The 72089-nt window shown below is 36.3% G+C and overlaps 1 pseudogene; it reads right to left on the minus strand.

The window, feature by feature from the left end:
* Positions 1–17590: 17590 nt before the first annotated feature.
* Positions 17591–35745, minus strand: LOC131194402 (large ribosomal subunit protein eL32-like; annotated as a pseudogene).
* Positions 35746–72089: the final 36344 nt, after the last annotated feature.

Consider the following 72089-nt stretch of genomic DNA (forward strand, 5'->3'; position numbering starts at 1 on the left):
ACTGTGAGCAGAGTTAGCTTGCAATACTGCACTTATATTAATACTAACATTCAGTTGTAATCAGACTCAGTAACTTTCAACCAGATTTAGATCCATTTATCTGCCCTTTAGAAATAAGGCAGTGAAGGAAACCTGGCTGTTCTTTTAACCTCAGTATAATTCACCCTCCACCCCCGCCGTGTAATCCAAGAGATTTGCATTTGGCAAATTTGCATTATTGTTTATCCCTTTTTTTCTGGGAAAAATGGAACTGTAAAGGTGCATGGCTTCAAGGAAAATAAAAATAAATATTAGCAGTGATGCTAAGAAGTTTTGTAGCTACTGCTTTTATGTCACCTCAGTCTTCGCAAAAGGACTGTAGATGACTGAAGATTTGATCTAAGGATTTTTGTCTCTCTGAATACCTCTAGACTAAACTGATTCCTAAACTGAACTATAAAGATCGCATGGGTGCCTAATCTATTGTCCCAGTGCCACATGTAGACCTTGGGCCCTTCTTTGTAGTTTATAGACTCCTCTGTAATCCTGAATGCTAAATAGTACATTTTTTTCATGATTTAGAAATGAAGCATTGATATTTGTAAAAGTTAACACATGAATCATGGGAGGTAGATCTTATCATGAAAGATTGAGTAGAAATTGGAGTTTGATTTTTCACTAGAAATGTACCTGTTTCAGGAAAGGTGTATTACCTTGCAATAGACAACGGGAAATATTTTATTATATTGCTGTTTGATGGAAACTGAAACTCCACATTTTGACCAATGAATTTTCTTATTGGATCTCAGTCCCTTAACAAAACTTTCCTTGATTTATTTATTTAATCCAGACTAAACCCACAATGTAGCATGCACATCTTATTCAGCAATTATTTTAATCTTCAAAAAGAACCTTTAAAAAAATTACAAAAAAGATGTTGAGATTTTGTAAAAAGTGCAAAGAAGAGCAACTAAGATGATTAAGGGTCTGGAGACTAAAACATATGAAACAGAACAGTTGCAAGAATTGGGCATGGCTAGTGTAGAGAAAAGGACTGTGGGGAGGTGGGGATGGGGGACATGATAGCAGTATTCCAGTATTTGAGAAGCTGCCACAAAGAGGGGGTCAATTTATTTTCCAAAGCACCAGAGGACAAGACAAGAAACAATGGATGGAAACTAATCAAGGAGAGAAACAATCTGGAATTAAGGAGAAACATTCTAACAATGAGGATAATTAACCAGTAAAACAGACTGCCTTCAGAAATTATTGGTGCTTCAACGCTAGAGGTTGTTAAGAAGAGACTGGACAGCCATTTGTCTGAAACGGTATAGGGTCTCCTGCTTGAACAGGGGGTTGGACTAGAAGATCTCCAAGGTCCCTTCCAGCTCCATTATTCCGAATTGAAAAATTCATCAGAGGTAGACTGCCCCAGCTCTCTAATATTAATGGAGTTTTAGATCCTTTGGTTTAAAACCATCTAGCAACAAGTTACAATTTCTATAAAAATGACAAATAACATTTCTAATAAATAGCAGGGCAACCACTTTATTATTACCCTCATAGATACAGTATCCATACACATTATTTTTCTTGCTTGCTTTATAATCTATCATGGACACTTTTTTTTTCTGTAACATTTTGAAGTAAAATAGAGAACATTAGCCAAAGAAATTACATTATATAAAAGATTCTATCGGATGAAAGGCCCACATTTTTAATTTACTTTTGTGTTGACACAGATTTCTATCTGCTATTACTTCTGCTTATCAGGCTGATGAAATAGAATGTGTTCAAGGGATATAGAGAAAATTCAGAGAATGGCTATCTGTCACTGTGAAAGAAAAAAACACCTATCTGTCATCACTGGGGACTTTATTTACTTTTAGAGATAGTTGCCTGTGCATAGAGTAATGGCCAGAGTGTCCTTGTCTTTTGTTATGAACGTTGCAGCTTTTAAGCAAGTTAAGACTGGGCTGCCCAACCTATCTAGATGTCTGCTGCAATCGTCTAAGCATTGCCTATATTACCCTGAATTATGATAGACAAAGGAAAGGTACATTGTGCATTCCACAATTTTACAATCTCCCCCAAATTAAAATTTCAATCAAATGTGTTAAATTTATGTTTTACTGACAACGAAATAAAGGGAGACTAGTATAGATCTATTTAAAGCTATTTAGCTCTGATAAGCTAGCCATACCCTTCTGGGATTTGAACCCAGGCTACTTGCATGTTAGGTTACGTGTATTAACCTCTAAGCCACAGACTCTCCTCCTTTTGTTGGCTATACCAGGGGAAAGATTAAGTGTTTTTTGTCAGGGCAACCTGGTCTATCCAATTATGGGATGGAGCATACCATCCCATAATTGGGTAGATCAGGTTGCCCTGACCAAAAACTTATTTCAATCACATCACATGTTACTCTGTAGATTTGTTCTGCTAAATAAGTTTGCTGTATAAGTGATTGTTGCTTATTTCCTTAAATAAATCTGGGAAGTGATTAAGAGATGACCATCCAAAGATTTTAAGGATATGGACCACATTCTGTATTTTAATTAGATTACTTCATTCCTGGTCCAATTTCTAAATAGGATGGGAAGGTCTCTTGTCTCAAATGCTGCACAGTTTGAAACTAAGAGCAGTGGTCCATCTGTACTGATCTGCAATGAACACTGACTTAGACCAGTGGTCTTTTTCAGGAAAAGCAGTGTGCCATGTTCCCAAGAATTCCAATATTAGCTCCTGCCAACTTATCTGACCAGGCTGGCTAATGGTGGTGATCTGAATGCAATTATCCTTGATGGCACTGAGGAAGCTATCCTGCTCAGAAGCCACAGGAGAGACCATCACTGCTTTCCTCTCAGGTGAACCACGATCACTGGGATAGTTCTTCAAATATATAGTAGAAGTTCATTTAGGAGGCTGTGTCCAAGGTTTGCAACAACAGCAGGATTGGCAGAAATCGGATCCTGACCAGATGTCTGAAGCTGTAAAATAAATAAAAGAGTGTAAATCCCATGCCTGGTAGATTGCTTTGACCTCCCAAACAGGAACAAAAATCTAATCCATTTACTCAATAGAGAAAAGAAAGTACACTCCAAACTTTAAAGGTAAAGATAAAATATCTAGATACCTCAGAGGCATCCTATATGGTGCAAAGTAACTCTCGGTAGGCTTTGTGTATCTTGGCAATTTCACTGTGCTTGCCAGTGGCTCATTAAGTTGATGGTTAGCTAGCCATGCATCTGCAACAGAAGTCCCACAGACTGTTATTAGATCAGTTTTCTGCCTCTGTGATTTAATTTGTATCGAGAGAGGAACGGTCACCTTCAGATATTGCAGCTGAAGCCATCTTGGGACACTGATTTTGCTTTTTGGCTCTTGAGCTGGAATGATTCTTCTCAGAGAACAACATTGCTGCCTCAGTTGATCTGTCTGCTTTTTTTTTTTTTAAACTTAACTGCTCAAATAAACTGATACCACAAAATATTGTACTCTGCTTGTCTGAAATGCTATAGGGTCTCCTGCTTGAGCAGAAGGTTGGACTACAAGATCCTCCAAGGTCCCTTCCAACTCTGTTTTTCTTGTATTCTATTATTCTGTTATTCTATAACTATGTATTATTATGTGTGGTTTTATCATTATTTCTCCTTTTTTTTTCTATTTAATGAACAGAGGCTGCAAAAGGCCTTGAGGTTAAATGGAGGATAGCAGGTGGGGGAGACTACTTATCTATCCCCCCCCCCTGTCAAGTATTAGCTCAAATTGTAAAAAATGTGAAAAGAGAGTCAGGACAAAATGAATTGCAGATTAGAAAAATGAGAAAGTAATCAAAATGGACTCTATTTTAAAATGTAATAAAGTTATCGAAGATTAACAAAAAAAAAATGGATTAGCTCATTCTTACTTGCAATAGTAGGTTACTGTTAGAAGTTACACAACACAGTTTCAAAATATATGCATATTTCTCTTCACTAGAGTATGTTTTCTTATCATTTTAACTAGGGTGAAAAGACCCCTAGTCTTACGATTTGGCTTGTATCTGGGTGGTGCTGAGCACTAGGTTGCGATGTTTTCCTTCTGGTTCTGGAAGAGATAATTGAGGAGAGGAATTGTGAAGTTTCAATTTGAAGTTTTAAAGTAGTTCAGTCGAATCACTGCTTTCAATGATTTTTTTTTTTTAAAAACCCTCAATCATCATTTAACATATTGAATGGTATCAGATGCCTTTGAAACATTTCAAGGATGCAGTGGACTTTTACACATGAATATTCACATATTTACTATTTCAAATTGATGTAATGCGATGATTCAAATCAATATGTCAAACTGAAACAACCCTAGCCTTTGAAATGAGTTCTGAATTTAGATCAAATTGAGTCAATGATCTGCATCAGATGGACTGGAAATTGTGTGATTTATAGTTATCTATTAATATGTTATTCAGAGCAGTGATAAATAACTAACATATCTGTTATTTTCTTTTTTTATTTCAATGGTTCCCAATCTCTGATCCAGAGATCCTGATGGACCAGAAAGGCATTGCAAGTAGCCCATAGTAAAGGGAGAAAGGCTTTTTTTTTTCTTTTTCGGAAAACAAAATCCCAAATCTTAGGAGACCAGTGAATCTTACGAATTTCAAAATCTTGGCAGATTTGACAATGTAACTTTTAAAAAAACAAAACAAAACTATAAAAACAGTTTGAAAATTAAATTGATTCCTATTTAATAGGAACCAAAGAGACCATAATGGGATGTGGTGGCTCAGCGGCTAAGATGCTGAGCTTGTCGATTGAAAGGTCGGCAGTTCAGCGGTTCGAATCCCTAGTGACTCATAATGGGGTGAGCTCCCGTTACTTGTCTCAACTTCTGCCAACCTAGCAGTTTGAAAGTACATAAAAATGCAAGTAGAAAAATCGGAACCACCTTTGGTGGGAAGGTAACAGCACTCCATGCACCTTTGGCATTGAGTCATGCTGGCCACATGACTACAGAGATGTCTTCAGACAGCGCTGGCTCTTCGGCTTTGAAATGGAGATGAGCACTGCCCCCTAGAGTCGGGAATGACTAGCATATATGTGCGAGGGGAATCTTTACCTTTACCTAAAGAGACCATATTGGGGAATGATAGCAATAAAAGTATAATAGACAGTTGTAAAATAAGATGAGAATATTCAGGTAGGGTTGCTGGAAAGAAAAGGACAATGTGCTTCTGTTTCCAAGGTAACTAAAGCCTCACTTCCTGATTTGCAGTGCTGCATTCTGGTATACATTGCCTGTCAATGAAAAGCAGGTGATAATTGCAATTCATTCAGACTCCAAACATTACATTTCTGTTTGCCATTAAGAATCTCATCAGGAACCCAACCTGGCTGTTTACATGATATCATGACATCATCATATCTACAGGGCAATCCCTGTCTTGATGGGATCATTTAATAGAGAATAAAACAGAGAAAACTGGCAAAGGAGTAGCAGGGGGAAATAAAGAGTGGGGGAGAGAAACAAGATTGAAATAATTGGGAACAGTTACAGATAGCATAAAATGTAGAACATATAGGTTTAAGTCACTTCCCAGAAGCATAAGTGTTCATGAATGAAAATTAAATGCAGTTTTAATCTGCTATGTGAAAATCAAACCAATCTGTTCTAAAAAGCTTATTTCCAGCCTTTTTTGGGGAGGATGGGAGGGGGAAGAATAGGATCCAGTAAACATAACTGTTCAGTCTACGGAGGTGGCAAGTTGATAATAGATAATAGAATCAATATACCTTGATTCTACAGATAATTACAAATTGGTCCTTTCTTGGCAAGTGACAAGATTAAAAGGCAAACATAATCAAGAGGCTAGGTTTGTAATAGGTTCCATTTATCGTTTGAGGGTGTTATTGGTATGCATCCCTACCTAGCCTTCATCTCCAATTTTCATAACATTACAGTATGAATTGTAAATAGATTGCCTTTACAAATCATTTATACCATAACCACCTGTTCACTTCTGCTATGTTTGTCTAAATGCCATGAGTTTGTGCACTTAAATATCTTGGAAAGGACTAAAATGTCATATTCCTGGGGAGGGGGACGACGATAACAAATGAGGTATGGAAAGAATAGTAAGATGATTTTCTATATTTTATAAGCACAGAGCATACTTGCCACTTAAAAAAATGTTTGGAAGAAAGTAAAGAACATAATTTTGAATTATACACCACATTTCCTTCCAATGTTAACCTCTTTTATTGTGATTAGAATTTTACATTAAGTGTTAATGCTTTTTTCAAAGAAGCAGGTTAATTGTATCATCTATTTTCAATTAGCTCTAATAGAGTGCATGTATAGCTTCTGAATCTATTGTGCATGTCCTCATTGAGATGGGGAAATGGAGTAAAAGCTATTATTTTGATGTCCTGATAAATTATGTTGGATATTATGTTAGATTAACAAAATGCATGACTAACATCCCATGTACACATGAGCTCTGACAGCATTTTTGAATGTTAATAAATCTGAATTCTGGATCATGTCCAGCCTTGTTTTATGGTTAAAAGCAAATTAAATCTATGTCTTCTCATTATACTTAGTAATTTGCTTTTGAATGATCAGATTTAGTTATTATTGTTGGCAACCTTTATTCCATAGCTTTTGTTGGTAGAAAAAAAATTGAAGATAGATATGTTTTATGGAACTACATTGAGTTATTATGTACAGGAACAGATTGCATTTTAGGGGCAGCTGCTTCATAAATTCATCCAAGCCCTAAAATTTCTGAATTCTTTGCATGAAAGAATTAGTACTATTAATACAATAATTCTACATATTCGGTTCTCTTCATCTAATATGACAAGGTTGATTTCAGAAATATTTATTCTGAACTAAATTGTTGACAGGCCAATTTTTGAGAAAGATTGGGCATATGAACCCAAGTCACTGTCTCAAGAATTTCTATTATAAACTGGAGTGTGACTTTTCAAAATGTTTTGCAGATTTGTAGAAAATCTTATCCTTCTGGATTTCACACAGGTCTTCCAATTGTTGGCTGGAAAGCTAGCAGCCCAGGTTTGAGACCCAAGTGTCATGTGACAGGATGAGCTCCCATCTTTGTCCCAGTTCCTGCTAACCTAGCAGTTTGAAAGCATGCAAATGTGAGTAGATAAATATGTAGCATTTCATGGCAAGGTAACAGCGCTCTATAATGTCATGCTGGCCACATGACTGTGGAAATTTCTTCAGACAGTTCTGGCTCAATGGCCTTGAAACGGAGAGAAGCACTATCACACTTAGTCAACAATGACTAGTGAAGTAAAATCCACAAGGACTCCTTTACTTTAACTTCCAACTGTTGTTTTATATTCATATGAAAAAAAAGGTCCTGGAAAGAGTGTTCTCCATTTCACTTGCACTCCAGATACCATGTTTTCCCCAAAATAAGACCATGTCTTATATTTTTTTGAACCCTGAAATAAACATTTGGTCTTATTGCCATGCACTCAAAAGCCCAATTAGGGGATGTCTTATTTGGGGGAAACAGAAAGTCTGTAACTATTAAAAAATGGAAACTTGAGCCATGCAAAATTTTAATGATGATATGAACAAATCACCTCTTCGAATCTGTTTCGCATATGGTATGCCTTATTTTAATTGTGATCCTCCTGACATAGATAAATAAACATAAACACACAATCTGCTTCACAAAGTAATATGTTTTTTCAAAATATAACTTTCTAGATCAAGGGTGTCAAACTTGATCCCATTGTGGGCCGCATCGGGAGTTTGTTTGCCCTTGTGGGGCTGGGGATGGTGTGGCCTAGTCATCATGACTGACTGGGTGGGCATGGCCAGGACTGGGGCAGCAGGGACAGGTCGCTCACCATCTCTGTGACGGCCCCACAGGCCAACTCCATGGGCTGGATCCAGCCCACGGGCTGTGCGTTTGACACATCTGTTCTAGATCATTCTGATACTCTCATTTAATAATTATAGTAGTTGAAAGAAGGCTTTGAGAGGCATCTGTACCTACATGCAAACTTCTTTTAGCTGTTGAATTGCCAGATGAGTAATGTTTAGCATGCTTTGGACTTGGAACTTACCTTATCCCGTACCATTTTATATTTTTGTTTTACGGTAGTCCATGACTATTTTGACCACTATTTCTGAATGGCCAAAACCCCATTCCCAAGGAATCTATCAAACCCATAAAGTATTTTTAAAATTCCAAATGTTCCCATTGACCTAAAATGTTGGGAAACCTTGAATTGGATCATAATATTATACATACATACATACATACATACATACATACATACATACATACATACATACATATGTATGTATATATAATATCATGAGATCTAATTCAAGGTTTCCCAACATTTTATATATGTGTTGTACATACATACATATACATATACATATATATATATATATAAAATTTTGTCACAACAGTATACACAAACATTGTCATAAGTAAAAAAACATATCATGAAGAAAATATATATATATATAAGTAAAGAATATGCATCAGCTATATTAATTTGATATAATAAAGGGAACAATAGGACAGGAACGGTAGGCACTTTTGTGCTCTTATCCTTGTTACAAACAAGATGATACCTCCCACCTACCAGCCATTTGGAAACCCGCCCTTATTGACAAACAAGTCCCTAACATGAGGAATGACACCAGACCCACACTCACGAGGTCCACACAGGATGTCACCACCACACATCCACCCAGAAAGCAGACCCAAACCCACACTGATCAGGAAGCACGACCAAGGACCAGAAGCCAGACTGCAGCTGCAACATTAGCCATTTCAAACCCCTCCAATCCATATATGCAGCAGACTGACACCCACTATGAAGATGTAGCACGACCACGACCACGAAGCCAAACAACAGCAATGCAGCTCACCAGCTCAAATCCCCCTGCAACTCAGACTAATCTGATCACAACCAAGCTCCCACCCAAACAGGACACACCCCCATCCAATCAGAGCACAAAACCCCCCCCATCCAATCAGAGCACAGCCAAGCTCCCACCCAATCAGTTCAAAACCTCACTAGCAGTTAAAAAGGAAGAGACAGCTGCAATCACACATTGCTCCCAGAAGCACGAAGCTGAAGCCTGAAGATGACGAATGAGACTTCGTCGAAACATCGCCAAGACACTTCCAATTTTACGCGGGAGAATAACCAAAGACCTACATACAAACACCCGCGAAAACCTCAGAATGTATGTATGTATGTATGTATGTATGTATGTATGTATGTATGTATGTATGTATGTATGTATATATATATCTTGTACAAAAGAACAACATTCTTAAATACTATTCCATTTTTTTAATAAACTGAAATATTTTTTTTCATTCACTGCCAGAACCAGAAATAACTTGTTAAGGGGAAATAACTTGTTAATGCGGACTTATTTTCCTCTAAGAGACAGAAACTTTTCACATGATATTTATTCAAACTTCAGCTGCTTATGGAAGTCTGAAGAAAGTAGACATCCTTATCCTCTATATCTTCTTATAATGGCTTTCCAGCCACAAACACCAATATGACTAAAATGTTTTATAGCACATGCTATAAATAATAGAGTTCCAGAAATGGACTTAGCTGTAACAACATGAAATTCTCCTGTTCAGGATCCCAGCTAGCCAGTTATATCGTCTTCCAAGGTTAAGGTTTCCATTCTTCTCTACCCCAAGAACTTCTACCATCAGAGAGATTCGGTACTAACTTAGGATGCCCCAGAGTTTCCTGAAGTAGCAAAGTTTCCATTTCATATGGATGGTACCTTTTCTAAAATGTCTAAATACATCCTTTTGAGAAGATCAGTCTTTTACTGACCCTTAAGCATAGACCTAAATATTCTGCTCTTTTTCAGACATGCTTCATTTTTTGAGCTAGTTCTTTTAGCAAAGAAATAAAAATAAACTAGTTTGCACCAAGGATTAACTGGAAATTAAATAGGTAAACAATAGGTGGTCATTGTCTCCCAGAGTCAGACAACTCATGCTCCTTTATTGCATCATTACTATTGTCAAAACCTGCTGTATTTTCCTTGGTATTGACAAAATTAATGAAGAATTCTGTTGCAGTTTTATCATGCAGCCCAATTCACATGCAGTTGGTATTTATTGAAATGCTGGGTTTTCAACAAACAGTTGTCCCTTATATTTTACCGCTTTTAGCCAAGACCCTGAATGACAGAACAGTTTTACCATGTTGAATTAGTTACAGCACTGATGCTGTCTCAGTATGTCAGCACATGATTATTCTTTCAACCATCATAATATTAGCCCATAGAATCATCATAGTAATTTTGTACTGTTTAAATGAAACAACCCTAGAATAATGATGGTGGAAGATCCCTGGAGCTGATGAAAAGGAGAAAAGAGGCTCAAAGGCTCAAGCAAAAGTTCCCTTCTGGACCCAAGAGAGTATTGTAGATGCAATGCACATTGTGGCAAGTTAACATTAAAGCTAAAAGTGTATTCACCCAGAAGTGAACAAAAGCACTCCTTTCAGACCTGAAATTTTAGCTTCCAGCAACAATCTACTTTGCATATTAGACCAAAAAATAAAATGGTGACAATAACTACAATGTGAAAAACCAAAAATATGCACATGGACCTACATGTAGTTGTTTATGCAGCTATACTCATTATTTTCCAGGTGCACAGAAAAAAACCACTCATGAAAGTCAAATAGGGTCTGGGAGAAAAAGGTGAATAACATCTCTATCGCTTTCTTTCTTTCTTTCTTTCTTTCTTTCTTTCTTTCTTTCTTTCTTTCTTTCTTTCTTTCTTTCTTTCCTGCCTTCTTCTTCTTTCTTTCCTTCCTTCCTTCCTTCCTTCCTTCCTTCCTTCCTTCCTTCCTTCCTTCCTTCCTTTTTTCTTTCTTTTTCTTTCTTTCTTTCTTGTCTGTTTTTCACTTCGGTTGAAGGAAATATTCATTCTTCCTCCCTGCCTTCCATCTTAACTTCCTTAATAAGAAAAAAATGAGAATGAATGATAGAAGAATACAAGCTGGCCTTTGATTAGTAGAGATTATTTTTTGTCCTATAACAATGATTAGTGGAAACTCTCATTAGATATTCTAGGTCTTAAATTAGAGACCCAGACTTGCCAATTACATACTAAGACAAAGTTGGGATATGTGTGGGTAGTTTTATTCAAGGAAAGCAATGTCTTTAGAAATCCAATTTTCAACTTCCAAGTCATTTGCAGGTTATCGTTAACACCTTGAATTTAGCCCAGAAATGAACAGACAACTAATTCAGACTCAATAACAAAAGAATCCAGAAATTTCAAGGAGAAGCAACAGGAACTCTTTTAACTAGTGGTTGACCTGATGCCTCTACAAAATATATGTTGTTTTCCCATAACTGATAAACAGAGGTATTCCGGTTTTCATCATTAGGCTAGGACCATGATGGCAAATGTTCTAATCTGAGAACCAGACAATGAGAGGTGGAGACAGGGCTGCGTGCAATAACTCTTTAATAAACAGCTAACTCTACAACAATTCAAGGGCCTCTGTAGCTCAGACTGGTAAGACAGTCTGTTATTAACAGCAGCTGCTTGCAATTACTGCAGGTTCAAGCCCCACTAGGTCCAAAGTTGACTCAGCCTTCCATCCTTTATAAGGTAGGTAAAATGAGGACCCAGATTGTTGGGGGCAATAAGTTGACTTTGTATATAATATACAAATGGATGAAGACTATTGCTTGACATAGTGTAAGCCGCCCTGAGTCTTCAGAGAAGGGCGGGATATAAATGCAAATTTTAAAAAAAAACAAAAAAACAAGAACAACAACCTTCTCGGAGCTCACTGAATATATCTGTCAGCGAAGCGCTCTCTCTGATAGCTCCTTCCGAGCCGAGCTGTCAGTGAAAAAGCCAATAGTGGCACTCACAACTTCCCGCTTCTTTTGCTGCCTGCGTCTCAGCCAATCGGAACGTTTGGCAACAAGCCTGGCTGAGGCAGGACGTAACTGCGAGGACATAACAGCAAACTTATGGCATGCATGCCAGAGGTGGCACACAGAGCCCTCTCTGCTGACATGCGTGCCATCACCCCAGGTCAGATCTCTGTGGCATTTCTTTTGTGAGCTTCTGTTTCCCTGCAAACAACGAAACAGAAGTTCATGAAAGAAAAAGATCTTACCTCTTGCCACACTGCCGGTGTTGGGATGCCCCGCCTCCCATCAGCCAGCTGGTCTTTGGGTCTCTGCTGCACATGCCCATGTATGGACATGTTCGTGTATGTCCACTCATGCAAATATTCATGTCTGCTCAGTTTGGGCATGCACATGCGCAGTTTGGGCACCCGGTGTCTAAAAGGTTCACCATCACTGGGCTAGGATATAGTTATCTGAAACAGTTGCATGAAGGCAAGGCATATTATTTCAAATCAACTTGCAACTTTAACTATGTTGTTAGAAAATAATGTGTTGCTAACAAGTATGATCTAGAATTTGCAGTAAATAGGATCACAATATTTGTGGTCAGTTGTGCAAGTTGTACAGAAATTTCTATTATTAACCTGTTCTGCTTTGAGTCCTTTAGAACATTATTCCTGAAATGAATAATTTCTTGTATGCTTTAACTGTCTTATATAGGGCTCAACAAAGATTCAATTCAAAGAATTGATTTCAAGGGCCCTTCAAGCATTCAAACTGAATTTCTGGCTATATTTGATATACCAAACAGCCAAATCAATTTTACATTTCAAGTCAATTTGAATGCTTCCAAGTCAATTTACATTTTGGAAAACATTTTTTTAAAAATTGAATTGGCAAATTGATTTTTTTTTAAATCTATGGTTTACGTTAAACTCACTTTATACTTTGAATCACATTAACATTTTAAATTTGGCATTGGGTAATTTGTCAATTCTTAATGAAGCTATACTAGTTGTAAGAGTCTACTTCATGTTTTCTATCAAATATATTATTTTTTTAAAAGAAAAACAATCTATTGAAAATATGTACATCTCAAATGATTACAATTATGTGCAATTAAGTCAGTGTCAGCTCTATGTGATCACTTAGATCTTTCCCAAACTGACCCTTCACGTCTTCCAATAGTATATCCATTGCTGCCCAACAATTCTGCTTGAAAATTATGGGTTTGTTTTTGTGGTAATGCAGCAGCTTTTGGCAGGAAAGGAATGGGAATCTTAGTCTCCCTTTTCCAAGAAATGCTTCGATATTCAAAGGAATTCAGCAGACAAACCTGTTTGTCATTCCCAGATCATAAAGATTCTCTTAGAACACAAGTACTTAGTCTGATCTTTCCAAATTTTTGTAGGATTTGCCAGCAGGAAAGCAATTGTAGTCATGGAGCTGTATTGGTAGTGTTTGCTTTTTAGTGTACATATTGTATATGTACGTACATACATACATTTTGGCCCTATTGCATAGCGTAAGATCTGTTCATCACACTGGCATTCATTTTCACTCAAAAACAGAAAACAAACATATACAAGACAGGGTCAGTGAAAATCTTTGTCAATAAAACTGATAAAAGATTAGACAGTAGTTAAATGATGAAGAGAGAATTGTCCTGCATTCTATTGCTAGTGGTAAAATATATCAACTTACATTCCACTTCTGCCTGGAGACCTCAGTCCCAAATAAAAACTATTACTGGTGTGTGTGTGTATGTGTGTGTGTTTATACATATATATGTATGTATTGTATTGCTAACAGATCTGTTCACTTATTTGACCTGATAAAAATAATGGGCTCAAAAGTAGGCTATTACAGTATTTCTATTGAGCTCATTTTTGCTGGAAAAGCAATTGAATTTGTCTGAATAATGCAAAGAGAGGGTTTGGTTATGAGTTTATTAGAAAAACAGACACCATTTAAATTAACCCAAATGACCGGTGCGTTGGTTCGAAAGAAACATGTGCTTTAATTTGTTAAACTGTAACCTTTGCTATATTAGAAAAATACTTTGACACAAACAGTTTACAAATGTCAGTAGAAAATCCATACTCTATTTCTTCACATTGGTTTTGTGACACAGTGTTTGCTGATCTTCGACAAGGGATAAGTTACAATTGCTTTCCTTCTACTCAGCTATTTCTTTCTCTTGCATTTGGGGAAATTAAAGGGCAAAAATAACCAGTAATTTTTTTTTTTTTGCACTGGACCATTCATATGGATATGCTATGGTGGGTAAACATAAATGCTTCCTGGAACTTAAAGGTCAGATGCATCTTTCCACGTAGCTCATAATCATGACACCTGGCACAAGTTCATTCAGAGCAAAATTAATAGAGACAATGTGATAGATTAGATTTTGAGCTACATTAACGCTTACACCTTTTCCCATTGCTTAAAGACTAGATTTGAAACTCAGGCAATTCTGTAATTGTGACATAAAAATATATTTTTGGTATCCTCCCCCTCTTTTTTAAAAAAATCATCGCAACTAATGTTTTCCCAGAGTAATAAACCACACAAGATTCCTGAGAATGATGGCTAGACAGGGATATTTATATCAGAAGTGACCACCTTTTGAGGTTACAAATTTACATTTAGCAATTTCCTGACAACTGTAGTGATTTCCAAGCTAGGAAATGGGTAGGGCCAAGTGCAATTAATATGAAAGAATTTTAAAATGAAACTTAACTCAAAGCACAGTTCTCCAAATCTTTGGATTGCCTGAATTATGTTTGGTGTCAAATATTCTGCTAATCTGAGCAAAAATCAAAGGACTGCATGTGACCAATGGCCTGTCTGTATTCCCATCACAATTTACACCGCAACTAAAAAATAATAGGCCTTCACTGCAGATTATACAATATGACTTTTCTTTGGCCTTTAAAAATCTGGATGGGATATAAAGTGTATTGAAGGTTTGGCCATTCTAGGAATGAGTGAATTTAACATTTCTGCTGAGTTTCATTTTTCTATTCTTAAGATGCCCCCCATTTCTAAACTAGTAGAAAAGGCATTGCAGTTTTACTATTTTTGTATATTTCTCTTAACATGAACATTCTAGTTCATAATTTTGTCCAATACTTATTAAGCTAACTCTCTTTCTCTCTTTCTCTCATAAAATATCCAGTAAAAAGCTAAGTGTACCTTAGACTTAAGCATACCTTGAGTATTGTCAAGTCCAGTAATTTCTGACTATCATTATAATGGCACAAAATTTGGACAAAAACCTAATCCTGGTCATTCAAAAGGACATAATTGCCTTGTGATATCAATTTGGGAGAGATTATCTCTAATTTACTTCTAGTGCTTTGCTCTCTCTTTGTTCCAGCGATCACCTAGCCTACCAAATTACAGGGAAAAAAATCCTCAAGCACTTGCTGAAATCTAGAGAACTTAAGCATGGCTTTCATAACTGTCCCAGGGCAACCTCCTGCAAAAGTTACTGGTGCCAACAAATATCGTTCTTATCAGCAAATGATTTCACAACATATGACAATGACCTTCAGCCTCATCTCCATTCAACTGCTTAGATGTAGAAGCTAAAGCTAAATGGATCCTTATATGAGTTAAATCTGAGATGACGTGGGATAACCCCATGGTTTTCATGGTGGCCATTATTATGGTTTTTAAAATGCGTAAAACCCATTACAGACATTACTCATTAATGTAAGGAATTTGAGATTGAGAGACTGGGGCCAGAGAGCACATTCATACATTAGAATGATTAATGCCTGATGAAGACTAAAATGGTAGATTGATGAAAAATACTACTTTGGGAAAATAAGATTGTCAAATATTTGGACGTTAAAAATAAAGCCTGTTGCAATAGATCTACTATGCAGCAGATAGTGAGTTATGTATAAGTCACTGAGTAGTATTTCTAAGCTTTTTCCTCCCTCTCCATCAATTCACTTTCTTGAAAATCACACAATTACATTTATACTTGAATGCACTTCAAAATATTTATATTAAAGGATTTTTTCTTCATTCTTTCGTTTTTCCTATTGCTGTTTATTGTCATTAGATTATTTTGTTAAATGAAGATGCGGTTGAAAGCATGGTGAACTTTATTATAACAACTCTAGAAAATGGAGTATTAATTGCAAGAAAGCAAAATCAAAATGTCATTTCCTAGCCTAAATAAGGAAAGCAAGTCTAGGCATTAAAAGAATGGTATAGAATTTGATTAAAAGAATAAACAACTTTAATATTTATTTTCCAGAATATATATTGTTTAATAGACGTCAGCGATGTTATACTTGAAAATCTTTTTGATTAAGCTCCTGTTGAACTTTAGATTGTAATAATCAACAGTCGGTACAATTTAAATTTTAGATTATTTAAGGAGGTTTTTTTTAGGAGCACAAGGACTATAATATGAGTTGATTATTGTAGTTGTTATGAAAGAGGCTGTTAAAATCCAGGGGGAATTTTCATCAGCATACTGTAATCAGCAAGTACAGAGAATGCTTAATTACAGTTATTTAGGTGGCATGTTGATGCAGTAGTAGTGGTGTTGAAAGCCCAAAAAAAAAAAAAAAAGGAAAAAAAGAAGCATGAGTTAACACTCAAACCAGGCAACAGGATATTAAAAGACATCAATAATAAAGCAGAATGTTGCATTATGTTGTTGTTCATATTAATTTGCTTTTCTGTGTAAATGACTGTTCAGCACAAAAGGCATATGGAATAGAAAAGCAAATTAAGGCAAACTATGCCTAAATGTTTCAGTAGCTGAGTGTCTTTTGGTAAGTAGCATATATATTCCTATATAAAAGCTTTCTTAGCACTATATTTAATTAGAGATGAAGTAAAATCCTATAACTATCGTTAAGTGCTGTATCTTAGAATTCTTGATGAAGGTATCTTTTCTTTTATGTACACTGACAGCGTAAGCACCAAGACAAATTTCTTGTGTGTCCAATCACACTTGGCCAATAAAAAATTCTATTCTATTCTATTCTATTCTATTCTATTCTATTCTATTCTATTCTATTCTATTCTATTCTATTCTATTCTAAATGATAGTAAGGATTTTCTGCAACCTGAAAATCCTCCAGATTTCTAAATATTCTTAAAGTTAGAATCCATGTTTCTGCAGGTTGCCCAAATTAGCTGTTAGACAGCATATGTTTCTTCAAATAGGATCAATATCAATAGTAAGCTGGTCAATATTGAATAGAATAGAATAGAATAGAATTTTATTGGCCAAGTGTGATTGGACACACAAGGAATTTGTCTTGGTGCATATGCTCTCAGTGTACATAAAAGAAAAGATACGTTCATCAAGGTACAACATTTACAACACAATTGATGATCAATATATCAATATAAATCATAAGGATTGCCAGCAACAAGTTATAGTCATACAGTCATAAGTGGAAAGAGATTGGTGATGGGAGTTATTGTGATAAGGTGCAGGCTTAAGATTAATCAACACATGGAACTGGCACCCAGGCATATGTGGCCTTGTGAGGACAAACCACGATGTCCAAGATTACATTTTCCTTCCCCACCCCTTGTTTTCTCCCAGACAGTTTTTTGACTGCTACCATGTAGTCACATCTGAAAGCAGTCTAGCCACCCTGAAATATTTATTTTTTCCCCAAAATTTTACACTTCATTAGATATAGTTGCTCAAGATAAACTATTCATTTTCTTTGCTGAGCAGTCTGGCATTTGGATACCGGTAACTTTGATAGCAAGTGAGCTGCTCTCTCCACAATTATCTTCTGGTTCTTGGATGAAACATAATGAGCAATTTCTGCGCAAAATGACTTGTTGCTCATCATTAGCATCTATAGCTCTTTGACATTATGAACAAGAAATTTCCAGAATTCTGAGAGCAGCATGTGTTTTGTTTTCTTATTGCTCCCATAGCCAATGTTGGGCATCAAGATCTGGCCCTTAAATCTTCTGCGAACTCTGTTATCAATACCTCTTGGCTTGCACCAGTTATGCTTGATTTTGACATAGAGATCAGATTGATGATGGAAGAACTTCTTGGTCCTCTTTTTGACAATATTAGATTTGATGAGGGGCCTCAGAATTGGTATTGTATCGACTGTCTTAAGTGCTGCAGTAACAATACCTTGGTGGCAGGGAAGGAAAGAGAGTACCCTGAAATGTTTCTGAGATGATTCATGTTTTTAAAAGGCTAAGTTTTGGCAAAGGATGGGGTTGCTTGTAGGTCCACGAGGAGTGCTGATTCAATTGAGATTGAGTGAATGAAATTGCTGAGGGAGGATCATCATTCTCCTGAAGACATTCCCACATTCCCTTTCTACTATTTAAGACCTATATTAGACCTTTCTCCAGAACTCTTTATATTTTCTTTCAAGGCCAAAGTAGGGATATAGGGGATAAAAGAAGCAAAATAATGATAAAAAAAACCATATTCTTCTGCTTGGATTTCAAGCCCATTGTTGAAAAGCCAGCATTTGTATCTTCAGTTCCACCTATTATTTGCTTATCACTCTGCCAGTATTATCACCATGGGGACCCACTCACACTTTACTTCTAAGGCTGCCCCAAGGATCCTTCTTCTGGCTTGTAACTGTCCAGCTGACCCATCTCCACTGCTTCTTGGATGATACTCATGGTCTAATCAGTTTCTTCTTAGACCCAGCAGAGTCTCCTTTTAATAACTTTAAATGAGAAAAGGCTTCCTTCTCAGCCAAAGGATATGGTCCTCCTAATTTCATAGGATGTTAAAGGTAAAGGTTTCCCTGTCCAGTCATGTCTGACTCTAGGGGTTGGTGCTTAGCTCTTTTTCTTAGCCAAGGGAGCCAATGTTGTCTAAAGACATTTTTCATGGTCATGTGGTCAGCATGGCTATATGCCAGAGGCTCATGGAATGTTGTTATCTTCTCACCTGAGTAGTACATATTTATGCACTCAAATTTGCATGCTTTCAAACAGAGCGGCCAACGGAGGGGCCAATAAAGGATGGGAGATGGTAGGCAGGATGGAGGGATCCTATAAAGACAGAAGTGGATGGAATATGAGATTCTTTGGATAATCAAATTCAAAGCAACTTCCATCAGTTATTAACTACAACATTTTGAATCGCCTAGAGAGATTTCTAGTCAAGAAATTGACTAGAGAGAAAGAAGGAAGGATGAAAAGAAATAGAAACAGGGTGAAATCCAGCAGGTTATGACAGGTTCTGGAGAACCGGTAGCAGAAATTTTGAGTGGTTCAGAGAACTGGCAAATACCACCTCTGGCTGGCCCCAAAGTGGGGTGGGAATGGAGATTTTGCAATATGCTTCCCCTGCCATGCCCACCAAGCCACGCCCACCAAGTCACACCATGCCCACCAAGCCACACCCAAAGAACCGGCAGTAAAAAATTTGGGTTTCACCATTGAATAGAAGCCACCAATTTACTTTGCCTCAAATGCAAATTTGATTACAAAGTTATCTTTTATTCTATGACTAGAAAAAAAAAAGAGACAGATTGCTTTTTTCTATTATTGAATTTTTATGTTAAAACCACATATCATTATTGCATTTTTAATACTTTGTGCAAAAAGGTCTGTGAGGTGATTCCAGTCAGACATAAAGGTAGATATTATATTTTCTCTAATTAAAGAAGCTAATTTTGCCATCTCTGCAAGTTCTAGCACCAACCATTTCTCCATTACTGATGTCAAACCTTTTCTCTTTTGAGCATATTTTTAAAATCTTTTTTTTAAGCATATCCTCAACAATATAGACAGGACAAGCTATTGGATATAAACACCGTTATTATTCATTCTAACTTTGGAAATATTATTGAGTAATATACATGGTTCAGATCAAATAACAGGAATTAGAATTAAAAATCACGATTATAAGTTAAGAGCGTTTGCAGATGACCTGGTTGTTACTTTATCTCAACCAATACATTCAGCTATATATTTAAAGGAGACAATTGATCAGTATAGTAAGGTATCTGGGTTCAAAATGAACCAACAGAAGACAAAAATTATAATTAAAAATGTGAATATACATCAAAAAGAAGAATTAGAAAGAATAACTGGATATGAAGTAGTAAAAAAGGTTAAATATCTAGGAGTATATATTACAGCATCGAATGTAAAATTATATAAAAATAACTACAAGGTACTGTGGTGGAAAGTAATTAAAGAAATGGAGAATTGGAAGAAATTACAATTATCATTGTTGGGAAGAGTGGCAGCTATAAAAATGAATGTTCTGCTTAGATTTTTATTTTTGTTTCAAATGAGCCCAATATTGAAGAAAGAAGCAAACTTATAGGAATGGCAAGAAGGGATTAGTAAATTTGTGTGTGGAAGGGTAAAAAACAGAATAAAGTTAAAAATAATGCAAGATGTTAGGGAAAGAGGTGGTTTAAAAATGCCTAATTTGAAATTGTATTATGAAGCAGTCGCCTTATCTTTAATTTCTGATTGGATTAATTTAACAGAGGAAAGGGTTTTGAACATAGAAGGTTATGGTTTATTATATTGGCATGCATATGTATTATATGACAAGAAAATTGATAAGACATTTAAGAATAATATGGTTAGAAGTGCTTTGTTGAGGGTTTGGAAAAAATACCAATATAAGTTAGATGGTAAGATACCATTTCTCCATTGTTGATGTCAAGCCTTTTCTCTTTTGAGCATATTTTTAAAATCTTTTATTTTATTTTTTTAAAGCATATCCTCAACAATATAGACAGGACAAACTATTGGATATAAACAGGGAGCAAACCCCACCCTTATTTGCACTATTTATGTTGGATAATGAAATCCAACTTGGATAATGAAATATCTACAAGCAAGCAGCCAAGCTCAGAGAGTACCAAGGACTCCACAGTTTTTAAACCTTGCACTCTGTGCTAGTAGCTATTATGTCTCATACAATAGAGATACCATGGTAGGAGAACAGGATATTATAATAACTTTATAGTCATTGCCTCTTGTTGACCTGTGAATGAGAAATCTTGCTTCTTGTGTTTTCTTTTATGTTCTTCTAAAGCTAAATTTGTAACATATCTTATTATCACGTTTCTCAAAGGAGGTGTGCAGGAATAACCTGCTGTTAATTGCATTTAATTTCTGTGCAGGAGTTCTCAGAGGTAACTGGAAAATTAGCAAGAATAATCCTCTTTATATCTATTGTTAGCATATGGAAGAAGTTTGCCTTGGTGGATATCTTTTCATATTAATATTTTCTATTAATATGTATTTGTTTAATTTTATCCCATCCTTCCTTTAATGAGTTCAGCAAGTACTCATGGGTCCCACCTTCATTTTTTCTTCACAACAAAACTCCTTCAGATAACTACAAGCCACTGGATGGTAATAACACTCAATAAGCTGTATGTTTAAGATGAGATTTGAAACTCCTTCCTCCCAATTCTATCAATGCTGATGTGCGGTGAATCAAAAAAATGGGTGCACTTGATATCTATGGGATAAAGTGAATTCAAACCAAGAACAACTTTTGATTTTTATGCATAAGGATCAGCCATGGTATACTATACATAAAAAAAATCCCCAAAGGTGGCATATGCACATATTCATCAGACAGCTGACAACCTGTGTTTACAAACAGAACAGTTTCAGTATGTGATGATCTCCACTTGAACTAGCAGTTGCTGTTGCTCACATCAGTCATTTATTCAGAATCAAGAGAATGGAAGATGCAATCTCTGAATTGCAGTTCTTCTCTTTGCAGGAAAATTCTAGATAGAGATGATGGATGGAGAGAGAGAGAGAGAGAATTAAAGAGAGGGAGGGGAATGATAGATGACAGACAGACAGACAGACAGACAGACAGACAGACAATAGATGGATGGATAGATAGATAGATAGATAGATAGATAGATAGATAGATAGATAGATAGATAGATAGATAGATAGATGCACACTTGGAGAATCCTGGTCTTGGAGATGCAGGTATTCTAAGGAATTCACATGGAGGTTCAGCTCTGTTGATTTCACTAGACAAAACTACTCAATAGAAAAGTGCACACTGCACATCATTTATTGCGGAAAGGGGATGTAATGTGAATAGTTATTGCGACTATTGAAAGTGGAAAAATATAATGCACATACAGTAGATTACATTGGCGGTTGGAAATAAGCTAATAGTTGGGTTAATTTATTGGCTGTTGGAAAATTAATATTTTACTACTTTTCTAGCCACTGAGAAATATAAACAGTATCCATACTCCTCCTTCAAACTCGTTCAGAGCCTATCAGTATTTGCTGCAATGTTTTCTTACATTCTTCATACTAGTCTGCTCAATGTTATAAATCAGCTAAAGATAATACCACAAGTTTTCCACTGCGGCTTGACAAAGATTTTGTGATCCCCTTGTTTAAACTGTCACAGATAGGTGGTCAAGGTAAGCAATATAATCAGAACTATCCTGATGATAGTGATCAATTGGTGATGTGCATAAAAACATGATACGTATGACCAGGAAATTCTCTACTGCCATAAAGATAAAATATAGGATATGCCTACTTTTTGTTAAGCTGTAAAAATATTTTAGGACCTCACATTTACCTGGGGATCATTTCTCCTGGAATCACTGGGTTTTCTCAGTGACCATATATATAGGGCAACTGCCTAATTAGTCATTATACTGCACTTATTCCACATAATGTAGAAGATAGCCGATAGTCACTTAGTTGTATGTTTCATTGATAATAATATTTTCCTTTCCTTTCCTTTCCACAACTGATGAACATTTGAGTTAGGAACTATTTTCTCTTCTGAAGTTCCTCAGTAACTTCCCTGATCAGCATGTTGTTCTGCTTTTTTTTCATTTAGAAATGAGCATATATTATTTAACAAGAATTACTTTTCTTTCATTTTCTTGGCCTCAACAATAGAAGAGGAGAAAACTCTCTATTATAATCAGTCAGTGATATTCTTTCTCACTTCTGCATGTCTATCTGAAATACATTTCAGTGTTTAAGAAGAGGATAAAGAACCATTTAAGCGAATATACAGTTTGTTAACCAGAAAACAAAAAGAAATGGAATTTGAATCTGACTTAATGCTAATGCGTTTAAACTTCAAAAGAAAAAGAAAAAAGAAAATCTATCTCAGTAATCATGCCTCACAGCAAAAACCCTATTTCTTTTCTTCCAGATGACTTCTGTAGATGGGATAATTTTGTCTGATGGCCATTCATGTGATAGCATCTCTTTCTTATTGGATTATTGCCGGTTGGTACCTTATTAATAGCAATAGAAAGTGAACCATTTGTGAATTACTTTAAGGTACCATTTCGCCAAGAAATACCTATGCCTGTGTTCCCTTAAGTTAAGATAGTTTAATTCATATTGTGTATAGTGTTCTGACACATGAATGCTTCTCATTTTGAACCAAGGGTAGTCTTTTTTTAAAAAAACAAAACAAAACCTTTAACTATGTAAAGAAAACATGAACAAATGAGTACTATATTCCTGTATAAGTTGCTTTTTCTTTTTAATAATATAAGCCCTTTGGAAGATACTGGCCTCTTTTATCAAGGTGAAACTTACATAGATAGAAAGTGTTTATAGTCATATCTCTATTTTCACTGCAATCTTACTGGACTGGAAGAGTTACTGGATAAGTGTGGAGCACTTCCTTCCTTCCTTCCTTCCTTCCTTCCTTCCTTCCTTCCTTCCTTCCTTCCTTCCTTCCTTCCTTCCTTCCTTCCTTCCTTCCTTCTATAGAAATAGAAACATTTGCAGGGGAACACTCAGTTGCAAGATGGTGGAAAGTTCCATTCTTTTTGAATATGGGTTGGGACATAGTGCAATTAAGGCTGAGCACAATTAAGGCTGAGCACAATTGGCCGAAAGCAACCCAGCTGACTTCCTGACTGAGGATGGATTCTGTGTAGTCTTTGTTCTTGTTTAGTTCAGAATCTTTACTTATGGTTGAAATTTCACTCTTCTCTGAATAGAACCACCTAGTTCTATAGGGTGTCTACATTTTATTTTTCTCTATTTGTATATTTCTGTTCTGGACTTAGATTTGAAGAACAATTTAAATAAGTAGTATCTGCAGTGTAAGATATAATCACATTTCTTTCACACAGCCCTCCAATTTCTCATGACATCCTTAAACCAAATAAGAGATTACAGCTTATAGAGAACTCTGCTTCATTGTGAAATGTACTTGGCTGTCCTTGCACCAATCCTAAGTGCTAAACCAAGTTAACAATGCAATACAAATACCATGTTTATATAAGCCTAGTTTATGAGACGATTGTATTATTGTGTGTGTGATATGTGTGTGTTTATGCATGTATAATAGTAGTGGGATTCAAATCCCATCACTACTGGTTCGCTCATGGGCGCTCGCGTACATGCGCAGAGATGTCCGGGTGGATGAGCAGAGCCTCCCGCTGCCACTGCTACCAGGTCACCCGAACCGGGGTGAATCAGTAGCAACCCACCACTGATGTGTACACATATACATTATATATGTGTATATATATATTTGGTTGTGGTGCAACCAAAACAATCTGGAACTGAACACACTCAAAACCGTAGAAATGGTGGTAGACTTTAGGAAAAACCCTTCCATACTTCCACCTCTCACAATACTTGACAACACAGTATCAACAGTAGAAACCTTCAAATTTCTGGGTTCTATCATATCGCAAGATCTCAAATGGACAGCTAACATCAAAAACATCATTAAAAAAGGACAACAAAGAATGTTCTTTCTGCGCCAACTCAGTAAGCTCAAACTGCCCAAGGAGCTGCTGATCCAATTCTACAGAGGAATTATTGAGTCTGTCATTTGCACCTCTATAACTGTCTGGTTCGGTTCTGCAACCCAACAAGAAAAACACAGACTTCAGAGGATAATTAGAACTGCAGAAAAAATAATTGCTACCAACTTGCCTTCCATTGAGGACCTGTATACTGCACGAATCAAGAAGAGGGCCGTGAAAATATTTGCAGATCCCTCGCATCCTGGACATAAACTGTTTCAACTCCTACCCTCAAAACGACGCTATAGAGCACTGCACACCAGAACAACTAGACACAAGAACAGTTTTTTCCCGAAGGCCATCACTCTGCTAAACAAATAATTCCCTCAACACTGTCAGACTATTTACTGAATCTGCACTACTATTAATCGTTTCATAGTTCCCATCACCAATCTCTTTCCACTTATGACTGTATGACTATAACTTGTTGCTGGCAATCCTTATGATTTATATTGATATATTGATCATCAATTGTGTTGTAAATGTTGTACCTTGATGAACGTATCTTTTCTTTTATGTACACTGAGAGCATATGCACCAAGACAAATTCCTTGTGTGTCCAATCACACTTGGCCAATAAAATTCTATTCTTCTATTCTTAATTGATATAGATTAGATGTAAATGATATAGAGATAGACACCCCTCCTACCACACAAACTCAAACATGCTATATATATATTGTAGACAGTGCTAAATTTGGTTGTCTTCACGGGTTTTGCTGCTGTTGTTATTTAGTTCAAAGAACTACAAGGATGAAACCAAGCAAAAATTCCACTCTTCTGATAAAAGGTTTTTTAGAAAGAAAAAATAAATAAATAAATGAATTAATAAATTTTTTAGCAAGAAGGGTACCCCCGTCCTGTTTTTCTGTATCAAATGTCATACATTCCTTGACCCAAGCTCTTTGACTAGATCTCCATGGGCATTGTTAAGTGTACTTTTAATATAGAAAAATTCAGCAGTAGAGATGTGTGTTACAGTCGGCTCTGCGCCTCTATTGTATAACAAACCAGAGCCAATTACAGATAATGAGACATAAGCTGAAGAAGGACAGGGGCAGGAGAAACTGGCAGTCATCCAGGGCATAGTCTAATTTGAGAAATTTTCTGCATGCCACAAAGTTAACCTGGAGATTTTTAGGCTGGACATGTTATTTTGTATTTGTGAGAGAAGTTTGACAAAGGGCAATGAGCATGGATTGTGTGGAAAGCAAGTGCGGTGTGGGAGCCGCCATTGGAAATAAGGAATGGCTATATTTGGTTGCATTTGGACATATTACTCCCAGCTTATCTTTTCCCCACAAACTATCAGCAGAGATTTGTTATTTGGCTGATTCTAGAGACCAGGGATTGTACTGCATAAAAGAAAATGTAAGGAACATTTTGATGCAAGAAATGGCTAACTTTTCTTTCTATTCTTTCTATCTGGAAGGCTGTGAGAAAAGACTGAATTTAGTCTTCAACACTCAGTGATCTGGCATTTCATTAGTGTTTCTCAAATAATTACTCAACTAAATTAGTACGCCCAGATTATTAATGTGCAACAGAATGACTTTTATTATCTTTTGAGGAGAGAATAGAAAGACACAATTTGGACTAGGTAAAATAAGGACAAGAAGGAGTGGGAGAGAAATTTGTAACTAGTTGGTGAGCCCAAATAATTCCCTGTCCAGGGAAAACTAGCACACTCTCCTGTTTTGCAGAGAATCAGATGAGGGGTTCCTTCCTCCTGATAAGCCAACAGTTTCTAGCAAGGTTTCTTCTGATATAGCCATCTTTAGGAAGAATATACCAGACTGGGACAACTCACTTATACAACAGCATCTAAGTGGCCTTGGCACAGACGCAGACACAGAGAGAAAGAAGGGGAAGGGGAGTGAGTGAGTGAGTGAGTGAGAGCGGGAGAGAGAGCGGGAGAGAGAGAGAGAGAGAGACGGAGGGAGGGAGGGAGAGGAGGTGGGATATTACTTCCATATATTATCAGGAAGTCATCAGAAATGATGCTTAACTTTAAGAAGAGTTAAGAATTGCTTTATTCCAGTCCATGTAGGTGTTCAGAAACTTTCCTAAACTGAAAGCATTTCCTTTCCTTTCCTTTCCTTTCCTTTCCTTTCCTTTCCTTTCCTTCCTTCCTTCCTTCCCTTCCTTCCTTTCCTTCTTTCCTTCCTTTCCTCCCTTCCTTCCTTCCATCCTTCCTTTCCTTCCTTCCCTTCCTTCCTCCTTCCCTCCTTCCTTCCCTTTTCTTTTTGTTTCTTTCTTTCTTTCTTTCTTTTTGATTGACATTTATACTATAAACCTGGGGTCAATATCTTTATCTGTTTCTGTAAATATGGGCTGGAGGCCATAAACACCACTTCCTTTGAGGTCATTAGCAATTTGACAGGCTAATTCCCATCTAAATGTTTGTTAACATTTCCAGATATGTCTGGCTGGGATTTTGATTCATAGAATCTTTTTCTAGTTATTTTCAAAGAGGGCAGTACCTTGTGTTAATGCATATGGTAAAATGGGCATTTGATGTTCATACCTGTGAGGGGAAAACAATATCAATAACTCATTGGATATGGGTCCTCCAGATGCGTAGTTAAATCTGGCAGTTTCTGGGCTTGGAAAAGTATAATATGGTACAAGAATGTATAATGAATAATTGGAAAGAGTGATTTATCAAGCAAAACAACATTTGCCTAATGGTATACTCCATAAGTGGCAGCCTGGGCTTTCTGCCTAGAGATTTGATTTATGCTATTGTCTAGAAAAGGCATTCCCCTCCCTTGCAAATTACAACAAAATGGTTTCTATTCTCAGTATATTCAATTCTCCTGGGAAACCTGGTTACACAGGCAACAGCACTTTCAAGGCAAGGGAAGAATGAAAGCTGAAAAAAATTAGTGAGGCTTAAAATCACCTAAATATCCTAGTACTACTATGTAGTGTTATTTATAAATGGACATTTGGGGGTGGGTGGGAGTTAGCTAAAATGGGATGGACTTTTTCCATCTCCTTTTGGATTTTTTTTTTTAATGTTTGTGGGATATCAGAAACAAACATGGGAGAAACAAACCATAGCAAAAAAGTTTAATATTAATTATTCTATTAGCATAGAAAGGAAGAAATTATCCTTATGCTGACCCAAGTAATTATCTTTCAGGAACTCCAATCTGTATTTTTTTTAAAATATCCATGGCAAGTGCAAAAATGCAAGTATAGTAGAAATCTGCAAAATGCTTTGCAAAGTATGTGAGTATGAATGAAACATCTGTCCTTGACGTGTGAAAGAAAGAAACACCTTTTGGAAGATTCCATAGCTGCCCACAAAAAATATGATTTGCATGCTTATTTACACTTTACACTTTACACTTGCTGACAACTGGGCAAACCATTAAAGCAGCTGCACAAGTTCTCCAAAGGATATGAGGCTTTAATCTTTCAAGGAGAAGATCTGCTTATGCTAATACTTTGTGAAGGACCTCTTTCCAATGCTTTTCACAGCCTTAGTTTAGAGTATCCTGTTCAAAATACGGTTACATCTAGATAGCACTTGAATGGAAGACATCCAGAGAATACCAGGAGTCAAAACTAGACTAAGTAGTTGAATAAACATCAACCACTGAAGGAAAACATAAAAAGCGTTGTCTCAATTTCGTACCGATTGTTGTACAATGAAAGCAATGGGGAAGCAGGGGAGAAAAGAAAAGGTCTGTGTCAGTGTCAAACAAGAGAACCTGGAAAGGGGAAAATATTAGGAAAGCAAAGAAAAAGAATAATGATTAATGAGGAAAGACTGATCCCTAAAAGGAAAAACACAGATAGATTCACCCGTTGTTGTGGCTCCAGCCCTCGCTGGGCCTGGCCCCCTGCCAGAAAGTGACTCAGAGAATTTTATTTATAATTATTTATAATTTAATTTCTATACCGCCCTTCTCCCGAAGGACTCAGGGCGGTTTACAGCCATATTTAAAAATACAAGTACAAACAGAAAGTTTAAAAACAGGATTAAAAACAAATATTTATTAGGCCAAATTGAACTAAAATGGTCGTAGACCGACATAAAACCCATTTAAAATTACAATTTAAAAAACGTTTAGGCCAGTCTTAAGTTCACGTTTGAAGATCCGGAGGTCGGGGAGTTGGCACAACCCCGGAGGCAGCTCATTCCAAAGGGCCGGTGCCGCCACAGAGAAGGCTCTCACCCTGGGGGCCGCCAACCGACATTGTTTGGTTGACGCACCCTGAGAAGGCCCACCCTGTGGGAGCGCAAAGGTCGTTGGGAGGCTATTGGTGGCAGAAGGCAGTCTCGTAAATATCCCGGTCCTTAGCCATGGAGCGCTTTAAAGGTGATAACCAGCACCTTGAATTGCACCCGGAAGGCTACCGGCAGCCAGTGCAGGCCGCGCAGGATAGATGTTATGTGGGAGCAATGAGGTGCTCCCTCTATCACCCGCGCGGCCGCATTCTGAACTAGCTGGAGCCTCCTGGTGCTCTTTAAGGGGAGCCCCATGTAGAGAGCATTGCAATAGTCCAGGCGGGAAGTAATGAGGGCGTGAGTGACCATGCGTAAGTAGTCCCAGTCTAGGAAGGGGCGCAACTGGCGAATCAGGTGAACCTGATAAAATGCTCCCCTGGCGACGGCCGTCAAATGTTCCTCTAAGGACAGCTGAGATCTAAAAGGACCAGGACAGAGGAGCATCCCCATCCCGAGCCCTCCAGAGGTCATCCACCAATGCAACCAAAGCCGTCTCCGTGCTGTATCCAGGTCTGAAGCTGGACTGGAACAGGTCTAGATAGACAGTTTCCTCCAGGTATTGGGGAAGCTGATATGCCACCACACTCTTAACAACCTTCGCCAGAAAGTGAAGGTTGGAGACTGGACGATAGTTTGCCAATACATCTGGGTCCAGGGAAGGCTTCTTTCAAGGCGGTGGGGAAAATGCCCCCCCAACAAAGAAGCGTTGGTAACTCCCAGGAGCCAGCCTCGTGTAACCTCCCGTGTGGCCAGTACCAACCAGGAGGGACATGGGTCCAATAAACATGTGGTGGGATTCAGCCTACCCAACAACCTGTCCATGTCGTCGAGAGTCACAGGATCAAACTCAGCCCAGGTAATATCCACAAGATCCGTCCCCGTCGTCCTGCCTGAATCTATGTTGTTCCTCCCTGAATGAGGGGGAAGGGCTGTCAGGGCTCCCCTCTGCAGGGCTGGCCTCTCTGGCTCAGCTCCAGGAGCTAGAGGCAGGGCAGGTGGAGGAGGTGATGAGGCCTCTGTCTCCTGTATCTCCCCCCACCCAGGCAATGCTTCCAGACCCAGTTGTGGACAATCAGTCCTGGTTACATCCCAGGTTTCATAGACAAGAGAGGTGGGAACAACAAAAGAAGGGGTGGGGCAGGCCCACAGGCTATAAAAGCAGGAGGGGCTGCTCTACTACTTTGTGATTAACAAAACAAACTGACTGGATAAAACTTGAGCTGAATTATTTGACTGAGCATTTGGCCTGGATTGCTGTTTGTTCCTGACTTCCTGGTTGCTCCGGTAACGAGCTTCTGTGACGTCAGCATCAGGGAAGATAAAGAAAACCTTGGCAGACATTCGCTGGTCTGCTGCCAGAGCTGATAGCTGCCATGGACTAAATTGCTGGCTAATTGAGTTAGTTCATGTGTCTCCCGGACTGAGGTGGGGGGGATAGAACACCTGTACTACATCAGAGGTGGGTTTCAGCAGGTTCTGACCAGTTCTGGACAACTGGTAGCGGAAATTTTGAGTAGTCTGGAGAACTGGTAGTAAAAATTCTGACTGGCTCCGCCCCCATCTATTCTCTGCCTCCCAAGTCCCAGCTGATTGGAAGGAAATGGGGATTTTGCAGTAACCTTCCCCTGGATTGGGGTGGGAATGGAGATTTTACAGTATTCTTCCCTTGCCATGCCCACCAAATCACACCCACCAAGCCAGGCCCACAGAACCAGTAGTAAAAGAATTTGAAACCCACCACTGTACTACATGACTCTAAGGGAAAGGCAAGAATCACCAAGAATAATCAAGCAGGGCCTGCAATGGCCATAATTCAAACTGAATACCAACTGGCCCCATTGAGGGGCTGCTGCAATAAAACTGGCATTTCGTTAAGTCAGCTTAATTGGCAGCACAGGTTGCCATATGGGATTGCTCTTACTTTTTTTATTATTATTATTTGCATTTATATCCCGCCCTTCTCCGAAGACTCCGGGCGGTTTACACTATGTCAAGCAATAGTCTTCATCCATTTGTATATTATATACAAAGTCAACTTATTGCCCCCAACAATCTGGGTCCTCATTTTACCTACCTTATAAAGGATGGAAGGCTGAGTCAACCTTGGTGTCAAGGTTCCAGAAAAACCTCTTCTGCATAAAAAACTCAGAAGCCATTGTTTTTCAGAGTTCTTTACTAGCATGAGGAAACTGGCATATGATGAGTGAAATTCCAAAACTGAACTTCCGGATTCTTTTCCCAGTTATACAAACCCCAAGAGTCCTACCCCCCTGACCCCTTTGATGGTCACATGGTCCCACGTTCTCCCAGTTCATTCGAATATCTTCTTGCCACTCTTCCTGCAGATGTGAACACCATCCGACCTTGACCACTTGAAGAATGTTACCATACCCCTCAGTCCCCCTTCTTCCCCTCAGGGGAAAAATGTGGCAGCGTCTGGAACCCTAAAGTCTAGTATGGTTTCCAGGCCTGACACTTGGGCCTGGTGGGACTTGAACCTGCAGAAATTGCAAGCAGCTGCTGTTAAAAACAGACTGCATTAGTCTGTTGAGCCACAAGAGGGCCTTACAGCAAACACCTGAATTTCTTAAGAAGTAAGCCCTATGGCTTTCAGGAGGAGTTATTTCCAGACAGAGGCATCTCCACACAAGTCTTTCAATAGTTTTAGAGCTGAGTGTTCCCATACTATTAGATATGTTTGCAAGTTGATCCATCTAATTTTCAAATCAGGTACATTACACAGACATAATATTATGGGGAAAATAGATATTTCCTCTGGCAATTATGAGGCAGAGCTTAAGGCTAGTCTGTTGTGGTTGTTGTCATTTACAAAAGTCATGTCCTTCATCCTACATCTCAGCTCATGAGCTTTAGTTGATATAGCATTTTGCTCATGGATCTTTAAAGAGGAAAGGTGGCCTGATAGTTTTATGAAATGTTACTTCTCAGTAACGCTCAGATTATTTTTTTCCTCATTGCGACCCTGTTGCGATCGTCATTGTCATCCTTGTTGCACGCGATCCCATTGCGAACCAGTAGTAAAGGTAAGTAGAACCCACCCCTGCTTCACAGGTAGTGATAAGAAGATTACTTGTGATTAAAACAACTCCTTTTTATAACACGACAGTAACAGTTTTTATTCAGATGGATAAACAACAAATGTAATAAGTCCCAATAAACCTGGGTTTAGCCCAGGGGTGGATTCTACTTATCTTTACTACGGTTTACAATGGTAGCACGTGTGTGCAGAAGCTTCATATGATATCAGAGTGGGTGGGCGGAGCCTCCCACCACTTTTACTACTGGTTCTCAAAAATCGTCAGAACTGGGAGCAACCCACCACTGGTTTAGCCAAGAAATCTGAATTGCTTGCTGTATACTAGAAATGAACAATTAGCTGCAACAACTGGCCACTCCCAAACCCCTCCTATTTATTTCCCAGCCAGAGGGGAGCTGGCTATCATCTGAGTCTGTCTCTCCCTGAAAACCGGCTTACTGTTTTCCTTTGCTCTCCTCTCTTTTCCACTTTACGCATATGGGCCCCATCTGTTCCTCCACCTCACTCAGCTCAGGACCCGAAGGCAGCTGCCTTTTCACCTGGGAAAGGCAGAAGGGCCCAGCTCTGCCTCTGTCTCTGATGCTGTTTCCTTATCAGAGCCTTCCAAAGTCTCCAAAGCTGGTCCAGGGTCTCCTTCAACCTCCTTCTTGTCTAACTCTGCAGCTAGCTCTGCTGACAGGCGACAGGCCACAACAGCTGCCAACTGCCTGAATTTTGATCACGTGATCATGGGGATGGTACAATGGTCATGAAAAACTATTATAACTCATGTTTTTCAATGCTGTTGTAATGTCAAACCATCACTAAACACTTGTAAATTGAGCACTACCTGTACATTTTGGTTTCAGCATCATAATCTCAGCAAATATTTTTGAGCTTCAATGGGTACTTACAGAATCTATAATAGTCCATTTGGGTCAATTCAGCAACTATTCTTCATCATTCCAGAAACATTTTTTTAAAATGAAAAATGCAAATATAAAATTTTAAAAGATCTGTAGACCTGCTAGATGAAGCATGTTCTTAAATGTTGTGCCCTATGGGGGAACTTAATATTAAATATATAACAAAATACCTGATATAATTAATCGGATAATATTAAAATTATGCCAGAATGCTTATTTGAATTTATTGTTAAGGAAAAATATGAGTGTTGACATGTTTTGCAATGAAATGTCTACATAATGAAATTAACACTCAATGATTAATTTTATAACTCTGATTTGTCTAGTTTATTATGTTAAAGTGATAAGAAAACTTGAATGCTGAGGACAAAATTATAATCCTTGGGTTTACTGAAGTGTTATTGAATGCCAATTTAAAGTATAAAAAAAAGTTCATTTTTGCTGCATAAAAACAAAGTTAATTATTAATTCATGAGATGTGTGCCTGTAATGCTAGCCTTGTCCTATTTTTATTTTTCCTTTAATTAGCTGATAAATTCCATCAAAAAAACCCCATCAGCTTGAGAAAGTTAATTTAAAGTCTACATTTTCATTTATGTAGGCAATTACATGCAATATGGAAGATTTACTAATGGAAAGTGTTATTTGGCTTAATTTGAAAATGCATGTAAATTCATCTCTATTTTTTCCTTGTTTTAGAAGAATAATTAGGCAACACAACATGACTACATTTATTTAACACTTAGTTTTCTATATTCTTAGTCAGTTTAATTACTCTGTTAAAAAAGAAAATAAAATTGATTTCCTATTCACTCCTCTCTTCTGTGTAGAAAAATATTCAGAGCTTATTTTATCACTTTTACAGACTGATAAGAAAGGATATGTTTAAATAGATGGCAAGAATAATGTAAGATTTTATATTAAAGGGAAAAAACCCCTGTGCACCCAGATTCTGCAGTTAGACATGAAAGTTAAAAAAAAAAAAGTAGAGATCGTTAAGTATTTTCAGGGTCATCATGAATTCCTGGGGAAGTGGATTTATGAAATTCATGAAATAAACTTTGCTGTAGCATGGCCAGAAATGCAGGAATGGAATAACATGTCTCTTCCTCTGCTAAAAGAAAATCTCCCAGTTCTGATAAAAATGCTTCTTAGAGGGGCTTAAAAATACATTTGAATCTCTAACAAAAACGTGGTATTCCTCTATTTTCCCAGTGTCTTTTCACAAAATTGCAAGAAACCCCAAAGGTGCTTTTTTTCAAGAGGCAACTGGACTTCCTGGTTTTTCTTTAATTGCAGGAAATTTTAAGGTCCATTTGTGCCTTCCTAGTGGGATCAACTCAGGGACAACATAGACTCCCCCCCCCCATGATGATCTGTCCCTAACCTGGTCTTTCAAATCTTTCAATGGTGCAGTGTTCACCACCATAACTGACCCTATCCACCTAATTGTTCTCTTCTCCTATTTCCTTCCACTTTCCCCAGCATTTGAACTTTCTCCAGAAAACTGTGTCTTTGTGTAATGTATCTGAAGTTGGATTATTTGAATCTGGTCACTTATTCCGCCAGTGAGAACTAAGAACAGATTTGTGTGATGATCCATTTTTATTTTTATTTTGGCTGTCAACAGTATTCTCTAGAGTCCTTCCTAATGCATCAATACTCTTTCTACCCCACTTCATCAAAGTCCAATTACAAATATGATTTCAAAATAGTCTCCTTTTTAATAGTTGATTGCGTACAGTCTCCCCACCCCCCAGTGTTTTATTTATTTTATTTATATAATCTTCAATTTCCATCAAACAGTGTGTGATCTGGGTACAGTTTGTTTTCAAACAGTCATAATCCACATATTCGTAGTATTCATCACAATAATATTGACAATATAATAATATAACAATAATACTTAACATTATCTTCCTTAACAACTCTCCATATTAACATTTCCTCTTTTTATGTCTCATTTCTAATTTCTGTTTCTATTGTATAGCCATTGATAAAATACATCCCTTATCAAAAATTATTCAGTTTCTTCTTTATCCTTAATAGTGAGCATTAATCTATCCATTTCTGCACATTCTAATATTTTCTTAATTACAGTCTCATCTGATGGAATCTCATCATTTTTCCATTGCTGTGCAAATACAACTCTAGTTGCGATTAGTATATGTAAAAACAGATATATTGTCCTTTAATCATATTTTTCGGTAGAATGCCCAACAAAAATATCTCTGGTTTCAAGTCTATGTGTTGCTTTATCATTTTTTCCAACCAAGTACGTATTTTCATCCAATATTTTTTAGCTTTTGGGCATGTCCATCACATATGGTAGCATGAACCAGATGATTGATTACACTTCTAGCATTTAGCAGATCTATCTTTATTCATTTTTGCCAGTCTTGCTGGTGCAAAATGTCATCTATAAAACATTTTATACAGATTTTCTTTATATGCAGTTGACATAGTCAATTTATTATTTCTATCCCATAGTTTCTGCCATTTATCTAATTCTATGGCATATCCAAAGTTTTTAGCCGAGGCAATCATTGTCTCCTTTATGTGCTCACTTTCAAGGTTAATACTTAATAAATAACAATATAATTTCTTTATCAGTTTTTCATCTGTTCCCGTTAATATCTGGTCTAATTCTGTTAACTCTGTGTTAAAACCATACGTATTAGCATCTTTCTCGTAACGAGATTGTATCTGCATATCCGGCCACCATACAATGTCTATCCCTTGACTACTAAGTTCCTGTTTAGTTTTTAATTCCGCTTTGTCGTTCAAAATATCTTTGTATCTTACGTTTTTTTTCCCCATGTTAATAACCTTAGGATGTACCAATGTCTCCATAGTGGAAAGCCAGATTGGTATTTTCAAATAGTGTTGTTCCTTTAATTTTAAACCAGGTTAATAACAATGCATTCCTAACATAATGTCTCTGAAAATAACTATGTATCTTATTCTTCCCATACCATAAGAAGGCATGCCACCCTAGTTGGAGGTCATGACCATCTAAGGTTAATAATCTTGTGTGTCTCAAGCTGATCCATTCTTTCATCCATGTGAGTGCCGAGGCCTGGTAGTACAATTGCCAGTCTGGTAATCCAGCCCCCCCCTTTTTTTGGGGGGGGGGTTTCCTGCAACATTTTCAAGCCTATTCTTGCTTTTTTCCTTAACCAAGTGTATCTTGATATTATTTTATTTAATTCTTCAAAATATTTTTTCTCCAGTTTTATTGGTATTGTTTGGAATAGGTATAATAGTCTTGGTAAAATGTTCATTTTTATAGTAGTTATTCTTCCTGATAATGACAGTTGCAGATCTTTCCATTTCTCCAGGTCTAGTTTAATTTGCCTCATCAGTTTCATACAATTATCCTCTTTAATTGTTGCACATTTTGCTCTTAGTTGTATTCCTAAGTACTTCACTTTTTAAACTATCTGTATATTAATTCTTTCAATCAACACTTTTTCTGTGTGTATCTGTAAGATTCTTAAGTAAAATTTTTGTCTTATTCCTATTTATTTTCAGTCCTGCTACTTCCCCATATTCTTCTATTTTTCCAATTAACTTCGGTCCAGTTTCTAAGAGGGCTTCTAGTATAAAGACCAAGTCATCTGCAAATATCTGTAGTTTGTATTTCTCCTTTTTTTATTTCCATTCCTTTTATTTCTTTATCTTGCCAAATGTTCCTGGTTAACACTTCCAAATTCAATATAAATAGTAGCGGGGATAGTGGACATCCCTGTCTAGTGCCTTTCTTGATATCAAAGTTCTCTGTCATGTTTCCATTTACTATCACCTTGGCTGATTGTTTACAGTATATTGCTTGAATCATAATAATAAATCTTTCCCTAAAGTCCATATATTTTAATTCTGCTAACATGAATTGACATTATCAAATGATTTCTGTGCATCTAAAAACATCAATGCCATTGTTTTCCAGGGTGTATTTCATAGTGCTACAATGTATTTAGGATCACTCTCATATTGTTTTCAATCCGTCTCTTTGGCAGAAATCCATTCTGATCTAGATATATAAATTTATTCAGGTATTTCTTTAATCTCTCTGCTATTATTGAAGCATATATTTTATAGTCTGCATTCAATATGGATATTGGCCTATAATTCTTTTTCTGTATTAAATCTGAATCGTCTTTTGCTATAAGAGTAATATTTGCTTCCATCCATGAATTGATATTTTTGCTTCTAGTAATACTTTGTTATTTACTTCCAACATCACTGGACTTAATACCTCTTCTAGTTGTTTATAAAATTCTGCCGGTAGCCCATTGGGCACTGGTGTTTTATTATTCTTTTGCCTCTTAATGGCTTTTCTCAGTTCCATCATGTTATCTGTTCATTCAACATATCTTTAACTGTATCCAGTACCTTAGGAAGTTCAGATTGTTCCAAATATTGTTGTATTTTATTTTCCAAAATTTCCTCCTTATCGTACAATTTCTCATAGTACTCTTTTATGATAGTCTTTTTCTTCTCATTCTGATAGTGAAGAGTCCCTTTCTCATCGATTAGTCGATGTATCAATTTTCTCCCTTCTCTTTTTTTCAGTTTGTATGCCAACCATCTTCCAGATTTATTTGCATTTTCAAAGAAATTTTGTTTTGCACTTTTAATTTTTTGTGCCAATTCTTCTTATAATAAGAAAATATTAGAAGAAGAATACAAAATATTGGGATTAGAATTACAGCGAGAACCACACACACACACAAACATACACACAGGAATTGAAAAATCAAGTAGACTTAATAAACATAAAATGAATTTATTAGATTGCATATGGTCGTGTGTGTGTATGTATGTGTTTGCAGTTGAGTTTCCCTGTAAATATTTTATTGTTCTAGGTAACTTCAGTGCATGGGGAAGTGGAGTTTGCTGGCTATTTATATATAATCCTTTGCCCAGCCAGTTTTGGCTGGACTGTAGCTTTTAATTTGATGATATTTCAATTAAGGTCCTGATCTAGTGCTATTTCATGCTAATCTAGATGTTGGCTGCTAGGCAGCATGTTATAAGGGTTGTTTGTTTTCCTTCTTCATTTTTGGTTGAATGTTTTGGTTGAACTGTTATGTAGAGGGTGATTATATTAGTCTGTTGATGGGTGATTTGCCAAAATGCCAAGTTTCCTGAAATTCTGTAGCATGTGTTTGTGTGTGTGTGTGTGTGTGTGTATGTGTGTGTGTGTGTGTTTATATCAAGAAATATAACTCAGAATTGAACTGAGTTCAATTGGAGTTCTCTGTTCTGTCTCTATATATACAAAAAAAAATCAGTTCAGATTCATGCTGATTTACTGATAAATGGACTGGCAGAATGAATTGAGAATAGGTGTTATAGGTAGAGGCTAAAGTTGAGCATATAAAAAATAAAAATAGCACTTAGCAATAACACTTAGCATTACATACCGCTTCATGGTGCTTTTACAACCCTCTCTAAGCAGTTTACAGAGTCAGCGTATTGCCCCCAACAATCTGGGTCCTCATTTTACCGACCTCGGAAGGTTGGAAAGCTGAGTCAACCTTGAGCCTGGTGAGATTTGATCTACCAAACTGCTGGCAGCTGGTGAGCAGCAGAAGTAGCTTGCAGTACTGCACTCTAACCACTGCGCCACCATGGCTCATGACATCAGTATCCTCTTAACTTTGCTCCCCTGTACAAATCTGTTTGGATCACTTTTCAGTCAATGGAACTATAATATCAAAGAAAATGATTTGAATAGTAGAGCAAGGAGCAGAGAAAATGGAGCAGTCATAAACGGGTTGGTAAAAATCTATTGAAGAAATTTAACGGTTCTTAGATCCCATTGCTGCCAGTTAGTTGCTATACCACGTTCTGCAGCCCATTTCCAGCCCCAAGACCAATTCCTGAATTTCTCCATCATACTTCTTCTATTCAGCTTTATAGGGAGAAAAAAGCATCTGTATTAAATGAGCATGTAATTATCTACTTTGGCTCAAACTAAGAGAAATGCATTGCAAACATAATGTAGGGATACATGATTCTTAATCAAGTGCTTCCCCCACCCTCCAAAGCAATCTATCTTCTTAGCGTCCTAAAATCTGTGAATACATACGCAACACTTAATGGCATTTATTTGAACTGTTTATCTGACAGCATTGGAGTGTAGCCTTTAAGAGCCAGGATTAGTCACTGATTGATTCATTCATCTTTATTATATGGTCAAAGACTTGTGAAACCAGGGTTATTGAAACCAAGTACATTCCAGGGAATAACTTTAGCGGTAATCACAATCTGCAAAATACTATTTCTCTTCTAATTCTCCTGCTCTTTCTCCCTCTTATTTTCCCTTCTATATTTAACCCCCCCTCTCTCTTTACTCCCCCACCCACTTTCAAAGCAGCACTATATAGTGAGTAGAAGGCATGTCAAAATTTCATCAGGATGCTACACTGACATTTTGTTGATCAAATTTACATTCAAATATAGATGCCAAGCTCATGTTTTGCAAATAGACAAAGCTGTATCAGTTTGATCAATTTCAAATATACTTAATCTTTCCATGCATAAAATGTTAAGTAACTTCTCTCAGAGTTTTCCTCAGTGAAGATGTGGCTGAGCGGGCAAAGAAGACGAAAGTATGATCAGGTCCCTAGGATAGATGGAAAAATGTGAGAGATTATAAATCTGCGTTTCACTCCTATGCATTTCTTTTGCTGCAAATGCCTTATGAAAATGTCAAACATCGCCATACATTTTTTTCCCAGTGTACCAACTTACACATTATACATTTATATACATATTTTTTTTCTCCTTCATCTTTCTGCTTCATCCACTTTAGCAAAAGGATATGTTGAAGTTTTTCTAAAAAAGAAGTATCTTAAAATCCATTACCCAATTGTTTTATAAAAATACAGAAATAATATTTATCATTTATAATGCACGTAGATATTGCTTATATAATGGTCCTTACAGAACAATGAAAGAGCTGGTGCACATAATGCCAGATGCCTTCTTCCATTAATTTCCATGATATCTTATTCTTTTGCTGTAGCATTTGGGCAACAATTTCAAGATATCTTTATATCTTTTTTAATAATGAAAATATCAAGCTGCTGATAATTTGTACAATCAACTGAGAAAGCAGACTGTTCAGGAAGAGATTTTACACACTATATTTGCAGTTTGCTCAAATTTTGTCAAACTCTAGTTGTTATCTCGTCTGCTATCAACATATTTGACGGGGTGCCAATTATAACTGCATGATTGAAAAAAACAACCCTCTGCCCAATATAAAGTTATATGAGACTGAGGAGATGCCAGTAGGAAAATAGACTTGTATTGCCAATCTATTCATATAGGCTAAATTCAGAAGAAATGTGTATTCTAAAGATTATATGAATCCATTCCAACTTGCCTTTTTAGGGATCAATAGAATTACACATGAGTTCACATCTCACTTGTGATTTTGCTTAGACAAATAGACTATTCTAGCAGTGATTCCTGAGAATGTACTATATATGGAAAAAAACATCTGCAATGAAGTGGTAACTTAGTGCAAGATGACTATTCTTACTGGGGGAGGTCACAAAGACCTTCTTACTGGGGGAGATCACTATAATTGATGCCTTACCAATTTCTAGTAGTTATAAATTCCTAGTTCTCCTGTTGAGCATTTATGACTTTTAATACAGATTGGTGGGCATTACCCATTTAACTAGATTTGCAGAAACAACAGAAGATGATATTGAATTTTTGAATTCATCCCAGCCATTCTCTCTCTCTCCCTCCCTCCTCCTCCCTCCCTCCCTCTCTCTCTCTCTCTCTCTCTTTTAATGTTCTCCAGGTCCACCAATAAAAAATCCTCCTACTTCTTTTATGTTGGTTGTCCTTCATTTCAGGGGTGAAATCTAATTTTTTTTGCTACCAGTTTTGTGGGTGTGGCTTGGTGGGCATGGCTTGGTGGGGAGCTGTCATGTGACTGGGTGGGCGTGGCTATGTAACCATGTGACTGGGGATCAAAAGACAGAAACTCATTAACAATGTCCTGCTGGACCAGGGTTGGACTAGATGACCTCCAAGTCCCTTCCAGTCCTGGATTATCCTTTGAAGCTGTGTCTAGTGCCAGGTTTGTACTCCTTCCTTCCTTCCTTCCTTCTTTCCTTCCTTCCTTCCTTCCTTCCTTCCTTCCTTCCTTCCTTCCTTTCTCTCTCTCTCTCTCTCTCTCAAAAATGAATCCCCCTCCCATTTTTTGCCTAGCAAGCTCCAGGGAGCAAAAACGAACTCTCCCCTCACCTCCATAAAAAAAAGGCTCCGACAATTACGCGCCACAGCTGTGATCCTTGGAGCCTTTTTTTGCCTTTTAAAAGCATTCTTTTACAACCTATTCAGGCAATAGGTTGTAAATAAATGCTTTTAAAATATTTCAATGTATTTTTAATCCTTATCCCAAATTGCTCTTGCATATTCTCGCGCTCATTACCATTACTATCCATCAATAATTCTGATTTTGACCAATTTACTTTCAGACCTGTCATTTCCTCAAATTCTTTCAAATGCTTATATATCTTTTTCAGGTCTTTCTCTATATTTTTCAAAATAATTAAAGTATCATCCGCATACAAATTTATCTTATATCCCTTATATCCTTCTAATTCTTCATCTTTTTCTATCATTCTTGTCAGGATTTCCATAGCCAATAAAAATAATGTCGGGGACAAGGGACATCCTTGTCTCGTACCTGCTTCTAATTTTATCTCTTCAGTTAATATTCCATTCACCTTCACTCTTGCACTACTTTTTTGATACAATTTTGAAATAACATGTATAAACTTGTTACCAAAGCCTAAAGCCTCCACAATTACTTTAATAGCTTCCCATTGTACAGAATCAAAAGCTTTAAAAATGTCCAATGATACTATACCAATTTTATCACCATTATGTTCAGCTACATCTATAATATTTAATACTCTTCTAACAATATCACTCATATATCTGCCCTTCACGAAACCTACTTGGTTGTAACTTATATATCTATCTATAAATCTACTTAATCTATTACTTATAATAGCAGTAAATATCTTTGCATCCTGATTAATTAAAGAAATGGGTCGATAGGACTCAATCCTTTCTAAATCTTTATCTGGCTTAGGAATTAGGGATATCACCGTTCTATTCCATGACGAAAGTACTTCTCCACCATGTAATATTCCATTAAATAATTTTTGCAATCTTGGTATTATTAATTCTTTAAATTCTTTATAAAACTCAGCAGGTAATCCATCCTCACCTGGAGCTTTCCCTAACTTTATTTTTTGTATAACTCCATTAATCTCATCTTGTGTTATATCTTCTTCCATCAATTCTTTATATGTTTGATCAATTTTCACCACATATTTTTCTAAATAACTTTGCAATTTTCCCCGATATTTGGGTATAGTGCTCTCACTCAAGGTTAAAGAATTGAAACAACTTAATTATGATGTGGTGATGAATGAAATTGAGAAGAAGATAGATAAATATAAAATGTTAAAGTTGTCTTGGTTTGGTAGAATTGCAATGTGTAAGATGATGTTGCTGCCCAAGTTTAACTTTTTATTCGAGATGTTACCGTTAAATTTGACAGAGAAAGATATTGAAGGATATCAGAAAAAATTGGACAAATTTTGCAATGGTGGGAAAAGACCTAGATTAGTGAAGAAAATGTGGTATCAAAATCAAAAGGAAGGTGGATTAGGAATCCCCAAATTATTTAATTATTATTGTGCATATGGTATCCGGATAGTGGTAAAAATACTTAAAGGTGAAGATAATCATTGGAGAGACTTAGAGTTAAGGGATATAGAGAAATTTGGATCAAGGTGGTTTTTAGATAAAGCAAACTTAAAATGTGTAATTAGAAGTTATTGGTTAAAGGGATTAAGTAAAATGTGGAATAAATTTGTTAAAATTTTAATTCCGGATATAATCTTTTTGGGGAAGACAATTGGAAATTGTCGATTAAAAATAATATAAGACGTAATGAAGTGATTAAAGATGAAAATATAGAAACTATTAGAGATTGGTTAAAAGTTTTAGAAAATGAAAGGAGGAACAAAGAAATTACTGAAAAATTAGGGTTAAGCTGGTTTGAAAAAATACAGATAGAAAAATGGACAAAAAAATTAAGGGAAAACTATTCAATAAATAGATGTGAAACTGAATTTGAATATTTAGTATCTCGGATTATGAAAGATGAAATTGGGCTAAAGGGACTCGTTAGTAGGGTTTATAAGATTATAAACTCTGATGAAAAACTACAAAGAGTGATGAGGACAAATTGGGAAAAAGATCTTAATATTGAAATACCAGAGTCAGATTGGAATGTGAATTGGAATAGTAGAATTATGAGAACCTTATCTATAAGGATTAAAGAGCATAATTATAAAGTTGTTTGGAAATGGTATTTGACTCCAGTAAGATTGTCACAAATGGATAAAAAAATTAGTAGAAAATGTTGGAGATTGAGATGGAATTGGGGACTTATGAACATATGTGGTATAAATGTGATAAGGTTAAAAAGTTTTGGCAACAATTGGAGAAAATGATATTTGAAATGATGGGGAAAGTAATAACCTTGAGAGTGGAAACTATATTATTGTTGGTAATTAAGGAAATAGAATTAACAAAATATGAAAAAGAATTGATTAGAATTATGATTATAATAGGTAGAATTATAATAGCTAGATATTGGAAACTAGATGTGATTTTTAAAATAGAAGAGTGGAATTCTGAAATGTGGAAATTAGCTTTAAATGATAAAATGACATGTGATATTAAAATTAGAAGTGGTGTGTATAAAGAAGATATTTTCTGGAAGACTTGGAAACCATTTGTGGACTATGCGCTTGGAACATTGGACGCTTCGGTACCTGTACATCGAGAACGTGGATTTTGGCAATCATGAGGATATATCCGAAGACCCAAATCTTCCTTTTTTTTTTATGTATAGCACAAGGGTGGAAAATGTATTTTCTTTTTTGTTTGTAACGTTAATTTAAAAAAATAAAAAAAATAAAAAAAATGCTTTTAAAAGGTAAAAAAAGGCTCTGACGATCACAGCTGTGGTGCACGATCATCAAAACCTTTTTTTAACCTTTTAAAAGCAGAAAGTAACAACACCCGAGTGGGTGGGTGGAGCTTTGCTCCACCATCGCTACTGGATCGCTGAACTACTGGCCACGTTCGCTCCCAGATCGGGCGATCCGGGAACATTTCACCCTTGCTTCATCTATAATTATGGAGTTTATCTTTTCTCTAATGTATTATAGCATAAGGGGTACAAGTATGTTCCATTTTTTTCATAAGTAAGTTTCTTTGATGTGAGAAAAATTATAAAAGATACTCATAATTAGACTTCTGGTTGGCTCCGCTGGCAATGGCGGCAATCTTTTTGATCGCCAACCTCTGGATCGTGTTGAACCACTAGGACAGCGACAATTGGCTGCCCAGCGGTTCGTAATTCCCCCTCTTCGGGCGAAGAAGAGGAGGTGAGTTGAAGGGGCAGAGGTAGAGCTTCCCCAGAACCCCTGGAAGATACCAGTGGGCTCGAAGGGTTAAGCTCCCTCAGAACTCTGAAGCGCTCCAGATCCGAGGATTTTTTCCTGCTTCGGTGGATTTAATTGCCGCAACCAAAACCAGAACTGACTTTAGCTTGTAGAAGAAAATACCGGACTGAACAGAAACGGGAGAACTCTAACTATAAAAGCAAGTAACCAAAATCAATTCTCTGTTATTTTACTTTAAGTTTTGGAGCTGATTTTAAAGTGAAAATGGCAGCTGGTCCTTAATGAGCTAATGAGCTGAAAACAAAAGTGTGAGAACTCTTACTGTTTGCAGTGTATTGCTGAAGAATTGCTGGAGACTTTTTAACATTATAACAAGAAGGGGGAAGAGATATTGAGACTGTTTCTTTAAAAGACTTAGAAGATTTATAAGTAGTATTAAGTTAACATAACATAACATAACATCAGAGTTGGAAGGGACCTTGGAGGCTTTCTAGTCCAACCCCCTGCCCAGGCAGGAAACCCTACACCATCTCAGTCAGATGGTTATCCAACTTTTTCTTAAAAATTTCCAGTGTTGGAGCATTCACAACTTCTGAAGGCAAGTCGTTCCACTTATTAATTGTTCTAACTGTCAGGAAATTTCTCCTTAGTTCTAAGTTGCTTCTTTCTTTGATCAGTTTCCACCCATTGCTTCTTGTTCTACCCTCAGGTGCTTTGGAGAACAGCCCGACTCCCTCTTCTTTGTGGCAGCCCCTGAGATATTGGAACACAGCTATCATGTCTCCCCTAGTCCTTCTTTTTATTAAACTAGACATACCGAGTTTAGATTGAATTAAAGGAATTAGAATTAAAAATCAAGCTTATAAATTAAGAGCGTTTGCAGATGATCTGGTTGTTTCTTTATCTCAACCAATACATTCAGCTGTATATCTGAAGGAGACAATTGATCAGTATAGTAAGGTATCTGGGTTTAAAGTGAATCAACAGAAGACAAAAATGATAATTAAAAATATGAATACACACCAAAAAGAAGAACTAGAAAGAATAACTGGATATGAAGTAGTTAAAAAGGTTAAATACCTAGGAGTATATATTACAGCATCGAATGTGAAATTATATAAAAATAACTATGAGGCGGAAAGTAATTAAAGAAATGGAGAATTGGAATAAGTTACAATTATCATTGTTGGGAAGAGTGGCAGCTATAAAAATGAATGTTTTTCCTAGATTTTTATTTTTGTTTCAAATGGTCCCAATATTGAAGAAAGATGCAAATTTACAGGAATGGCAAAAAGGGATTAGTAATTTTGTATGGAAGGGTAAAAACCCGAGAATAAAGTTAAAAATAATGCAAGAGGTCAGGGAAAGAGGGGGTTTAAAAATGCCTAATTTGAAATTGTATTATGAAGCAGTAACCTTATCTTTAATTTCTGATTTGATTAATTTAACAGAGGAAAGGATTTTGAATATAGAAGGTTATGGTCTGTTATATGGTTGGCATGCATATGTATTATATGATAAGAAAATTGATAAGACATTTAAGAATAATATGGTTAGAAGTGCTTTGTTGGGGGTTTGGAAAAAATATCAATATAAATTAGATGGTAAGATACCAATATGGGCAATCCCCAGACATATGATAGAGAATATAAATATACTCCAAAAAGTGGAGGTTATTACCTATAAAGAGCTTTTGATTATGGAAAAGGGGGAATTACAATTAAAATCTAGGGAGAAATTGAGGGATGAAGGGAGGAATTATACGTGGTTCCAGTATGGACAATTGCAAACTAGATGGAAAATAGATCAGAAAATTGGTATTAGGCAAAGTGATGATAACTTGGTAAAACAAATAAAAGATCAAGGTCAACAGCATATAAAGAGATTATATAATGTATTGGTAGAAATTGATTCAGAAATGGAGTTGGTCAAAGATTGTATGGTAAGATGGGCACAAAATTTTCAACAACCTATAATTTTAGAAACATGGGAAAAAATTTGGATGAGGAACGTTAAATTTACACAAGCACAAAATTTAAGAGAAATTTTTTATAAAATGTTTTACAGATGGCATTTAGATCCGAAAAAATTGTCGTGTATGTATCCAAATGTGAAAGCAAAATGTTGGAGATGTGATTGTGAGGATGCTACTTATTATCATATATGGTGGACTTGCAAAAAAGTTAAAGCTTTTTGGATTAAAATATGGTGGATTATGCAGAACATTTTGAAAAAGAAGATCAAGTTTGTTCCACAGTTCTTTTTATTAGGAATAATTCCAGATTGCACTGTTATAGAGACTAAATTGATTTTGAACTTAATAACTGCTGCGAGACTACTGATTGCACAATATTGGAAGAAAGAAGACTTACCTACAATTGGAGAATGGACTAGTAAAGTATCGAATTTAGCAGAAATGGCAAAAATTTCTGTCTACTTGAAAGACTATATACAAGAAAAATATATTTTGGAATGGAGAAAGGGGATCGATTATATTCAAAATAAGTATCAGATTAAAAAATACCAATTAGTTTTTGAGTGAAGTTAGGATTTGTTTTGTATTAGTATGTTTAAGAATGAAGGGAATTGATAGTGTGAAGGTTTGAAATGATTGAGGATTATGTTTTATGTCTTATTTTAGATTATGTTTGTTAGATATTATACCCTGTATTCTGTTCTGGGAAGTCTCGGGGGGGGGGAGGTGGGGGGGGGAAATGGTGGGGGGAAGGGGAAAGATTATAAATTGATTGATTGCCATTGTACAGGAATAATTGTAGAACTAAATAAGTTGGAATGGTGTAAAGTCGGGGCTGCTCAGCAACCACTCCAGAAGGGAAAGGGTAGGGAGAGAGGAGTAGAAAGAAGGCAGAAAGTAGGTAGGTAGGTAGGTAGGAAAGAAGGGAGGGGGAAGAAAGGATAGGATGAAAAGAAGCAGGGGAAGAGGGAGGGTTAGAAAGGATGGAAGTGAGAAGTGGGAAGGAGAAGAGGAAGTAGGAAAGTGAGGAGGAGGAAGGATGGGGAAAGTAGAAGAAGGTAGAGAAGGGTGGAAAGGACCAAGGAAGGGAGAGGCGGCTGAGCAGGCCCGATTGAGTATAGGATCGATTGTTGGGTAAGTGATTGTACTGTACACTGGTTAAATTGTTGGAATTATTATGGAAAATAATTTTTTTTTAAAAAAAGATACGCATAATTATGTTGAAATCTATACATAGCAGGATATAGAGATGACCAGGCTGGCCTGAGGGAGGAGTCAAATACATCATCAGTCTTGAGTCCCTGCACACCCACAAGAGATCTAAGTGCAGCCTATCTTAAATTCCTTCTTAACTCCCACTAATTTCCCTTGAGCATTACTAGTTCAGATTCTTGTAGAGAACTTAAGCTTGCAATACATCTTTATACTCATTTGAACTGCCTGAATCTCCTGATTTCCCTGGCCCTTGACACAGATATCGTTTTGCATATGAGAAATTTGCATAATAGATTACAAACATGATGATATAGACATACTTGCTCTGGGATATTTCTGAGTACATTTAGATGGCTAGATATCTTTCTGTCTCTTTGGAGAGCATTATTATGTGTTTAAAACTAAAGCTATTCCAAGGCTTAATATGTATCGGTATATACTATGTCATACTTTTGATCTACGTATAAGTTTATTAATAAATCTGAACACACTGATTTCTTATAAATATCTTTACTGTAACAAAAATGTATATTGCATTACATTATATAATCACATTATTACAAAAGTCTTTCATTAAAAAAAAATACTGGAAAAACTTTCAGACTCCGGTCCGTTTCCTTTGCTCTTAGGAGCTAACTTTTATTTGAACATTAAAATAGTGCTCACTTTGTGAAAAAGAAAAAGCTGTGTATTTTAACAGATTCTTTAATAACACCAAGTTTTAAGAAAGCGACAAAGTAATTATGTCTTGTAATTACAAGAGATGAAAATGCCCCACTGGTCTGCACTGAAATGCAACATTTACCAGCCTGCAGCAAATTTAAGATTAGCTTCTAATTGGATGGAATTAAAAAGAAAACAATTGGAGGGAATGCAGCAGTCTTAAAACAGCCTCCATTTTGAATGGAATCTATATGTGAGTATTTCTTTTCGCTAGCTATGTATTATATATGCAATTTTGATAACAATTACTAAAATTTGACAAGCCAGAGCATTCTGAAGGCGTTCAAGGCACAAGTCATGTTAGCACAAAAAATATATATTAGTCATTATAGACCAGTTTTATTAGAATTTTTAGTAAAAAATAATAAAAGATAATACAGATTCTAAAAAAGAAAAAACAGTGAAAAGAAGCAAAATAGTTAAAAGACCCCCCCCCCTTTGGGAAAACGATTTCCCATCCTCATCACAATTATAAACAGTTTCGTAATCTCTTCACCTCTTGTTAATTAACAAATAAAAAACCTCTTCATCGCATAACTTATTTCTCAGTAAAAGCCAAACCATTTTCTTATCAAATTATCAGCAAAAAGTCCAAAATGAGAACTAAAATTAGTTAACATATATAAAACTCAACATTCCATGTCTCAACTCTCAACTATAAGCAAAATCCCATTTAAAAGGCATAAAAAGGTCTTGATATCCTTACATAAAACAAAGAAAACCTAAAGTTTAACATGACAAAAAGAGAACATTTCTTTTTTGTAAGACAACTTCCAAGGCACAACATTTCTCCCATTACAAATACCGACATTCAAATAATGTGTGTGTGTGTACACAAACACACATACACACACATACATATATATCCATCCTAAGTAGCAGCAAATCCCGTTCATTCAAAGAAGCATTTATATATCAACTCAAAACTATATGCAAATCCATATTTTGTATATATAAATTAATCTAATGCATTATAATGTGCAGAAAAGACTAGAGTTTTATATAGCAAGAAAGAAATAGTTTCTCCTTTAAAAAAATAAATTCACCTATATCTTCTTTACTTTAATTTTTTAAAAATCCCATTAAATACATAGCATTTAGAAGTTCTGTGTCCAAATTAGGATACAGAAATTAGTTATAGAATAAAATCTTTAAACACCATATAAGCAAATCAGTATGATACATTTTTTTTTCTGTCAAGATATCAGCAAATCCAGAAAAACATATCTCATTCTAACCTTTGTCAAATAAACCAACTTTTCATTGGATTTTCATCCAATGGCAATTCTGATGGAATTGTTTGATGGAATTTGTTCCCAAGAAGACCCAACATTACTGATAAAATTGATTAAAAATCCCAACATAATTCCTGGTGAGGCTTCTGAAAGATATCTGTAAACACCACTGTTATTTCTCCAATATCAAAAACTTTTTTCCTATCCCACAAACATACATTTATTCACAGAAAAGTAATATAAATGTCTTAATATTCAAAATCCAACATTCAACATTTTCTGAGACCTTAATTCATTTAAAACTTTTGTAGCCAAAACCTTATCATTCTTTTTGCTTTTAAATTCTTCAAAATTATAAAGATAATTCAGGCTAACTGCACATAACTGCACATTTCCAATCTTGCTCATCTGAAGGTATATAATTTCTTTGAAGCAGTTATAGGCAATTTCTGAAAGTGGCTAACAAGAGAAGTGTGCAAATTTAATGTCCTTTGAAAAGACTCTCAAAGGAGTTTTTTTTTTTCAAAAGGCTTTTGCTTTTGAGGAAGAAGAAGACATTTTGCTTCTCTCCCATGATCCTCCATCAGTTTTGATGGTGGGGGTCAGTACTTATCCTTCCATCCCTCCAACAGGTTCTTGGATGAGAAGCGAAGTGTCTCCTTCTCCTTCTCCTTCTCCTTCTCCTTCTCCTTCTCCTTCTCCTTCTCCTCCTTCTCCTCCTCTCCTCCTCAAAAAAACAGTTGCTTTCTAAACAAGCTCCTTTGGGACAACTATGGCCTGGTTAACTGAGAATCTCCATAGTCATTTGAAAAGGCTCCATTTAAAGTTTCAACAAGCATGGCAAATTTCCCTATCTGGAGGTGTGGACTACTTTCCACACCTCCAGAAACTGCTCTTTTGCAGTTGCTTCATGGGGAGCAACCATCATGAGAAACAGCTTGGACAATCTCCCATCCTCCCTTTTATCCAGAAATGGTCATAGGAGCCAATCTACTAATTGGCTCCTCATTAATATCTGCAAATGTCAGGTCTACTTGTTTGCAAAGTTGTCTTCAGCCACCATACTCCTTGGAAGTTGATATGTGTAATTAAGTATTAATCCAGTCTATTTTATTTCCCATGTTTATAAAGTGCTACCCCTATCATTAATGTTTAACGTGTCAAACACTCTGCCTTTATTAACTATCAACTCTTCCCTCAATATATATAACTTCACACACAATCTTCACTTAAGTGTATAGTTGACAATGTAAATTGCTTAAGAAATCCTTATATTAAAAATACTAATTACCTTGATGCCATTCTTTGTTACATATTCCTTTCCCAGTATAGGCTTTTACCATGTCAGTTGCTCCTATTAATGTTAGATGTGAAGGTAAAATTGCTTTGACTGAAGAAAAAAATCCTAAAAAGAGATTTGACAAATGAGGGCACAGAGGGAAATGGATGCATATCATGCACCTCTCCTTGCCATGTTTTGCAATAATCTGTGGTTTTCAGTTGTTTCATACTAAAATGATTTTTGTTTTAATCAGTATCTGTTGACTGAGAATAGAATAGAATAGAATAGAATAGTTGAAGGGACTTTAGAGGTCTTCTATTCCAACTCCCTGCTCAGGCAGAAAACCTGATGGTATGATATACATATTTTGTAAACGAATAAAGAAATCAGTCAGTTGTTGCTTAGGTTAATTAATCACCATAGAGCAGGGGTGTCAAACTTGTGATGACAATATGATGTATTGCAACTTCCCCCCCCCTTCACTAAACTGGGGGGAGGCAGGGGGGGATTTGGCCAGCACATGACACATTCGGCCTGTGGGCTGTGAGTTTGACACCCCTGCCATAGAGCATAAAAGATGCATATTGCAATGGCTAGGCTAGGTGTGGACAATATGTTAAACCCAAATCAACCAGATTAAGCCTGAGCATAATCTCCATATTGACTTGAGTGGTTTAATAATATTTAGCATTTATAGGTCAAAGCCAAAAGCTTACAGTATAAGCAACCTTACAGGTATACTTATGATAAGCAGTATATGTCTTCCTTTGTGTATTGCACTTCCCTTTTATTCTCGTAAATATTATTTGCTACACTATGATAAAATTTAAGAATTCTTCTTATGTCTCTGTTTAAAAAATTGATATCAGATTTCTTGTTAGAAAATGTAAAAAGGAAAAAGGAAAAAACAACAACAATCCATTGCTGGTATCTGGTAGTGTGGACATATTGATGCAGTTCAAAATCAAACTGGCAAATGTTGTTTACTCTAAGTCCAGAAAGTACCAGCTGAATGGATTTTTGCCCAGTGCTAGTCCCAATAGAGGGACAACAGCAAACACACAATTAATGGTGACCCAGGCAGTACTGAGAATATGAGATTTTGTCACAATAATAAATTATCCTAGTTTAATAAACAAACATTGAAAAATTCTTAAGAGATTATTATTTTAAGGATGTCTGTTTATCCTGCTGTTTTTCCCTCAGACATCAATTAGGCTCGATAGAGCAAAAAAATCAAAGTCAGATTTAATATATTTCTTTAGCTGAGTGCACCGATTTTCAATTAACTGATAGCTGCAATTACACCTGTACCTGTTTCCCAATATGAACATTTGGAAGATGTGTGGAATATTTTTTTTTAGCATGTGTGTGTTAATTTTTTAGGTTCCTTTCTACTTTCCAATTTTAAGTAGTACTACATATACGATTTGACAGAAATCATATCGTCATTCTATCATGGACCAAGTAAAGAAAATTGCAATAGGTAAGGCTGTTTTATTTTAAAGTTTTTTAAATATATATATATATATATATTGTGTATCATGTTGTGGCTGTTTGCATTTATACTGGCATTTTTCATACTATGTGTATTATTTGAATGACTTTGGAGCAGTGACTTTCTCTCTCAGCCCAACCCAACTCACAGGATTGTTACTGTGAGAAAAGTAGAAGAGCAAGGAATATTAATTTTCCACCTTGATTTATTTATGAAAAAATAAATCAAGGATAAAAATAAATAAAGGTGCTAATGGTCAAAATGGCCTTTTTGAAAATGTTAACTCCATGTCATTCTGTTTCCTTCCTTAAATTTCTACATATTTTCCAAATATTTCATAACTTACAATATAATGGGTTTTGAATAAACTTGTGAAAGTGGAGGACTGAGACTGTGTGAGACTTCATAAAGTTTGGTGCTCCCTCATTAAAAAGTTATACCAGAAGGTCTCACTAATCAGTGTACAAAAATAGGAACTGCATGGAAAACATACACATATGGAAACACACACACATACACCTTTTAACTAATCCATACCAAATATTTAGAGTGGAAAAAAACACATTCTTTTCCAATAAATTCACTTACTGATTACATAGTTATTGTTTCATTGGCTTCGTGTCTTTCATAGATTAGAATATAATATACCCTGGAAACAATATTGAAATGTGATTTTTAAAATAATTTTAAACTTATTAAGTTACATTAATACACACACACACACACACACACATACATATACATACGTACCAAAATGCTGTAAACACAAGTAATCAGCATCACTTTTTATTAATATAACTAAGAATAAAATCCTTCGCAAAATCAGAAAATTGATATTCTGAAATTTTGTGAGGCCCTAAATTGTAGCTTATTTAGCTTATACCTAATTCCAACATTACTTCAACCAACCCTGTAAGAGAAAAATAGCGGGATGTTTAATGTTTCTACTCTCCAGCAAATATCTATTTAATTGCTGTTATTTCCCGTCTCAGATAAATTAAAATTACTTTCCTCCTTAAGAGTCTAAGACTTACAGCTTTAGATAAGATAGGACACCAGCTCAAGTTTCTACTTTAAAGAAAAAAAAAGGGGGGGGAAGGTTTTAACTTTTCATTAAGAAAGCTTCATTTGTTTCCTTATTCATTTTCTCTGTCTTATCAAATCATTGGCTTAATAACCTCCTCTCTATTTCTGATGTTTCTTTAAATGAATCCTTTCTCAGTTTGCTTAGCAATTCTAGCAACACCCCGTGAATCAATTATGAAGAGGAAAATTTGTATTTGCATTGCAAAACTAAGCTGCAAGTCAAATTAGATTTATAGCACTGTTTGGAAAAGAGTTTTTTTTAAAATTCCCTTCAATGCTGGAAAGGCTGCAAAGGGTCCAAAGTTGATTACATGTGAATTACTTGTCTGAATGGCAAGGGTTAAAAAATACAATATCTAGGACCAATCAAGAAAATTTTGGCAATTTTATCAAGACTTAAATTTTCCTTAATCATTTTAAATGTCACTAAAATATTAATGGGAACTCTTTGGATCATGATAAATGACAATATTTGAATCTTATCTTTTGGGCCAAGATATATTTTTAATAACAATAAAAATATTATAGAATATTCCACATATATTTATGTGGAATTCCTATACATATGCCTGCAAAATATTTTCAGAATACGGGCCTTCATTTTTTTTTAATTGGGATAAGACTCTGTAACTGGAAATACATCTTTAAAAAATAGAGAAGTAGCTATTAAAAAGGAGGAATATAGTTTTCTAAATTTTGACTCATACTATTTTGCATATCTATTGAGTAATACAATTTTTTAATGACTCTCAATACAAACACTGCTTGGGCTCCTCTACAATAATCTTAGATTACACTTTAAGTTATTTCAATTTTCTTGGGATTGAAATAAAACAGGTTTTTTTAATAGTTCTTCTCACTATTACCTTGATCTGTTGTTTGTAATATAGTACTTCTAAGAAATGACATTTGTCTTCTTTCTTATTTGTAAATTGACTCTATGTGGTAATTCAGATTTCAAAATTAAAGAACAAACAAAAAATAACCAAATGGAAAATGTATATGGAAGCCACAATTTCCCTTTGGATTATTTAGTAGATTAAAAAAACAATTATTCATTCTAGAGGACAATTATTATCTACCTAGTATATCTTAGTGGCAATTTTTATAATTACAGCACATGTTAGTATCCCAGTTTGGCTCTGCAACATTTTCAACTGGAAACATCTAATCTACTATAAGCAATTTTTTTTGTTGTTTACATTTATACCCCGCCCTTCTCCGAAGACTCAGAGCGGCTTACAGTGTATAAGGCAATAGTCTCATTCTATTTGTATATTTTTACAAAGTCAACTTATTGCCCCCCCAACAATCTGGGTCCTCATTTTACCTACCTTATAAAGGATGGAAGGCTGAGTCAACCTTGGGCCGGGCTTGAACCTGCAGTAATTGCAGGCTTTGTGTTCTTAATAACAGGCTTTACCAGCCTGAGCTAAACCGGCCCCAATTATTAAAATCTCTGCCATAAAAAAGCCTATAATTGCTCTTCATGAAATTCTGTTAATGATAAATCTATTTGATATGTAAACTTTAATGGTTGGTCAGAATAAAGAATTGGAGGTTCTCATTTTGCTCAGACAAGCATCAATATCTAAAGTAGATCTTAGATAGTGCCTTATTCAACCACCCAAAAAAACACAAACAAACAAACAAAAAAAACCAAAAACCAGAAACCAAAAACTCTGACTAAATTGCAGCATTCTGTGCTTATATAGAAAGTCCTTGGGTAAATTATGCTGATAGACATGCAATCTGATTAATACTTCCTTTAAACATACTTTTTATAATATCTTCTAGTTGTTCCTTTTCAGGAACAAGTTATTTCATGTATTAACTCAACTGTGAGACAAGATATTCTCAGATATTCATACTCTCTTGAACTATATTATTACTTTGCATAGAAATTGGCATCTGGCAAGAAAAGTGAATTCTCTTATACATCACATATACCTGAAAATATTTTTCTTCAACATTGTAAGAATCAATATATAACCCTTGTTACTCAACAATTTACAAACTTGATGTTATTAGCAACATACTGATAATTTATCAGTGCAGATTAACTTTTTATAATGAAATATGGATTTCAATATATCTATGAATATATTTTCTGTATTTTTATTTTTCTAATTTTATTTGCTGGTATTTTTTCTTTATAACAACATGTATTATTTTTCACATTATTGTGTTCAATTAATAAAAATATGTGTGCATATAGACAGTGAATATTATCCCAAATGTTCTTGTTAAAGAAAAGACTAAAATATCCTTTCAACTTATTTAAAAGAATATGATGAACCAAATATTATAAAATAATAGTATTTTAGTAAAATCAATAGTAGTAACTGTGAGAGGGATCTTGGAGTCCTAGTGGATAACCATTTAGATATGAGCCAGCACCAGCTGCTAAAAAAGCCAACACAGTTCTGGGCTGCATAAACAGAGGAATAGAATCAAGATCACGTGAAGTGTTAGTGCCACTTTATAATGCCTTGGTAAGGCCACACTTGGAATATTGCATCCAGTTTTGGTCGCCACGATGTAAAAAAGATGTTGAGACTCTAGAAAGAGTGCAGAGAAGAGCAACAAAGATGATTAGGGGACTGGAGGCTAAAACATATGAAGAACGGTTGCAGGAACTTGGTATGTCTAGTTTAATAAAAAGAAGGACCAGGGGAGACATGATAGCAGTGTTCCAATATCTCAGGGGTTGCCACAAAGAAGAGGGAGTCGGGCTGTTCTCCAAAGCACCGGAGGGTAGAACAAGAAGCAATGGGTGGAAACTGATCAAGGAAAGAAGCAACTTAGAACTAAGGAGAAATTTCCTGACAGTTAGAACAATTAATCAGTGGAACAACTTGCCTGAAGAAGTTGTGAATGCACCAACACTGGAAATTTTTAAGTAATTTGTCTGAAATGGTGTAGGGTTTCCTACCTGGGCAGGAGGTTGGACTAGAAGACCTCCAAGGTCCCTTCCAACTCTGTTATTATGTTATGTTATGTAATATAATTATTTAGAAATGTGAATTTTCTAATATTATCATAACCTCATAGCATAGAGCTTTTATATTTTATAATCTATAATTTCACTTGATTTAAACCAGCTTTAAGAAATATTAATATTATTAGAGTTTCTAATTTTTTACATCTTGTAATTGCATGAACATTAACCTATAATATGGTGTCTTTGTTTCTGATTCAGCAAGAAATACAAGATAACAATTGAAGAGGTATTTTTTAGGATTATAAATCATATTGTGATTTATTGTTGATTTATTTTTCTGTACCTATCACTTAATAATAATGTAGTAATGTAGAAATAAATGTCCATATTTTCCTGGATTACAATATTCCTTTTTTGATTTGTTCAAGTTGTTAACTACCTTTTGTAGAAAGCCAAGAGAAACTAAAAGAGAACAAAAAAGAAACTGCTCAGACAAGCAACAAAGATTTTGTTTTATTGCAAAATTTAATTCAGGTTTATTCCTGGTTTGTTTAACAAACCATTATTAAAACAAAATATACCTTAGTGTGACAGGTAAATTTTGCCAGGGGTAATACCCACATGAATATGAATATATTGCATGCTGATGATACATAATGCAAAAGCCAAGAAATAGCATAAAAATTGGCCAGTTAACCAACTAGCTAATTAATTAAATGGTAAAATGGCACTGGTGTAAACTCCCTCTTTTTCTATCCACAGGAAGACCAATATATTATCTGAAAATAGCCCATGTGATTATACATCTTCTGAATTGGCCCCATGTTTCACATGAGCAATCTCAGTGAGAATTTCTTTCCTGATATTGCTCAAACAACTTCACTTCCCCTAAGGTTGTCTAGAGGTACAATGCAAATTCTACAATAGAAAGCCAAGAGATCTGGGTCTGGAAATCTTTTTTGACAGAGGACATTAACAGCTGACATGTGGATGATTTCATTTGAACAACATGGGTGAGGAATGGGGCTTAACGGTGATGCTTGTCAGACAAATTCTGTACATGCTTCAAATATGATCTAGAAGAAGTGTGGAGAAAGATTCAGGATAGCAGTAAGACAGCCATTTTTACAGAGAACTGATATGAGGTTTTTTTTTCCTTTTCCTTTTTTAAAAACATGTTCTTAATTTTATTATTACTTTGTTTTCATTCACGTCTCTCATTTCTTCTCTGACCAGGAGACAAAAATAAGATGGAGTGATACGAGGGGGAATGTTAACAGCAAGTTTGGAAAAGAGCAAGGCTAAATAAAGTGGAAATGCAAAAGTAGGAGTACATCCAAGAAATATTTAAGGAAGAATTCCAAGACATCAAAGCAGGATACTTAAGATCCCAAACACCACAATGAGTCATTGAATGTCTACTTTCATGCTGCTGAGAAATGTGCAATGCTTGACTGGGAAAGTGGAGAATGGACATTGCTTGAGGGGACAATGAGAGTCTGGGGAAGCAGAGTGACCTAAAACTCCTGGCTTTTGAATCTAGTGCAGAAAAGAGAGCACATTATATCCATTCAAGATCAATTACTGACAGTAATAATCATATACATTAGCTGAAATATCTCTTGGAGAAGCATATGCTGAAGTTGGAAGAAAAATATTTAAGGGAAATGTACCAGGTTGCTATAACAGTAAACCCTGGAAGGCTAGCCTGGGAGAAAAACTTTGATAGCAATGCGCTGTGTATCTCAGGGTTAAAGATACAATTTGTTTTTGGCAGCAATAATTCATGCATTTTTCTGCCGAACAGAATCACACTATTGATTACTAGCAACAATATGGAGCTCAATACCTGGAACAATAAAACAACTGTGGATACCAGCGTCCCGGCACAGTCAGCTGGTCCCATCCCTGACTGTGGGGGGGGGGGCAGGGAGTTGGTTCGCAACTCAGGTGTTCTCCTGGATGTACGGTAGAAGAGCACTTGACGGCCGTCGCCAGGGGAGTTTTTTATCAGGTACGCCTGATTTGCCAGTTGCGTCCCTTCTTGGACCAGGATTCTTTATGCACGGTCACTCATGCCCTCGTTACCTCCCACCTGGATTACTGCAATGCTCTCTACATGGGGCTCCCCTTGAAGACCACCAGGAGGCTCCAACTGGTACAGAATGTGGCTGTGTGGGGGATAGAGGGAGCATCTCGTAGCTCCCATATAATACCTCTCCTACGCAGCCTGCACTGGTTGCCGGTAGTCTTCTGGGTGCAATTCAAGGTGTTGGTTATCACCTTTAAAGTGCTCCATGGCACAGGACTGGATTACTTACAGGACCGCCTACTGCCACAAACAACCTCCCATCGACCTGTGCGCTCTCACAGGGAGGGCCTCCTCAGGGTGCCGTCAGCTAAGCAATGCCGGCTGGCGACTCCCAGGGGAAGAGCATTCTCTGTGGGGGCACCTGCCCTGTGGAATGAACTACCTTTGGAGCTACGTCTACCCCCTGACCTCTGGACCTTTAAGCGCGAGCTCAAGACTTTTGTTTCATCGAGCAGGGCTGGAGTAATGGTAATTTTAATGGGGGTTTTATTGGGGCTTGGTTTTTTTACAATTTTATTTCACTATTTTTAAATTTTGGCCAATTGAATTAGATTTTTAAAGATTTGTTCTGTTTTTTAACTTTTGTGTAATTATTTTATTCTGGCTGTAAACCACCATGAGTCTTCGGAGAAGGGTGGTATAGAAATATAAATAATAAATAAATAAATAAATATTATCCAGTGCCTCATTCTGCTACTGCATTATTCAATGCATTATAGTGTCTAAAGGTTAAAGTTTTCTCTGTCCAGTTGTTTCCAACTCTGGGGCCGTGCTCATCTCCGTTTTTTAGCCGAGGGAGCCAGCCTTGTTTGAAGACATTTCTGTTGTCATATGGCCAGCACGACTATATGCCAAAGGCACATGGAATTCTGTTCCCGTTCCCACCAAAGTGGTACATATTTATCTATTCACATTTGCATGCTTTCAAATTGCTAAGTGGGCAGGAGCTGGGGAAAGTAACAGGAACTTACCCCATCATATAGCACTCAGGTCTCAAACCCAGTGCTGTTAATGTTCCCTCAGTGTTTTTAACTGCTGAGCCACTGCATCCCACGAATTACAGTATTTAAGAAAGGTCAAATGGCTGCTGAACCAAATAGGGTATTGAAGTCACCCAGAGTTTTGTTTACCCTTAAATATATGGTTCCACCAGTAATGCTCATGAAAATTAAGGCTTCTTAAGGAGGTTTCAAAATATTCCAGTCAGGGATTTCAAGGACACCAGTGTTTTCCATTTGCTGTCCACGGTGGAGGGAGAGGCTGGCATTTGGAAAAGTACATGGGCTCATAAAATTAACACTTAGCAGAGGAGAAGTCATTGCAATCAGCCATCTCCAAGGTCAAACTCATTTAAGCTGAATCTTGGGGAACAGATAAAGGAAGGGATGCTCCCATGTCACTCATTTGGGAAAGAATTCTTGTATAAACTCAATGCAGTTAAAAGCACACTAACATCTGGTGTGAGTTCTATTGGGATGTTTAAAACTTTAGCACCAGCTAATAGCAAAGTGGCTCTGCATTAAATTATCCAGTATATCAAGTGGATGAATTAAGCTCTCTTCAGTCTATAAAAAGAGGAGACATAATAGCCTAAGCCAAAAATGCAAGGGAGCAGATAATAGACAGTCTATCATGGTACATGCAGCTGAACAGCAAGAATGATTAATACAGCCCATTTGTAGGGAGAAACATTTTGCTCTACTTACAGACTCAGCCACACAGATATCTGAGTTCTACAGGAAGCCCTAAGGAAATACAGGAAGCCGCCTGGATCCTCTTGCCCAATTAAAGACTTACAAGAAGAAGAACTGACAATTTCTACAGAAGAGCCTTGTGAGTCCCTTAGTGAAGGGAGCTCCCAGAGATAGATTTTTATTCATCTTGATGCATCTGTACAAACTCAGCAGCAGATCCTGCCTTTTGATATGTCGTTCCACATCACATTGGCTCATCTTAAATCAAAGAATCTATGCTGGAGGTGCAAGCCAGCATCTCACTATTATCTCTGCTCAAGCAAGCCAGCATCTCTGCTTTTCAGGGTTCAAAATCGTAATGTATAGGAAGTATTTATTTATTAAATGTTTATGCCATTCATCTGACCATTGTACGACTCTGGACAGCTTACAAAATTATAAAACAACAATTATTTTAAACAAGAAGTTGTATTTGCCCAATTTAACTCCTATAATATAGCTTTCAGCTAATAATACCCACTTTACGACACTCGCTGAATTATGTTTCTGAGCTCTGCTGTTAGCTTATTACAAACAAATAATATGAGACCTCTGAAATCTTCAAAGCTGAATTCTTAGTCACCAAAATGCCCAAATTTACCATATGGCATGATGAACCTTAACACTCCTGAACTTCGTTTACTACTGCTGTGATAGGATGATTGAAATTACTCAAAGCGTCCCTTTCGGAAAACTATAGAATGTCAGCTCTTTAACTGATTGTTCCTCAGAAGATGCACTAACTCGGGCAAATTCCTGACACTGCTTTTTTAGAATCCTGCTGGGTGGAAAGCTAGGTTAAAGATATTGCATTTATGGATTATATTTCAAATCCATAATTTGATATATTATTGAAACATCAAGGAAAGTGATAGTACTGTTCTATACTGCACTAGTGAGGCCACACTTGGAATACTGCACCCATGATTCTGACCATGATCCGAAAAAGATGCGGAGGCCCTAGAAATAATGCAGAGAAGAACATCAAAGGTGGTAAGGGGTCTGGAGACTAAATCGTATAAAGCATGGTTAAGGGGACTAGACATGTTTAGCTTAACAAAGAAGATTTAGGGGAGACATGATAACAATTTTCCAATACTTGAAGGGCTGTCACAGGGAATAGCATGTCAATTTACTCTCCATAGCACCTGAGGGCAGGACAAGAAGCTAAACCTCTTGGAGTGATTCACTGTACAGTTGCAATTAAATTCACCAATGAAATCCTGTTACAGAGAGGTGTTTGCTTCCTGCTCATTATTAATTTTATAAATACTACTTTTTGTTATACTTTTATTTGCTGCTTCAGGATGGTTTTCTTTTTTTCTTTTTCTTTTCTTTTTCTCTTCATATGTTTTGTACCAGTCAATGATTTAATAAAACATATTGAATACTGAACTGGTTTTGAACGGCACTGCACATTGCTGTCATTCATTAAAACCGCTCATCTTTTTTTCCACATTTCTATGCAAGCTTAAAAAAAATACTGCTCCTTGAAGGATTCAACTCAATAATCCACTTTTTAAAACAAGCTTTTTTTTTTTCCTTTGAGGCTCATACAGTGTGTTTTAACTACTAGCAATTATATGCTATGCTTACTCTGCTGTAAGATCTGAAGCTCTTTCTTGGAATCATTTTCAAAGTAGTCAGGTTAAATAATCTTTTCCTTTGAATGTCTGAACAGTCTCCTGTTTTCCTCAAACATGTCACAAATACGCTGATGTTTATATGAGTCATATCAAAAAAATCAAAATCTTACAATTGCAATGAACACTGACAATTTGACATTATCCAATATAAGCATTTTTATTCCTTTTGGACCTCTTATTATACATATACACAGCCCAACTGTATGTAGCATTATTATCAAACAAGCTAATTCAACATAACATAGTAAAGATACTATTTAAAGAGCAGGTAAATAGATTATGAACACTCTTCATGGCTGAATGTCAAATCATCTTCTTAGTTCCTAGAAATAAAATTCTATCAAAATGTTATTCAGAATGAATTGAATACTGCTTCAGTGTTAGCAGGCATTTAGAAATGAACAGAGTGTATATGACACTTCTCCATGCCATTCTTGGTCCGCTGAGTATTTTTAGTTTAGATTATATACCAATGAGTCTTATCTTCCATGTGAAATTCATTTTGGAAGCTAGAGGAGGGGGTAGTCCTTATTCTCAAGAGCCTGAGCAAAATGAAAATCTGTTTTAATTTGCATTTTTTGAATTCACGTTCCTCAAAATTGCAAACCCTGGCTGAATGCTCAGTTCAGCTGTTCAACCCAGCCATGAAAATGTTTATGAGATACTGTATGGAAAATACATTAATAAACTATTTTTTAAAATGCCAATGCTAAGGCAAAACAGATTGATAGGCGTATGTTGTGTCTCTTTTCCCTTTCAGCGTTAGAAAAGAAAGACACAAAAGCCACTGTTACATATTCCCTGCAGTGTAACTTAAATATAATCTTCACATTTATGAATGCCATTGCTCCAACCATATTTTATTTAATGGATTTTTACTAAAAGTCTGCTGCAGTCGTGACACTATTGAATGATTCTTATGTTTAAAATGTTGGTGTCTGCTAAAATAACTAGCAATGACTTTGATTTTGGGATTAATTGCTGTGTCAAGCTGTGGCACATGGGTTTTAGGGCCCCCATATGAGGATCCAGGTTGTTGGGGGCACTATGCTGACTCTGTAAACTGCTTAGAGAAGGATGTAAAGCACTGTGAAGTACTATATAAGTCTAAGTGCTATTACTATTTCTGATGGCATGAGCTAACCATTGCAATGAGTAAAAGGAGAAGCTGTAATTTATCCTTGAAGGGCAGGTGTGCTGTGACAAGGCTGATGAGCTGATTAGTGCTAGCTAGGCCTGATGTGGAAAGATGCTGAGATGGCAGTCCCATTGCTACAGCCTGGTCTATAGGTGTTGGGGAACAGAGCCCAGGGGGCTGCTCACCTTCTCAGTTGCTGGAGGACATGCTGCCATTTATCTAAAAATGGGAGTACAACAGGAGAAAAGGAAAGTAGGAAAAGAAAGGAAAACGTATGCACAGAGTGAATGGAGTGATTGGAGAAAAAGGTTGTAGAGAGTTAAGTGTGCAGAGCAGTTGTCAGGTCCTGGTCAAGAAGGAAGGAAAAAGGGCCTGGAAGGCCATTGGTAGATGGTAAGACCTAGAGGGATGACAGCTCCATGTGAGACCCAAGGATCCAGCTAGCTACAGATGGTAGCTTCATTCAAGACCCTAGGGGTCCTATGGGGAAGGTTTGGCCAGAAGACCCTGAAGACTCTTAATGGAGAAGCAGTAGGTGACTGGCTGAGCAGATCCAGAAGAAAGTGAAGACATGTTGAGCCCACTACAGTGAATTCCAGTCTGTCCCTTTCTTTTGCTAAGCCCAGAAAAGAGGAAGGGAGGAAGGAGAGGGCGGGGGATAGGGAATTTCTTCTTAGGAAGAAACCTGTAATTTGTTGAATAGTGAAATGATGGATAAACTGGACTTTATTTGAACACAAAACCAGAATTTTATCTGAAAACCTATTCAAAGTGGGCAACTTTTAGGTATCTAAGCTTTAACTCCCCAGTCACAATTATCATTGCTCAGACTTACAAATGTTCAATCTGGAAATTACTTAGATTAGGAAACAATCTGGTTTTAACTGAGTTCTGAACAAGATGGCAATGAAAAGAATATGTACATTAACATGAATAATGGTCTGGGTACTCCTTCAGCTGCTCATATTTCTGAAAATTCTGAGAGCTGACGTCCTACCACAACTAGTGGATGTCAACCTAGAGTAGCTCAATCTGGGAAGTTCTGGAGAAGAAGGTAATTTATGTTGCTTAGCCAGAAAGAACAAAACCAGAAAGAAGAGGGAGTCAAACTATTCTCGGTATGTCTAGTTTAATAAAAAGAAGGACTAGGGGAGACATGATAGCTGTGTTTCAATATCTCAGGGGCTGCCACAAAGAAGAGGGAGTCGGGCTGTTCTCCAAAGCACCTGAGGGTAGAACAAGAAGCAATGGGTGGAAACTGATCAAGGAGAGAAGCGACTTAGAACTAAGGAGAAATTTCCTGACAGTTAGAACAATTAACCAGTGGAACAACTTGCCTTCAGAAGTTGTGAATGCTCCAACACTGGAAATTTTTAAGAAAATATTGGATAATCAATTGTCTGAAATGGTGTACGGTTTCCTGCCTGGGCAGGGGGATGGACTAGAAGACCTCCAATGTCCCTTCCAACTCTGTTGTTGTTGTTGTTGTTTGTTGTTGTTGTTGTTGTTGTTGTTGTTATCATTATTATTAAAATGTAGCAGCATCAACTGGAAAACATATCCAAGATTCAGATGGATAAGATTTGAAGCAACTATTTTTTCAACGTTATTGGTCATCCTTTTTGCCAAACAGGTATAAGTAAAATATTTTTTTTAAACCTGTTTGGCAAAAAGGATTTTTGGCAATGACATTTTTCTCTGCTATTTTGGAACATAGTCTGTCTGTTATCCATGGCAAGCAGGACAATAAGAGATAAAATAACCATCAGAAATATGCACAGACATATGAAACGGAATCTATTGTTTTCAGAAGGCAACTGAAAGAAGGCAAAAAGAAAGAGCCAAGGTAGCCAGCCATTTTGGTACTTTGTAGTTGGAAGGGAAAAAAACACTTTTGTGCTTGAATCATCTATATTATATTTAGATCTCTGAAGACTGGGATCCCAGAAGATCCTTCTGTTCTTCACAGGGGAAGTATATCAATCAGACTGACTTTGGGACAGATTGAGTTTGCTCCCATTGTCATCTTTAGAAAGATTGTCCATTTTTTGCTCTTGTAGGTCTTAGCATGTTGGTTTAATCCAATTCCCAGTGTTAATCCAATTTTGTGTGTCATTACTAGAGTTGTATGTGCTTTGAAAACGATGAAGAAGAGGTTGTCAGACTGCCTGCAACTGCAGTTTCTCCTCACTGTTCATTAATTCACCCTCATTTTTTTTTTTACCCCCAGGCTTCTGTGTGAGACTAAAAAGAAATTCCTTTAGTTTAGTTTTAAGAAGTCTATATTTTAAAGCAGCAGCATCTACTTTTAGGATTCTATAGAGCCTGAAATAGACAACTGCTATAATGAGCAGTAGAAAGGTTCTGTACTCGTACTTCAGTTCCAAATATGCACAACTGTAATGATCCCAACCCGTGTTTCTTATTTCTGCACTCATACCAGTTTATTTCTTTTTAGTTTATTTAATCTGAATCTTCTGTATGGGGTGACAAATTTCTGAAGTGGAAAACAAATCAGTTTCAAATTAGCTTAATGCTTGAGGTGCAAATGTCGTAATGTGTACTTATACAGGTGGATATATTCCAAAATGTTGTTTATCAGAGCAATTTTTGCAAAAGTATTTTTTAGATTCTCAAAACCCATGTGATAATTACAGCATGAATTTTTTGTTCCTATTTTATGAAACACAATAATGATTGTCTATACAGTGTATTTATCAAAAATATTCAACTGCTTTCTGAAAGATTCCAATAATCAGAATGTTTTTATTTTTATAAAGGGAATTTTTTTTTTTTCTAGGTAAATAAAAAGACAAGTTCAGCAGAGGTCATTTCTCTCTGACATGATTTTTATAGAAATACTTGCTTAATTTTATTATCATCTTTAATATAAACGTTGCAATCTAAATTACAAGACTCCAGTGCCAATTGACTGCTAACTGTTTTATTTAATTTATTTTTTATTTTTTTAAATTTAATCCAGATGCCCTGGTAGTTAGTCCATAAATCAAGCAGATGTGTATTCTCAACTATCAGATAATGGAGTTAATCCAAAAAGGGGAGATTGGGGCTGATGTCCCACTTATGCTTCCGCATATTAGTACACATTAATCCCAGTCTAGTTTGCTTAATTATAACTTCAGTGGGAAACCTATATAATACTACCAATAATTTTGTCTGGCAGCAAACTGTGTTTCTAATTTACTATTTACTAAGTCTGCACTACTATTAATCTTCTCATTGTTTCCATCACCCATCTCCTTTCACTAATAACTGTATGACTGTAACTTTGTTGCTTGCATCCTTACGATTTATTTTGACTGTTTCCTAATATGATTTGATTGCTTATTTGTACCCTATGACTATCATTAAGTGTTGCACCTTATGATTCTTGATGAACGTATCTTTTCTTTTATGTACAGTGAGAGCGTATGCACCAAGACAATTCCTTGTGTGTCCAATCACACTTGGCCAATGAAAAATTCTATTCTATTCTATTCTATTCTATTCTATTCTATTCTATTCTATTCTATTCTATTCTATTCTATTCTATTCTATTCTATTCTATTCTTTTTCACTATTCCATGTAAGCCTAAGTACATTGACCATATTACTGTAAAATAATTGCAGTTATACTTGTTCAGCCTAGCTTTCATTGTCCTACTTTGCTATATGCACCCTTTGTCAATATTTAATTTTGAGCAGTGAAAGAAATTGTCTCCTTAAACTTTGTGAACCACCAACCACTATTACTTTCCAAAACAGGTAAAAGATGACCTGGTGTTAAGTGATACATAAATCTTGTACAGGCTAAAGGAGACCTCCTGGCCCTGGTTGATGCTTGAAAGAAGAGCCACAAGAAAACCATAGATATACTATCTTGTATTTCACCATGAAAAAAATCTAGATAATAAGAAATAAAATCAATAAATTATAAATAAATTATTAATCTATGAGTCAAGGCAATAGGTGAATAGATGTTATATCCCAAAGTATTAACTAACAACGTGTAGCTTGTTCTGCAATGAAATGTAATTAAGGAAAAAAAAGGGGGGGACAACATCAAAAACCAAACAACAGCGCAGATCCTTATATTCCTTTATAGAATATAATTGTATGAAGACATAGTTGCCTCTCCTTTAAGATGTGTGAGATCTCTCTCTCTGTAAGATATCTCTCTCTCTCTCTCTCTGTAAGATCTCTCTCTCTGTCTCTCTCTCTCTCTGTGTGTATGTGTATGTATGTGTGTGTGTGTGTGTGTGTATATATATATATATATATATATATATATATGTATGTATGTATGTATATATATATATATATATGTATGAATGGTTGAGATGCTCGTGGTGATAGCAGGTGCTAATGTTAATGAATCTGTCACATCAATGGTCACCTCAATAGAGTGATTTCCCTGAGGTCTCACTGTGTTGATTTTCTGATTGATGGTATGTTTAGTCCTGTTATGGCATGGAGAAGAAGTATGGGAAATTATGTTATAAGATTTAAAGATAAATGATTTGCCTTAAACAACATGCCATAGGCTGTCAGATTTGATTATTTAATGCTCAGGTTATTCCACTTTCTTTTATGAGGCAAGTTGACAACTGCAGTTATGATACTTTTCATTTATTCTTTCTGCTTTGGGGGTTTGAGTGAACCTGGGTGGTTTGCTATAGAATTACTATTATTTTGCCATTTCATTACATGTAGAAACTTTTCTGAAATCTCTCTTCATTGTGACAATCCCTCTATTCCACAAAGACTAGGACTTTGAAATGCCATTTACAGCTAAGCCAACACAAAGGGGAGACCACACTGTTGTGAGATTTTCCTGCATGGTGCCCATTTTGAATTGGAACAAAGATATAAATATATAGATATAGATTGATAGATATGTATCTGAGTTAAAATGAAAATGGAAAACCAGTGAGTTAGGAAAGTAAAGGCAATGGACTTTGTGAAAAACATAGTAAGATGTTGAGTAAGTATTGAACAGGTCAGGGTGTGGATGTTAGTGGTAACTGTAGACCATAAACTGGTGAGATACCAGAAGCCAAAATCATAGCCTGCACTGTCTTACTGAAGTTGAATAGATATACATTTGATATGTTATTCTTCTCAGCTTCTGCATCCCTTTAGACACATCAGTGGTGTGATGCTGAAATTGCCCTCACTGTTCAAAAAAGTTTTCCATGTAGTTAAATGGTTTTTTGAAATTAACCTGCTGAGCACAACTAGGCATATCATCTCATAGTTGCTCCTAGCCATTAAATTTGCTCTTTGGTTTTATTGATCTCTTTTGAGAGCAGATGGCTTCAGCTTGAGACAGTATTAAAATCTGGTCTCCAGCTAATTCTCCTTAGATTCCGGTTCAAACTGCTATGTATTTCAATGAAAATTGTCAATAAGAAACTTGCAATCAGAACCAAAATCTCTTCTGACTTCTCTCAGAAAACATGCTTCATCTGCACATCTCCACTAGGTAGTTTTACTAAACCTAGTTTGGTTCATTTATCCTAGATATCTGATACATGATATCTACAGTTTGATATCCTGGCCTCTATTATACTCCTTTTTATGTTCATAGAATTTTTGCAAGAGCAGAAATATTTCTACCTGACATGTGTGAATGAGATTTTCTTGACTCTTACTCACTTAAATTAATGTATTTCAAGAAACTATGTGCACTTCTGTGATATTGGAAGAGATAAAGAAAGAAAAAAGTCCCCAAACAAAATAATGATTAAAGAAAAAAAGATCAAAGCAATTAGAGTACAATTGGAATGATATTAAAACTTTCTCTCTCTCTCTCTCTCTCTCCTTCCCTCCCTCCTCTCTGTGTGGTACAGGTTCAATAGTTGTTCAGCCTGGATAGCATTTTGTAATCACACAAGATTAAAATTTGGATTTATCTGGATAGTGTTAAAATTAGTATAACCAAGGTTAATTTAAAACAGCAGTTAATGAGGCTCTTCCTATACTTCAACATTCCAAAAAATCCCTACCTTACCTAAGACAAAAATGATTAGCTTCTCTTTTAAAAATGGCTATGTCACCATCAAGTGGCAACTACCAACTAAATATATGGCAAAGCCTTAAAAGCTACTCTACAAAATGCATTTGAAATGTTAAATTGACACATGTGGGTTATACTTTAATTAGATATATTACTGGGTCTAATTTGTAAAACTTCTAAGACAAACACAGTTATGTACTTACAGGCCTTCATTAAGAAACTTCATGCCAAGAAACAAAAATAATTATTTTTGTAAAAACAAAAATAAAAAAGAAAAACCAGTGGCTAGTAAGAGTTTGATCTAAGAACTCAAAGAATGATCCTTTAAACACCATTGTTAAAATATTTGTGTTCTAAGGAACACAAACAACAAATTGCCTTTTTTTAAGTTGTTAAAACAGGATTGAGCAAGCAGGTAATCTAAAGAAAAATGATAAATAAGGTTTAAATGTAACTTTAAGATAAATCGCTCTGTATCAACTTCCTATAGGAAGTATCTTGACTTGCAGAGACTAAAAGGACCCCTACCTGAAAGAAACCCCACAACTTCAAATAAATTTTCAGTAATTTATTTGAGCTCTTTCAGACAATCAGTTTTGTATCTCACTAAAAGCAGAGCCATTTTTGATTTGAGCTGTTGTATTTGTTTGTTTATTTAGTTATTTAGAAACATTTATATAGCTACCCATTGTTAAGAACTTTAAGCAGTTCCCAACCACGTTTTGACATCATGTTGCTATTAGTATAGGCATGTTGCAATTTGTGAGTCTAGAGCTGACAAGGAGCCATCTGTCAATCAGTACTTGCATTTTTCGGGCACAGAGACTCAACCAATTAGTGCTCACTTGCTGGCCAATAATGATACCTTTTTTTCTACTCCCTCCAAGTACATACAGTATCTAAGTACGCATCTTTTCCTTCTTTCAAGGAAGAGGATAATAAATTGGTGGTGCTCCTATAACTTTGTGTCCAGTCCAAGATACAATTGCTGTAATAATGTGGTTTATTCCACCTACGAATGAAAAAAAAAAAAGCTTTTAAAATTAAGTTTGCAAAACTACAGGAAAAAAAATCAGCTAATTAGAATAACATGGTCCCATTCCTGTGCAAAAAGCTGCATAGTTTTAGTTTCTGAGTAGATTAAGCAGTTTGGCTCTCTAATTTGAAAACTGCTGTTTTATTTTCTCAACAAATCATATGAATATTGAAGCTTGGGTGAGATATGATAGCAGTGTTCCAGTATTTGAGGGGGCTGCCATAAAGATGAAGGGCTCAAACTATTTCCCAAAGGACCAGAAGGCAAGAAAAGAACCAATGGAATGGAAACTAATCAAGGCGAGAATAAGGAGACATAAGGAGAAATTTCCTAACAGTGAGAACAATCAACCAGTGGAATAGTTTGCCTTCAAAAATTGAGGGTACTCCATCACTGGAAGCTTTCAAGAAGAGACTGGACAGCAATTTGTCTGAAATGGCAAAGACTGCTCGAACATGGAGCTGGACTAGATGATGTCCAAGGACCCTTCCAACTCTGTTACTCTGTGTTCTATGTTAAGCTTGCCTTAGATGAGTACTGTACATTTTAATAACTGATCCTCTCAGATACACAGACTAATGGATATTTTCAAAAGATGGCTGCTTCTGAAAGCAAACACGTTTGAATGATTTGAATCATAGTTTTTATTTTCTGCATCTGGACAAGGATATCCCACCAGCCATACTGATCATGTTCGGAATATCCATGTGATCCTGCTTACAGATACTTTTAAGGGTTGGAAAGGAATATAGGCAAGAATGGAAATTATGTTATGTTTTCTTTTCTTGGTGAAGAAGTGACAGATGATTGATAATGCAGCCCTTTAGGACCACTTCTGTTCACAGGAGCACAGAAATTACCTATCTAGGCACCATTTAAATTAAATGTCCACATTTCTGGATGCTAACATTCAAATCCAAGATGGCTTTTTCCAGCTTTGCAAGTTACATTCATCATACTCATTTTTAATGTAATAAAGAAAAATACATGTTCTTAATATAATTTCTAAAAAAAAAAAAGAGCTACTCAACCTAAATCATTGACTTTTAAGATGTTACTCTCAAGCACAAGTCCCTGACTTGCAATTCAGTTATAACATCAAACACTCGGATATAAATTTTATTGGTGTCAATAAAAGTTACTCCGACAAACTTACTAAGACTGCAAAGAGGCAGCCCAATTTGTATTTGCTGACAAGCATTGTGTGAGTTGTTTCTGCAGGCTACTTGGCAATTGGTGTGAGAAGAAAGTTTACTAATGGCATTCAGGAAGAATCATACTGTGCAGGACAAGGCAGATCATCGGCCAACTGTGGATGCCTCTCAGATACAGAGATTGGAGGTTGCTAACTTGTCATAACAGTGCTTTAGATTTTTGATCTCCCCAAACGGTGCTATCATTCATTCCTGCAGTTTGACCAGCCTTAGGCACTTTTTAGAATGGACAATCAGTTCCAGGTACACAATAAATCTGGCATAAATAGATATTTTCATATCTCTGAGATTTTGAACTATATCTAAAAGTTCACTATGATCCTATCATTTAAACCTCAGGTGTCAACCTCAAGGCCCGTGGGCCGGATATGGCCCATGGGGTGCTTAGATCTGGTCTGTGGGGCCACCCTGAAAACAGCAAAGGACTGGCCTGCAGTGCCTCCTCCAACAAGCCTGCCTCTTGAGCTCTGTTTTCACTGGCAGAGGGTTGCAGGAGGCCCCCACAGCAGAAAACGGAGCTTGGGAGCCCATTTTCGCTGGCAGAGTGCTCAGGCTGCCACAGGCGCCCCAACATGAGTTACATTGAGCTGGCCATGGCCATCCTGGCCACAACCATCCTGCAACCCCCGAGGTCAAACACAACCCTGATGCAACTCTCAATGAAATCTAGTTTGACACCCCTCATTTAAACTATTGATAGGTGTGTCACCTATATATTAATAGGATTTTTTTAAAAAGGAAACAAGACTGCATTTTTCTGAGGGGATCAACCTGAAGATTCCAAAATTCATCTGCTTGGCCGTTACTGGAAGTACAGTTAGTCCTCAACAACA

This window comes from Ahaetulla prasina, chromosome 1 (genome assembly GCF_028640845.1).
Source record: "Ahaetulla prasina isolate Xishuangbanna chromosome 1, ASM2864084v1, whole genome shotgun sequence".
NCBI classification, from domain to species: domain Eukaryota; kingdom Metazoa; phylum Chordata; class Lepidosauria; order Squamata; family Colubridae; genus Ahaetulla; species Ahaetulla prasina.